This window comes from Arvicanthis niloticus, chromosome 27, assembly GCF_011762505.2.
Source record: "Arvicanthis niloticus isolate mArvNil1 chromosome 27, mArvNil1.pat.X, whole genome shotgun sequence".
NCBI lineage: Eukaryota > Metazoa > Chordata > Mammalia > Rodentia > Muridae > Arvicanthis > Arvicanthis niloticus.
In genome coordinates this window covers 10,149,542-10,213,284 of record NC_133435.1, presented here as the reverse complement: position 1 = coordinate 10,213,284, position 63,743 = coordinate 10,149,542, and the positions used below count along the sequence as shown (strand labels likewise).

The following is a 63,743-nucleotide window of genomic DNA, read 5'->3' as shown; positions in this document are numbered from 1 at the left end:
CAAAATGATGGACTGGGTATTAAGACTATCTTGTACCTCACTGGTACAATTAGGAATAATTATGCTCTAATTGCATTTTGAGAGAAAAGTTTTATTTTAACAGGAAGGGTGAAGCTAGGTGATGAGAGAAAGAGAGAGAAAGAGAGGGGACATGGAGGCAGATTGTCATGTGTCTCCACCAGTCAAAGATAGTTGATATATCTAGGTTGGGTATTGGGTTACACTTCTGATTGAGCATTACCAAACTTATAAAGCCTTTAATTAACATTTTTAAAAATGTATAAAAGCAAAAAGGAAAAAGGGGGCATGGGATAGGGGTTTTCTAGGGAGAGGAAATGGGGAAAGGGGATGGTATCTGAAATGTAAATAAAATATAAAAAGAAAAAAGAAAAAAAGAAAGTACCAATAATAGTTTCTTTGTATAGGGTGGGACATTCTGTCCACTTTCCCTTCTCTGTGCCTAAATTTTGTCTGATTTAACTTATACAGGTCTTATCTAAGTTGTCACATCACCCTTCTTGTTAGAATAAAAAAAAACTTTCCCTCAAAAATATAATTAGAGCACAACTATACCAATTTATACCAATTTGTAACAGTAAGGTATAAGATAGACCTAATACCCAGTCCAATATATTGTCAGTAAAGACCATTGTCATCTATCTTAACTTAAAAGACTATAATTCTGTACCTGGCTTATGTCTTGGCTTTACAATGAATGCATCTGAAAACCATCCTCTCAAATCTGTTCTCTAAAAGTAAATAGCCTGGTTTGGCTAAGAGACTATAAGTTTTCAATACTTTCAGAAATCCAGAATGAGTGAATTAACTGAAGATATGGGAAGCACAATGCATAGCTTCTAAAACTTAGACAATTATATAGACTGCTGATTACCTGGATAGTCCCTTATACTTCAAAACATTGGAGCATCTGATCTTGGGCCTTCTGGCCCAGGATCATCTGACAGACCTAGTAATGCAGAATTTCTAAGGTCTGATTTTCCTGTCTAGGCAGAGATTATCAATCAACTATTTCTCATTGAGTATCCTAATCTGGACAGTAATTTGTCTGTAGATGAAAAGAGGCAATTCTTGCCCAGTGGCTGTCTCACCACAACTGGAGTAACTCCAGAGATACTCAATTTCTTCTTAGAATCCAAGAAAGGAAAGCTATCAGGAGCAGACAGGTCTCTAATCAAAATGAACATTAATACAGAAATGTTTGTAACACCAATTCTGTGGACTTCTGACATTTTTTTAAAACAAAATGTCTATGAAAAGCAGACTGGACTTTTGTCCATTAACTCCTCTCAGCTATTTCTAATTAAAATCTATAAAACACCCTAATAATAAACTCAGAGCCATAAAATTGTTATAGGCCTTTAACTCACATTGCTTAATTGTCTCAGATCAGTTTTTAAAAATTTAAAGAAGGACTGGGTCTAAGTCTTCCACCCACAAAATTTTGAATTAATAGAAGAAATTATACCAATGAAACCCTTGAATTTGTATCAAAATAAATTTTGTACCATCTAAGAAATTATGACTTCAGCTCAGTAACAATTATACAGATTTCTACCAATAGATTATGGCTATGTAATCAATTCTAGCTCTTCCTCCCTGTTCCAATAAAACCATTACTTTTCCCTAGAAAGACAGCCTAATATTAACCACCTCAACTCCCAAGCCCAGGAAACTGGGGCACTGACTCTTTATAATTTCTTCAAGCTGAATTTGGGCACTGAGATATTAGAAGAGGGGTGGAAGGAAGGGTAAATTGATAAGCCTCTGATGTCTGTGTCTTAACTGGTTCCAGCTGGAAGTCCAGGACATCAGGAGTTCAAGCAGGTCAGCTCAGCATGTTTGAGGAGATTCATTCATCAAGGCTGTATATTCTGTAATATACAGATGTCAAAACAAATTTTAGTGTCAACAAGGTAACTTTTTGTTTGATTCTCTGGAATCTAGTCTTCTGGAGGCCTACCTCTGTCATGTCTGATCCATATAATTCTGGAAGGTACAACTACCTTAATGACATCCTCTGGAAACACAGAGACAAAACTTTTTTCCCAAACTAGAATATCCTTGAGCCAGTAATGAGAAAAAACTTTACATTGACCTTTTATCCAGGGAAAAATACAACTACACAACTCAGAATCACACCCATCTTGAAAGTTAAATAAATCTAAAACAAATGAAGTAACTAAAGTACTGTATGCGCCTATTCTTAGACCTTTCGTGTTTTTCAAGCACAATAAAATCCAAGATTCCCATGGGGCCCACGTTAATAGAATACGAGTATCCTGTGAGGCAATATAACGCCATACCATCTTAATACACCTGATTTACGCTATCTTTCCGTTTGGCTTTCTACTAGAGCAGCCTTTTATTTATAACATCTATCTGTTTGGCTCTCTGTCTAGAGCAGCCTTCTAGTTATTTTTCTATCTGTATGTCTCTCTAACAAGAGCCACAGACAAATTTTATTACCTGATCAAGGCAGGCAATGATTATCACTGCACTCTCTACCTGGAGTCAGTGACAGTCTTCCCTATCTTAGTTCCAAATGGCAGGCAAAATTCCCCATGTGAATCAGACAAATCTGTTTCCTAAAAGAAAATAATCCCTATATTGTAAATTCACAGTTAAAGCATCAGTAACTGCTCCAAAATGGAGGCTTATTCATTTAGCTCTGTTGACTCAGAACAGCCTACAATTTCTCACAGTAGAGGACCTGCCTGCAAGCAGTTTCTTCGTTCATAGTTCCTGTGCTGGAGTCATGTGACTTGTATCAGCGCTACTCACTCACTCACATTTTTAAAAACATAAAATAAAAAATACAACTTTAACTTTCATGTGAATAGTCTTAAATTTCTAGTGAATCTGTGTCCCGTGTTGGATGCCACTTGAAATGGGAGATATTTAGAATTCGGTGCTCAGTCCAGCTTGTTCCTGGGCAGACACCATTTTCCCGCTGCTCTGGCTCTGAACCACGGCTCCAGCTATCTAGAAACACCAGCCCTGGCATGGTGGCTGGCTCTGCCAATTCAACACACTGCCCCCACAAAGTTTGGCTGAGCCCCTAATAATATCTGCCATCCTCACATTACCCAGTAGAAAGAAGACTCTTAAGGCTTAATGATTATCTAAAGGATTTATATATTTAAAAATGCTCGACTAACAAGATGCCCACACAATTAGAATTGTTACCCAATATCTAACCTTTTGATAGAAATTGGTTTTAACCAATGACTTTAATTAGTTTGCTGAGAAAATAAAAGATTAAAAAGAATTTACATTTATTGACTCTTGAAAGTGTGATTCATTTGACCCTCGTGGTGACTGTGGCAAATGCCTTTTTATGGCAGAACTCCAGCCCTCAACCAGTCACCACTGAAATGATAGTCAGCTCTAGAATTCTGGCATCAAAGGTCTCACCATTGTCGAGACCAGGTAAACAGTGTGTGAGTCAACTTAAGGGAGCTTAACTCTGTGGTCATTACTCTTCAGCCAATGTCTTTGCTTTGTTAGAATGCTGGCCTTCGGTGCTATTCTGGTTCTCTGGAGTTGCTGATTGGCATTACTGACATCTCTCCGTCATAGTACTTGTGATTTTACAGCTCTACATGTATCAAAACCTGGAGAACACCTAGCACTAAGACATGCCTTGATCATGGTGCTGGCTCAGAAGTCACCATCAGAGGTACTAGGGAAGTACTATGTTTATGTCTTTTTTGTGTGTTTGCTGATATTAAGCTCATCATGATCAGGAGGGATCCTTTAAGTACCTGAAGCTGAAGAACTCTGAGCCTTCTGCCGACCCGTTCCTTCTTCAGCATTCCCAGACTTAGTAACATCAACACATCCTTCTGTCTTCAGCTTGAGACCTCAGTCTTCTTTATCTCGCTCATGGATGGTATTCCATGGATTACCACAGTCAATGCACTCCACCTTTGTTCTGGGGTGAGGTGGACTTAAGAGTTACACTGTAGAAGTGTCAGAGTAGACAAGAGGAGACTATGTATAGGTGTTTTCCAACCTTTGTAACTAACTGTCTCCTTTTTTGTTGTTTTTTGTTTTGTTTAATTTTTATTTTTTATTGAATATTTTATTTACATTTCAGATGTTATCCCCTTACCCCATTCCCCCCACCCCCCCACCCATAAACTTCCTATCCCATACCCCCTCCTCCTGATTCTATGAGGATGTGCCCCCCCACCCCCCTACTCCCACCTGCCAACCCTGGAATTCCACCCCAGCCTTCATGGGACCAAGGATCTCCTTTCCCACCTATGCCAACAAGTCCATCCTCCCCTACATATACAGCTGGAGTCATTGATCCCTCCCTATGTACTCCCAGGCTGGTGTTTTAGACCCTGGGAGCTCTGGTTGGTTGGTATTATTGCTCTCCTCATGGGGCTGCAAACTCTTTCAGCTCCTTCAGTCTTCTCTCTCACTCCTCCATTGGGAATCCCATGATCAGTTCAATGGTTATCTGTGAGCATCTACCTCTGTATATGTCAGGCTCTGGAAGACCTCTAAGGAGACAACTATATCAGGCTCTTGTCAGCATGCACTTCCTGACATCAGAGTCTACCTTTGGTGACCGCACATGGAATGGATACCCAGGTAGAATGGTCTCCAGATGACCCCTCCTTCAGTTTCTGTCCCACACTTTGTCTCCATATTTGTTTCTTAATCTATAGAAAACTCACCCTTCCTCAAAGCCTGGCTTCCTCAAAGCCTGGATCATTTCCATTTTGTTCATGATACATATAAAATTAAACTCTGGGACATATTTATCAAGTCCTGAAATCAATTTTGGCAGGACCAGTTCCTAAGAACACATGGCAATGCAGCTGAGCCAGCATCAAGAAATAGCCCAGGTACAGAGGCTGACAAGAGGTTGCAGTCCAGTGGTCAAATGTAAATTTAAACTGGGTGAAAGGCCAGGCATGGTGGTGCATGCTTATAGGGCTGGCAATCATTTATGTCAAAGCAGGAAAATGGTAATTTTGGGCCAGCCTGTGCTACATAGTGAAACACTTTCAGAGAAAAGAAGTGATGTTAAAGTCTAAGTCCAATCTTAATTGAGTAGAACAAATAAGGCTTGAAGATGGGTTGGTGAAGATCTCATGATGTAGGAAGAGAGCAATCTGACGTGAGCAAACATAAGCCACATAGGTAGATAAGCATTGCACCACTGACCAGACACCACTGGTTAGCAAGGTGCTCAGCTGCTAAGAGAGGAAGGTACAGAGCGAATATTTGAGGATTTATTTGCTAAGCTATAGCTAACATAGTATAAATTGGAAGCAATGCAGAAGGTCAGTTGCATAGTATGTAACCTCCTAATACTTGGGGATTCAGAGAATGATTCTGAACAGTCTTGGATCTGAGTGGGAAAACTGTATTGCTTTCTCCTCCATATTCACCATACTCTGATACTAAATGGGTCTAAGCTTTCTATCACATGAACTGATTCTCTACGTGTCCCAATGCTAGCTGGGTATCTTACAGTTTAAGTATGGCACTACCTATCTAGAGTTGGTGAAGATGCCACAGATAAATAGCTGAATCAGGTAACACTGTTCTTCACTTCAGATCCCAAGTGCTTAGCTGAGCCTCCTGAGCCGCCAGAGCCTCTGGCGGAGTGTCTACTAAACAGGACTTCTTATTGTTCTTCTTCATGTGGGGTAATTTGCCAGAATGGCTTACAAAGCTCAAGGAAATACTGGTTTGTTGAAAAAGCAGCACAAAGGATGCAAATAGAGGCACGCTGGGCATACGAGAGGCAGAGAGTGTCATACTTTCCCCAAGCATCATCCTCCAGCATCTAGCCATGTCTCTGTCTGGGGATGTTTAACAGAGGCTCCCTTACGTAGGCATGATCAATTGCTACTATAATCTTCCCTCTGCAAAAGATGGTGCTGCAAGCTTCTACCCACAATTTGGTCTTTCTGGTGAGCAAGCCCACTGAGAAGCTCACAAAAAAAGTCACCTCATAAAACAAAAGAAGTTTCCAGAATGCAGGAAATGCCAAGGGTGTGTCAGGAACCACATCTAAAGACAAGCTATTAAGATAAAACATTCACTTACCACTGGTGTCTGAACGGGTATCAAGATATTATCTCAGAATATAGGGTAGAAGCTAAATATTAAAACAAATGATCTTTCTAGCACCCAGAATGTTCCAAATCAAGACTGGAAACAAAGACTAATTTTTCCCAATTAAAAAATTTGTCTTAATGGCCACCTGAGACACAATCATATACCAAGAATGTCATTGCCAGATTGTGAGTTCCAGAAACTGATGGGACTGTTCTGCCTCTAGACCTTATACAGAACTGGATTACAGTTTGAATTATATGGATTATTGCTTGGTAAGTGGAATTCCCATATAAGGAGATCACTCCTCACCTCAAATATCCTTTGCTAAAAAAAAAAAATGATCACAAATTCAGTAGATCAAAACATTGCAAGGAGGGCTCAAGGGAGGATGCTTGAATCTCACTCAGAACAGAAACTAAAATTGTTGTCAGAGATGAACAGAGGGAGGGAACTAGATAGGAGCAGAGATGGAGAGAAGAAGGGGAATCAGGGAGAAAAGGCGGGGAGAGTGAATGAAAAGGAGAGGTGGGGAGCATCTCTGGGATGCACCAGAGACCTGGAATGGAGGAATTTCAGGGAATTCATGAAGGTGACTCTGGTTGAGACTCAGAGCAGTGGCAATATGAAACCTGAAGTGCTTCACCTCCTGTAGCTAGGCAGGACTCCCAGTGGTGAGACAAAGACAACAACCCACCCACAAAACCTTCGACCCAAACTTTGTCCTGCCTACAAGAAGTGCAGGGACAAAGATGGAGCAGAGATGGAGCGAATGACCAATCAATAACTTGCCCAACTTGAGACCCATTCCATGGGCAAGAACCAATCCCTGACACTATTAATGATACTCTGTTGTGCTTGCAGACAGGAGTCTAGCATAACTGTCCTCTGAGAGGCTCCACCCAGCAGTGGATGGAAACAGATGCAGAGACCCATAGCCAAACATTAAACAGAACTCAGAAAGTCTTGTGGTAGAGTTGAGAAAAGGATTAAGGAACCTGAAGGGGCTCCACAAGAAGACCAATAGAATTAACTACCCTTGGACCCTTGGAGGCTCCCAAAGACTGAACCACTGACCAAAGAGTATAGAAGGGCTGGACCTAGGCATCTCGCATATATGTAGAAGATCTGCAGCTTGGTCTTCATGCAGGTCCCCAACTGGAACAGAGGCTTACCCTGACTCTGTTGCCTGTCTGTGAATCCCATTCCCCCAATTGGGTATCTTGTCTAGCCCCAGTGGGAGAGATGTACCTAATCCTGCAGTGACTTGAGGTGCCAGGGTGGGTTGGTACCTTCTACTTCTCAGAGATGAAGGCCAAAGGGAAGAGCCATGTGATGGGAGGACTGGTTGGGGGTGAATAAATAAATTAATGGAAAGTGATTTAAAACAAATTTCATGTTTGTGTCTCATGTAGTCAGGACATGCCTCAGCTCCATCCTCTGCACAGGATCTCATCCCAGGGTTTCCTCTAGGTTTGCATTTTCATTTGGAATTTTTATCTGAGAAAATTAACTTTCAAACTCACTCAGGGTAGTCATATGTTTGCTTTTTTACCCCATTATTACTACTTTAGGCTATAGATTAGCAAACTGCACCCTGGTCTAGCCTTGTCTCAGCATTTCTCTGTCTCACTGAAGCTCAAAGCAGCTGACTCTTCTCCTGAGTTGGAACCCAGCAGAAGGAAAAGCATGGATACAGTCATCTTACCTCTATCTAAGAATTCTTGTAGACAGAATATCTTATGTATTATGTGGATGCATCACCTGTCAAATAAAAAAAAAAAACCTTTAGGCAGGAAATAGAAGGTGGGACATCTGGAAGGGAAAAGAAACAGGAAATGAGATAGATAGATAGATAGATAGATAGATAGATAGATAGATAGATTGATAGAGATAGAGATAGATATCTTCAAGAGGAAAAAGAGACCTCAGAGTATTCCAAACCCCTATTGAGAACCCCCTCAAGTGGCAGGAAAGGAAGAGACAATAGGGAAGAGCATGAGAGCTTTTAATAATACAATGGTTCAAGTAAGAAATGTCCCCTGATGAGCTTATGTATTTGAACTTGCTTCTCAGTTGGTTGTGTTGTTTGAGGACATTATGGAACTGTTAAGATGCTTAGTGTTACCAGAGAAATTGTGTCATGGAGGGCAGACATTGAGAGTGCATAGCCTCACCCCAATTCCCCATTGTCCTCTCTGGTTGAAAATGTGACCTCTCAACACTCCTCCATTGTTGGGAATATAAGCTAGTACGACCACTCTGGAAATCAGTCTGGCAGTTCCTCAGAAAACTGGACATAGTATTACCTGAGGATCCAGTTATAGTACTCCTGGGCATATACCCAAAAGATGTTCTAACATATGACAAGGACATATGCTCCACTATGTTCTCAGCAGTTTTATTTATAATAGCCAGAAGCTGGAAAAAAAACCCAGATGTCCGTCAACAGAAGAAAAGATACAGAAAATGTGGTACATTTACACAATGGAGCACTACTCAGCTATTAAAAACAACGAATTCATGAAATTCTTAGGCAAATGGATGAAACTAGAAATATCATCCTGATTGAGGTAACCCAATCACAAAAGAATACACTTGGTATGAACTTACTGATAAGTGGATATTAGTCCAAAAGCTCACAATACCCAAGATATAACTCACAGACCACATGAAGCTCAAGAAGAAGAAAAACCAAAGTGTGGGTGCTTCCGTCCTTCCTTGAAGGAGTAATAAAATACCCACAGGAGCAAATGTAGAGATAATGTATGGAGCAGAGACTGGAGGAAGGACCTGTCCAGAGACTACCCAAGCTGGGGATCCATCCCAGGTGCAATCACCACATGCAAACACTGTTGTGGATATCAGGAAGTGCATGGTGACAGGAGCCTAATATACCTGTCTCCTGAGAGGCTCTGCCAGAGCCTGACACATACAGAGGAGGATGCTCACAGCTAACCATTGAACTGAGCATGGGGTTCCCAATGGAGGATTGAGAGAGAAGACTGAAGGGGTTGAAGGGATTTGCGGTGCCATGGGGAGAGCAACAATATTCATCAACCAGAGCTCCCAGGGTCTAAACAGCTAGCCTGCAACCACACATGGCTCCAGCTATATATGTCATGGAGGATAACCTTGTCAGGCATGAGTGTGAGAGGAGGGCCTTGGTCCCATGAAGGCTGGATGCCCTAGTGTGAGAGAATTCGAGGGTGAGGAGGTGGGAGTGGGTGAAGTGGTGGGGGGCACACCCTCATAGAAATAGGAGGAGGGGGATGGGATAGAGGATTTCTGGGGGGGGGGAGGGCATAACATCTGAAATGTAGATAAATAAATTATCCAATTTTTAAAAAGATAATGGAACTGGCCATCACAGTTGAGCATTTAAGACTTTTTGTCAGCAATCTAATATTACCCATATTACTGGGATTTCTTATAATTGTCAAAGACAAGGGACTGTGGAAGGGGCCCATGGGACTTTTAAACAATATCTTCATAAAATAAAAAAGAAGAAGTACATTTATGTACACCAAAAATTTATTTAAATCATGTTCTTTTTATTTTAAATATTTTTAAAATTTTGAATGCCAAGGAACTTTCTGCTGAGTGTCTAGTTATAGAATGTCTATAGCACTCTATAACTAGCCATACTTATGCAAAGGTGAAAGGGAAGGATCCACTTACTGGCATATGGCATGATCCTGATCAGGTACTTAATGTAGGAAGGAGGGCATGTTTGTGTTTTTTTCTGCATGAAAGGAGGGAGCATGGTGGCTGCCAGAGCAATAAGTAAGACATGCTGATGCCAGAACAAAGAATGATGCTGACCTGTGAGCTTGCTGAGTGCCCTGACAAGGGGTGACTGGGAAGCTGTATTGGACGTATGTTCCCAACCCACCTTTGCTTACCCCTGATAGGACAAGCTGCCGTGCCTCAAGTTTTTAGACCTTATAGAACAGAGAATCAAAAAGAGAGTTTATAATGACTCTTGTAATTTTCTTAAATGTGACCAGTTATTCACACTCAATCATGGACTGTTCTAGAAATCAATCCAATATTGAAAATTACAGTCTTCATTGGGAAGGCTGGTTCTGGCCATTTTCAGAGACATATTTGGAAGTTAGCAACAGTTCTCTATGATACTATATTAGCAAGAGATAAAGTTGGGACAGGATCTGGGTTTCAAACAAGTGTTAGTACATTTGTTAAGGTTCTTTTAATTGTCAAGTTAAAATTACTTTTGTTGACCTGGCTGGTCTGCTCTCGTGAAGACACCTTATCCTGAACCTTACTAGAGCAGTGGATAAGAACCCTCCCCCACAACCCTAAAGCCCCAGAGCTGCAACCCACCCAAACCTCACCTCTTCAGAATACCACTTTGTTTCCACCCCTTCCTTAGTCCTTTTAGCTGGGGCAGACACCTGGCTGGTCTGCTCCTGTGAAGACACCTTATTCTGAACCTTAGTAGAGCAACTGGTAAAAACCTTCCCCCACAACCCTAAGCCCCAGAGCTACAACTGGGAGCCTTGGGCACTCTGGACCCATCACCCACCCAAATCCCACCCCTCTGGAATACCACTCCCTTTCTGCCCCTCCCTTGTTTTTTTGGCTGGGGCAGACACCTAGCTGGTCTGCTCCTGTGAAGACACCTTATCCTGAAACATCTTAGAGCAACAGAGGAACTACTGCACTGGAGCAGATGAGGAACCACTCCACTCAGAGCAGCAGGATATCAGAATCCCAGAGGCAGCCTGAGTTACAGGAGCTCAGGATCACAGGATCACAGACACATCTGGACTCTAAAGAGTTCTGACACAAGCAAGATAACTGGAAAGACAGGCTCCAGTCAGAGACAGTGAGTGCAGGTAGCACTAGAGATAACCAGATGGCAAAAAGCAAGTGCAAGAACATAAGCAGCAGAAACCAATATTACCTGGCATCATCAGATCCCAGTTCTCCCACTATAGCAAGTCCTGGACATCCCATCACACTGGAACAGCAGGATTCAGATTTAAAATCACTTCTCACGATGATGATAGAAGACTTTAAAAAGGACATAAACAACTCCCTTAAAGAAATACAGGAGAACACAGGTAAACAGGTAAAAGCCCATAAAGAGGAAACACAAAAAATCCCTTGAATTGCAAGAAAACACAACCAAACAGATGAAGGAATTAAACAAAACCATCCAGGACCTAAAAATGGAAGTAGAAAAAATAAAGAAATCTCAAAGGGAGACTACCCTAGAGATAGAAAACCTAGGAGAGAAATCAGAAATCATAGATGCAAGCATCACCAACAGAATACAAGAGAAAGGAGAATCTCATGTGCAGAAGATACCATGAAAAACATTGACACAACTGTCAAAGAAAATGCAAAATGCAAAAAGCCCCTAACCCAAAATATCCAGAAAATCCAGGACACAAGGAGAAGACCAAAACTAAGGATAATAGGTATAGATGAGAGTAAAGATTCCCAACTTAAAGAGCCAGTAAATATCTTCAACAAAACTATAGAGGAAACCTAAAGAAAGAGATGCCCATGAATATACAAGAAGCGTATGGAAATCCAAATAGACTAGACCAGAAAAGAAATTCCTCCCATCACATAATAATCAAAACATCAAATGCACAAAACAAACAAAAATTACTAAAAGCACTAAGGGAAAAAGGTCAAGTAACATATGAAGGCAGACCTATAAGTATTACACCAGACTTCTCATCAGAGACTATAAAAGCCAGAAGATTCTGGACTGATATCATACAGACCCTAAGAGAACACAAATGCCAGCCCAGACTACTATACCCAGCAAAACTCTCAATCACTATAGATGGAGAAACCAAATTTACAAAATATCTTCCCACAAATCCAGTCCTACAAAGGATAATAGATGGAAAACTCCAACACAAGGAGAGAAACTACAACATAGAAAAAGCAAGAAAGTAATCTTCCAACAAACCCAAAAGAAGATAGCTACACAAACATAATTACACCACTAATAAAAAATAACAGGAAGAACAATCACTTTTCCTTAATATCTCTTTACATCAGTTGACTTAATTCCCCAATAAAAAGACGTAGACTAACAAACTGGATATATAAACAAGACCCAGAATTTTGCTGCATACAGGAAACACAACTCAGAGACAAAGACAGACACTACCTCAGAGTAAAAGGATGGAAAACAATTTTCCAAGCAAATGGTCCCAAGAAACAAGTGGGAGTAGCCATTTTAATTTCAAATAAAATCAACTTTCAACCAAAAATCATCAAAAAAAAAAGATAAGGAAGGACACTTCATACTCATCAAAGGAAAAATCTACCAAGATGAACTCTAAATTCTAAACATCTATGCTCCGAATGCAATAGCACCCACATTCATAAAAGAAACTTTACTAAAGCTCAAATCACACATTGCACCTCACACAATAATAGTGGGGGATTTCAACACCCCACTCTCGGCAATGGACAGATCATGAAAACAGAAACTAAACAGAAACACAGTAGAATTAACAGAATTTATGAACCAAGTGGATTTAACAGATGTCTATAGAACATTTCATCCTAAAACAAAAGAATATACTTTTTTCTCAGCACCTCATGGTACCTTCTCCAAAATAGACCTTATAATTGGTCACAAAGCAGGCCTCAACACATACAAAAATATTGAAATAATCCCTTGCATCCTATCAGATCACCATGGACTAAGGCTGGTCTTCAATAATGACAAAAACAATGGAAAGCCCACATACACATGGAAATAGAACATTTTACTCAATGATGACTTGGTAGAGGAAGAAATAAAGAAAGAAATGAAAGACTTTTTAGAATGTAATGGAAATGGAGGCTCATCATGCCAAAACTTATGGGACACAATGAAAGCAGTGCTAAGGGAAAAACTCATAACTCTGAGTGGCTACAAAAAGAAACTGGAGAGCGCATACACAACCAACTTGACAGCACACCTGAAAGCTCTAGAACAAAAAGAAGCAAATACACCCAAGAGGAGAAGACTGCAGGAAATAATCAAACTCAGGGCTGAAATCAACCAAGTAGAAACAAAAAGAACTATATGAAGTATCAACAAAACCAGGAGTTGATTCTTTGAGAAAATCAACAAGATAGATAAACCCTTAGCCAGACTAAGAAGAGGGAACAGAGACAATATCCAATTTAATAAAATCAGAACTGAAAAGAGAGTCATAACAACAGAAACAGAAAATTCAAAAAAATCATCAGAACCTACTACAAAAGCCTATACTCAACAAAACTGGAAACTCTGGATGAAATGGAAATTTTTCTAGAGAGATACCAGGTACTAAAGTTAAATCAGGAGCAGATAAACCATCTAAACAGTCCCATAACCCCTAAAGAAATAGCAGCAGTCATTAAAAGTCTCCCCACCAGAAAAAGCCCAGGACCAGGTGGTTTTAGTGAACAATTCTATCAGGCTTTCAGGGAAGACCTAATACCAATTCTCTTCAAACTATTCCACAAAATAGAAACAGAAGGAGCCCAATCGTTTTATGAAACCACAATTATACTCATACCTAAACCAAACAAAGACCCAACAAAGAAAGAGAACTTCAGACCAATCTCTCTTATAAATATCTTATGAAAAATACTCAATAAAATTCTCAACCCTGTCTCGAAAAACCAAAAAAAAAAAAAAAAAAAAAAAAATCTCACAAACCGAATCCAAGAACACATCAGAACAATCACCCGTCATGATCAAGTAGGCTTTATCCCAGGAATGCAGGGATGGGTCAATATTCGGAAATCCATCAATGTAATCCACTACATAAACTAACTCAAAGAAAAAAAAAAAAAACCACATGATCATCTCACTAGATCCTGACAAAGCATTTGACAATATTCAACATTTCTTCATGGTAAAAGTCTTGGAAAGATCAGGAATTCAAGGCCCATACCTAAACATAATAAAAGCAATATACAGCAAAGCAGTAGCCAACATCAAACTAAATAGAGAGAAACTTGAAACAATCCCACTAAGATCAGGGACTAGACAAGGCTGTCCACTCGCTCCCTACCTATTCAATATAGTACTGGAAGTCCTAGCTAGAGCAATTAGACAACAAAAGGAAGTCTAAGAGATACAAACAGGAAAGGAAGCAGTCAAAATATCACTATTTGCAGATGATGTGACAGTATACTTAAGTGACCCCAAAACTTTCACCAGAGAAATCTTAAACCTGAGAAACAACTTCAGCAAATTGGCTGGATATAAAATCAACTTAAACAAATCAGTAGCTTTCCTCTGCTCTAAAGATAAACAGGCTGAGAAAGAAATTAGGGAAATGACACTCTTCACAATAGTCATAAATAATATAAAATACCTTGGTGTGAATCTAACCAGGCAAGTGAAAGATCTGTATGAAAAGAACTTCAAGTCTCTGAAGAAAGAAATCAAAGAAGATCTCAGAAGATGGAAAGAATTCCCATGCTCATGAATTGGTAGGATTAATATAGTAAAAAATGGCCATCTTGCTGAAAGAAATCTACAGATTCAGTGCAATCCCCATTAAAATCCTAACTCAATTCTTCACAGAGTTAGAAAAAGAAATTCTCAAATTCATTTTAAATAACAAAAAAAAAAAAACAGGATAGTGAAAACTATCATCAACAACAACAAAAAAGATCTTTTGGGGGAATCACCATCCCTGACCTCAAGCTGTACTACAGAGCAATAGTGATAATAACTGCATGGTATTGGTACAGAGACAGGAAGATCAATGGAATAAAATTGAAGACCCAGAAATGAACCCACACACCAATGATCTTTGACAAAGAAGCTAAAACCATCCAGTGGGAAAAGGACAGCATTTTCAACAAATGGTGCTGGTTCAACTGAAGGACAACATGTAGAAGAATGCAAATGGATCCATTCTTATCTCCTTGTACAAAGTTCAAGTACAAGTGAATAAAGGATCTTCACATAAAGCCAGATACAATGAAACTAATAGAAGAGAAGAGGGAAGACCCTCAAATATCAGGGCAAAGGGGGAACAGAACACCAATGGCTTGTGCTTTAAGATCAAGAATTGACAAATGGGACCTCATAAAATTGCAAAGTTTTTGTAAGGCGAAAGACACTGTCAATAAGACAAATCAGCAACCAACAGATTGGGGAAAGATCTTTACCAATCCCACATCCGATAGAGGGCTAATATCCAATATATACAAAGAACTCAAGAAGTTAGACTCCAGACAACCAAATAACCCTATTTTTAAAAATTGGGTATAGAGCTAAACAAAGAATTCTCAACTGAGGAAACTCAAATGGCAGAGAAGCACCTGAAGAAATGTTCAGCATCCTTAGTCATCATGGAAATCCAAATCAAAACAACCCTGACATTTCACCTCACAACAGTCAGAATGGCTAAGATCATAAACTCATGTGACAGCAGATGCAGGTGAGGATGTAGGGAAAGAGGAACACTCCTCTATTGTTGGTGGGATTGCAACCTGGTGCAACCACTCTGGAAATCAGTCTGGCCATTCCTCAGAAAATTGGACATAGCATTACCTGAGGATCTAGCTATACCACTCCTGGGCATATAACCAGAAGATGCCCCAACATACAACAAGGACATATGCTCCACTATTTTCATAGCAGCCTTATTTATAATAGCCAGAAGCTGAAAAGAATCCAGATGTCCTTCAACAGAGGAATAGATACAGAAAATGTGGTACATTTACACAATGGAGTATTTACTCAGCTATTAAAAACAATGAATTTGAGAAATTCTGAGGTAAATGGATGGAACTAGAAAACATCATCCTGAGTGAGGTAACCCAATCACAAAAGAATGCACATGGTATGAACTTACTAATAAATGAATATTAGCCCAGAAGCTCACAATACCCAAGATACAACTCACAGACCACATGAAGTTAAAGAAGAAGAAAGAGCAAAGTGTGGGTGTTTTGGTCCTTTTTAGAAGGAGTAACAAAATACTTAAGGGAGCATATATGGAGACAAAGTGTGGGACAGAAACTGAAGGAGGGGTCATCTGGAGACTGTTCCACCTGGGTATCCATCCAATGTGCAGTCACCAAAGGTAGATGCTGATATGGATGTCAGGAAGTGCATGCTGACAGGAGCCTGATATGGCTCTCTCCTTAGAGGTCTGCCAGAGTCTGACATATTCAATGGCAGATGCTCACAGCTAACCATTGAACTGATCATGGGGTTCCCAATGAAGGAGTGAGAGAGAAGACTGAAGGAGCTGAGAGGGTTTGTGGCCCCATGAGGAGAGCAACAATGCCAACCAACCAGAGCTCCCAGGGTCTAAACCACCAGGCTGGGAGCATATAGGGAGGGACCCATGGTTCCAGCTGTATGTGTAGGGGAGAATGGCCTTGCCAGGCATAGGTGGGAGAGGAGATCCTTGATCCCATGAAGGCTGAGTGCCCCATGTGGGGAAATTCAAAGGTGAGGAGGTGAGAGTGGGGGTGTAGGGGCACATCCTCATAGAAGCACGAGGAAGGGGGATATGATACGGGGTTCCTGGGTGGGGAAGAATTGAGGTAAGGGGATTATATCTGAAATGTAAATAAAAAATATCCAATAAAAAATTTAAAAAAAAAAACTTTCGCTTCTTCTACAGTATTTAATGTAAGTTGCATTGATTGTACACTTTCTAATTGTGTTAGTGTGTTGAAACCCATCATGTCTGTTATGGAAGTCTATCAACCAGCTGATACTTTATTGCCCTGAGTATCACAGAACCTTGGTATTCTGAAAAAAAGCTTGCAAATATTAGAAAAAGTGAGTCAGGCTTTAAGCAGAAGCAAGAGGGTAATGGCTTGATTATTGCTGGTATAACAGCTTTAATTACATTAATTGCTAGCACCACTGCTTCTGCAATTTCTTTGACACATTAAGACAGCTACTTTTGTTAATCATTTAGCAAAAAAAAAAAAAAAATGTTACCAATGTGTTGAATATAAAAGAGGATTTAGATAGGCATTTGGAACAATGAATTGATGCTCTTTATTCTATTCAAATTATTGGAAGGAGATTCTGAGATTAACAGTAAGGAGCCATCTCGAGTGTCATATGAAATACCATTGAATTCATGTTAGTTCTAAAATTTACAATCATAGTCATTATAATTAGGAAAACGTTTAAAGACACTTGCAGTGCATTTGGCATAATTCTAACACCTGTTTGGAGGTTTTAACTTTGCATAGTGAGCTTATGAATATTAAGAATGCTGTTCTGCTGAGCATTGATGTAGCTGATACTGCTGATAAAATTATCCATGGCCTGGGGTCAGTATTTCTATTTTGGTCAAGCTTCAAGAATGGCATATATAGCTTGATCATGCTAGCCCTTTTTGTCCTGGGAATTCTTTTATTCCTGCCCATTGTGTTAAAGCTTGTCTTTAACATCATCAACATGTTGGCACCCAAAGTACATGGTTTGAACCTGAAAATGGGCCCCCAGACAGAGTTATTAATTTAACAGGCTGGCAAGCCAAGGACAGGTAAGATTCTGCACAGAGCCTTACCAACCTAAGACAGAAGTGCATTGCTTTTGATAGTGCACATTCCACAATGGGTAAGGAAGGCATTCTTGTCAGAATGACCTAAGACAGACTCAGTCTTGTTTATGAAACACAAAAGGGGGTGATGTGGAGAGCTTTGGGGGCTGCTTAGCAAGAATCTGCCATTGACCAAGGACAAGGAAATGGGCTGCTTGGCAGGAATATGATATTGGCCAAGAACAAGAAAGTGAGCTTCAGGCAGAAATCTGATCTTTGACAGAGGAAGATTCCCTGAAGATCTTGGCTGCAGACAGGAGAAAATCAAAATGACCAAATGTGCTGGTAGTGTATATTGCTAAACCCACCATTGAAACACTCTGAAACTTATTGGGAAATATATATGTTTCCAGCCAGAACTTCAGCTTACATAGCCAATAAAACTTGTTGGCTACAGAATTCTCAAGATTTATTATTACATACCATCCTTTCATATGGCATGAATGGAGATCTATATTGCAGTTTGATTATATGATCAAACTAGCTTCTAAAGAAAGACAGTTGTCTTTTACTTGATCAAACAAACAGCAGGAAATCATCCTTAATTTATCTGTGCACACTGCACATTTCATACAAATGTCTTTATAGAACTATATATTGCTTGTAAGGTTTGTATATTGCAGAATGGAAGGCCAGGAGGCAGCCCTGACAAGATCCACCATAGAGGATGTTTGGATGCCTGCTCTTGCCATGACTGATACTGTTTCCAGAAATCTGCTTCCAGAACAACTTCAGGAAGGGCTTCTGATCCCAGATGACCTTGGTTCATCCAGCCTTTCAGAAAGTTCAGAAAGACATGAAATTTCTCAGCATACGGAGACTAAACAACAAATGTTACAGCTAGCTAGTTTTTCTTTTTTATTATTTTTTAATCCTTTTTTACAGTCCAGTCTTCATCCCCCTCCTGGACCAACCCCTGACTATTCCCCATCTCATACCTCTCCTCTCTCCTGTCTTCAAGAGAATGTCCCCACCCCTCCATCCCTACCCCACCAGACCTCCCCACTCCCTGGAGCCTCAAGTCTCATGAAGGCTAGGAGCATCTTCTCTCACTGAGGCCAGGCAGTCCTCTGCTGTATATGTGTCAGGGGCCTCATATCAGCTGGTGTATGCTGGTTAGTGGCTCAGTCTCTGAGAGATCTTGGGGATCCAGGTCAGTCAAGACTGCTGGTCTTCCCATGAAGCTACCTTCCTCTTCAGCTTCTTCAGATTTTGCCCCAATTCAACCACAGGAGTCCCCAGCTTCCATCCATTGGTTGGGTGCTAATATCACATCTGACTCAGCTGCTTGTTAGGCCTCTCGGAGGGAATCACCAACCATGACCTCAAACAGAATAATAGTGATAAAATTGGCATGGTATTGGTGCAGAGACAGGCATATTGCTCAATGGAATAGAATTGAAGTCGCAGAAATAAAACCACACACTATGGACACTTGATTTTTGACAAAGAAGCCAAAAATATACAATGGAAAAAATCATCTTCAATAAATGGTGCTGATCTAACTGGCAGTCTGTATGTACGAAAATGAGAATAGATTATTATTTGTCACCTTGCACAAAGCTCAAGTCCAAGTGGATCAAGGACCTCAACATAAAACCAGACACACAGAATCTAATAGAAGAGAAAGTGGGAAAGAGCCTTGAACTCATTGGCACAGGGGAAAATTTTCTAAACATGGGTATGTGGGTTTTCTGTTGTTTTTGTTGTTATTGAAGACCACCCTTAGTCTGTGGTGATCTGATAGGATGCATGGGATTATTTCAGTCTTCTTGTATCTGTTGAGGCCTGTTTTGTGACCAATTATATGGCCAATTTTGGAGAAGGTAACATGAGGTGCTAAGAAGAATGTATATTCTTTTGTTTTAGGCTAAAATATTCTATAAAAATTTGTTAAATCCATTTGGTTCATAACCTCTATTAGTTTCACTGTGTCTCTGTTTATTTTCTGTTTTAATGACCTCTCAATTAGTGAGAATGGGGTATTGAAGTCTCTCACTCTTATTGTGTGGGATTCAATGTATGTTTTGAGATTTAGTAAAGTTTCGTTTATGAATGTGAATGCCCTTGCATTTGGGGCATAGATGTTCATAATTGAGACTTTCTCTTAGTGGATTTTTCCTTTGATGAATATGAAGTGTTTTTTCTCATCTTGCTTGATAACTTTTGGTTGATAGTCTATTTTACTGGATTAGGATGGCAACTCCAGCTTGTTTCCTGGAACCATTTGCTAGGAACACTTTTTCTATCCTTTTACTCTGAGATAGTGTCTGTATTTGTTATTGAAGTGTTTTTCTTGTATGCAGCAAAATGCTGGATCCTGCTTGTGTATCCAGTCTGTTAGCTTGTGTCTTTTTATTGGGGAATTGAGTCCATTGATATTGAGAGATATTAAAGACAGATGATTGTTAGTTCCTGTTATGTTTGTTGTTGTAGGTAACATTATGTGCATGTGATTCTCTCCTATTGACTTTGTTGTGAGATGATTAACATCTTGTTTTTTCTTGGATGTAAATACCTTCCTTCTGTTGGAGTTTTTCTTCTAGAGCCCACTATAGTGATGGGTTGTTAAATAGATATTGTTTGAATTTGATTTTGACCTTGAATATTTTGTTTCTCCAGCTATGTTGTTGAGAGTTTTACTGGATATAGTAGCCTAGGCTGACATTTGTTTTCTCTTAGGGTCTGCTTGACCTCTACCCAAGTTCTTCTGGCTTTTAGGGTCTGTGTTGAGAAGTCTGGTGTAATTCTTATAGGTCTGCCTTTATATGTTACTTGGCCCTTTTCCCTTGCAGCTTTTAATATTCTTTCTTTGTTCTGTACATTTGGTGTTTTGATTATTATGTGACAAGAGTATTTTCTTTTCTGGTCCAATTTATTTGGTGTTCTATAAGCTTCTTGTACATTTATGGTCATCTCTTTCTTTAGGGTGGGGAAGTTTTTTTTCTTTGATTTTGTTGAAGACTTTTTGGGGTCCTTTGAGATGGGAATCTGCATTCTCCTGTATCCCTACTATTCTTAGATTTGGTCTTTTCATTGTGTCCTGGATTTCCTGGATGTTTTGGGTTAGGAGTTTTTTGTTTTGAATTTTCTTTGACAGTTGCATCAATATCTTCTAAGGTATCTTCTACACCTGAGATTCTCTTATCTATCTCTTGAGTTCTGTTGGTAATACATACATACATACATATATCTGTGATTCCTGTCCTCTTTTCTAGGTTTTCCATTTCAAGGGTTGCCTCCTTGTGTGGTTTTTTATTGTTTCTACTTCCACTTTTAGGTCTTCTCCTGCTTTGTTCAATTCCTTCACCTGTTTGATTGTGTTTTCCTATATTTCTCTTAGGGATTTATTGGTTTCCTCTTTAAAGGCTTCTACCTGTTTACCTATGTTTTCCTTTATTTCTTTCAGTGAGTTATTTATATCCTCCTTAAAAGACTCTATTATCTTCATGAGATAGAATTTTAGGTCAGCTTTCTGATTTTCAGGTATGTTGGTATATCCAGGGCTTGCTGTGGTGGGAGAACCAAGTTCTAATGATGCCAAAGTATATTGGTTTCTGTTGCTTATGGTCTTGCACTCGCTTCTTGTCATTTGATTATCCCTGGTGTGAGCTGATCTGAGTGTCTCTGTATGGTACCTGCCTCTTGTGTCCCTGGATTGCTTCATGTGTCCTGGTAGGCCTGTGGCCCTGGCTGTAGCAGTCCTCCTGTGAGGCCTTCAAACTGTAGGGTCTTCAGAAGAGCAGATAAGCTAGTAATCTGCCCTAGCATAATCTTATTTCTGGGAGCATAGGACTCAGAGGAAGAGCTGCACTTTTAGCTTCAACAAATTCAATACTAGTCTAGTCCTGATGTGGGGTTCTGTGAAATAGTAAAAAATAGACATACTATGTATGCTGTAGCCATATTGGGGATTCTCATAGAGCCATGGAACCACCCAGTGGTTCTATCTCATATCAGCAAGTTACCAGAGTTCTCCAAGGAAAGTAGACACAGAAGTGGAGAAGCAAAAGGCAATAGCTTAGTGAATGGAAATGAGAACACAACCATTCCTAGGTTTTACTGAGGAGAAGACTTTTATGTAGATATGCAGGAGAGCACAGTCAGAAGCATTTGGAAGAGTCCAGACTAAACATTGCCAATAGAATAGACTGGGCCACAAGAGGAAGGGAGCTCAAGAGAGGAAAGAAAGAGGTAGGAGTCAAAAGGACCAAGAGACAAAGAGCAGAAGACAGAGAGACCAAAAGAGATGTGTGTGTGTGTGTGTGTGTGTGTGTGTGTGTGTGTGTGTGTGTAACAGAGAAAGAGGGGGGGAGAGAGAGCAAGGCTGAGAGAGAGAATATGATAAGAATGCATGTGGACAAAATGAATGAGGTTATATAGGAATCAGAAGCTAATGGAAGGGAAGGGAAGGAAGGGGAGGGAAGGGAGGGGAGGTGAAAGGAGGGGAGGGGAGAGAAGGGGAGGGGAGGGGAACCCAGCCTTGGGCTGAAGAGGTTCAGGGTAGGCAATGGGGTACTGGGACCTGACATTTATGAGGGAAAAAGAAGGATGGAAGGAAGCAAGAGTAGTGGGAAAAATCCAGGTCTTTTGTCTACCAGCACTTCTCAACCCATCTTTGGTGAAATACTAAAATCTTCCACTAAGTCACAGAATAATAAAGATGTTATTCTGAAAAATAATGAAGATGAGAAATAGTAATAAAATGAAAATACAAACATATTAAGAATGCCACAGAGGTTTTGCTTTGCACTGAGTTTCATGTACCCCAGGCTGGCCTTGAACTCACTATATAGCTGAGGATAACTTTGAAGTTCTTATTTTTCTACTTCCATCCCCTGAGTAATGGGATAACGCATGTGTGCCATGACAACTGGCTTATGTCTCACTGAAGAGAGGTCCTGGGACTTTGTACATGCTAGGTGAGTACTTGGCCACCTGAGCTAGGGTTCACAGCCCTGTTTTGAAATAATTATGTTCAGTAGACATACATCATCCTGCCAGACTACTATAAGTACTTATTTTTAGATACTTGTTCTCTGGTTTTGTATAAATCCCATTGTAGGATAGTAGCAAATAATTCATGGACCAGCAAAGACCGTATGTTGGATAATATTAGTCTATAGTCCATAAAGATATGCATTTCATACCATGACCCTCTACTGTCAGAAGCTTGTTCTGTATGCATCTGCTAATCAGGCTACTGAAAAGCCAGGTCTAGAAGCCAATCATGTTCCTGGGTAATTGGTACAGCAGAATCTACACCATGCCTGCTACTAGAAAAGAGGTAATTCTGATAGGGACAATGGGAATTCAGCAACTGGAGACAGGAGAGCTGGGAGTACTGGGAGAGGAATTGGGGTAGGGTTCTGACCTTTCTTCATAGCACTTTTATTACAGGAAATCTTCAACTCAATTACAAGAACCCCTCTTCCCTCGACTACAAAAACTCCATAATCACTGAGACTTTCTCTTTATACTCCTGGGTTTGAGGAAACTTTTGCCCAATGCTTCCCCAAGGGCTACTTTTTAAAGCTTTTGCTATACTCAGTCAAGAGGTCAATGATGTATGTGCTCAATTGGTGGTTTTCAGTAGGTGTTTTGTATGTGAGCCTAGTAAGGAAGTGATATTTAACATGAAGAATTAGTGGGGGGGGGAGGGAGTTGTCAGGCCAGAGTCTGAAGAGGAAGAATGTCCCAAGAACCTGTATGAGCCATGGCTTGGAAATTCTGGATGACAGACTGTGTCTGGGGAATTCCAAGATGTTCAGTAGAGTCTAGAAAGGGGGATTTTGGGCATAAATTTTAGAGAAAAAATAAAGCAGTCAACTTTTCAATTAATAGCTGAAAATATAAAATTTTATTTAATACACAAAACTGTATTGAAGGTCTCTACTTTAAGTGCTTATGATTTGTTTAACATATTCAGTCTGTGATCATTTGATCTTAGCACCAAATCTGTTTTGAAGCTGACAGGTTATAAGTTAAAAATAAACAAAAAAAAAAAAAAAACTGGGTCTGGCAAAGCATGCAGGTTATCCCAGCACTCAGATGGGGCAGGAGGATTGAGAGTCCCGGGTCAGCCTGAGGTTCAACACAGAGCAAGACTAACACTCAGAGCAACAAATAATGGCTGAGAAAGTGGCTTGGAGACTGACTGCTTCCTGCCCACGAGGGATGACCTGAGCTCATATCTCAAGAATCCATGTAAAGCTGGACACATTTGTGTGAGTCCATAATCCTAGGACCTCTAGGACAAGATGGGAGGCACACAGGGGAATCCTGGGAAGCTTGAAGATCAGACATCTTGATGTATGCATCGCTGAACAAGAGACCTTGTCTCAAAGTAGATAGAAGATGGGACCCAAGACCAAGACCTCTAACCTCCAAATGCATACATGCCCCACACATATACACACACATACACACAAATACATCATAGACTCAAAGATTAGAAAAGAAAAAAGTTACAGCATTCAAAAAAATAAACGAAAATAAAGACATAACTCACTGGCTAGCAAATGCCCTGAAGCTTCTCTGTCTGAGCCCACAGCATTCCCTTCACAACTCAGTAGGTAAACAGGGCTGCACTAGTTGTACAGAAAAGGACTGACCTGGCTTCCCAGTGTTCAAGTCAGGCTCTCACTACATAACAATGAAATAATAACAGTGAAATAGCCCTCCAACTCATGGTTGCAAACTCATCACTCATGTTTATGTGGTTGATGCTTTCCAGCTGAGGGTTCTGGCTCCCATGATCACAATCCAGTGGTTAGCGTGGACGGACTCATCTCTAGCTTCACTCACATGTCTGACAACCTGGCTGGAAAAGCTGCAGCTGCCTCATTCCTCACAGCTGGATTTCCTCATGGTGTGTGATTTCAGCAAAGTCTGCCTTCTCCCAAGGACAGGAAGCACTTCAAAATCGACCTACTCGAAGACGGCCAACCTTAGGCACTACTTTGCTTTTGCTTATTCTCTTAGTCAAAATATTTACAGATTCCACCCGAATTTAAGAGGAAAAGACATTGGCATAATCTCTCAAATAGAATAGAAAAATAAAATGCCCAGAATTTGAGTCCGTTATAAATTATTTTTAACTATAGCAATCTAAGGATGCATGCAACCTCAACTCTGGAGAAATCAGCAGAAAGCTGATCTGTGTGAAGCATCCTCCTGTGGCCACAGACATGCACTGAATATCCAGAAGTTCACTTGCAGGTGATTGGATTGGTGTGGCTTTCACAATAAGATTTAGATGGTAAAGAATCACCCCAAGCTTGCCCAAAGCTAAGCTGTAGAAGTTTAGGACCAGCCGTGGGGAGTATTTGTCTTGAAACCATGACGTTTCGCCACTTACTCTTAGACTCAACACTCAGCTCCTAGCAATGATGATGGTGTGGGAATTTCTGATCATGTGGCTCTCCTCTGTAAACAAGGCTCCAAATTTACACAAGAGATGATGTTCTATGTGGTTCATAATGTGGATTCAGCTAAAAGATATTTCTATTTAAATTCACGCTACCCTCAAGAAACTGTTTCCTCAGGAAATTTACTTTACGAAGTTGAAACCCATTTCCAATGACCTCACCCAGTTCCTCGGATCATTTCTTTCTGACTACTTCCCTAAGAAATGAACATTTCTGAATTTCATTTTTGCCATCTCGTACATGAGAGAATTTAGCTGATTGTTCTTTAAAATATACTTTTCTAGTGGAAAAAAAAAAGATGCTTGTCCACTTTAAAATGAATCAGTATCGACTGAATAATGTTCTTTAATGTAGCAGTGTAATTCATTGTATTTCATCTAGCCCTCCAAAGAAATTGTTTTGAAAGTTGTCATTATATTTTCTAGACAGGAAAACTAAACCATATGTAGATTGGGAGATTTAACTCTAACTTAGAGTTCACAATTCTCTCCGCCTCTCAAAGAGCAAAGATGGCTTCAGCTTTCTGTTGATAGCCCACTAGCCTGTGGCAGTGAAGTTATCTAGCAATTGATGTCAATCATGTGGGGCTTGAACACTCTTATCCTGTGCTTCTGCTGATGTGCGTCTTCTTTTTTCATGCAGAAAGAGACCGTGTGAGCTAGATTTTTGTGGTAGTTTAAATAAAAAATAACCCCATAGGTTTATGAGAAGTGGCACCATTAGAAAGTTGGGGTATATGTGGAGTTTTTTTTTTTTTTTTTAAGAAAATGCATTACTCAGAGTGGGCTTTGAGGTCTCAAAAGCATAAGCCAAGTCCAGTGTGATATTCTCTTCATGCTACCTACAGATCAAGATGTAGTGCTCTCAGCTCCTTCTCCATTACCCTATCTGCCTGTATGCCACCACACTTCCCACCGTGATGATAATGGACTAGACCTCTGAACTGTAAGCCAGCCCCAAGTAAATGTTTTCCGTTATAAGATCGATCGGCAGTCATGGTGTCTCTACATAGCAATAGAACCCTAAGACATTTGGTGCCAGCAAGAGACCATGCAAGCTAGACTTTAAATAGTTTAATAATGTGAAAATATTTAATGTTAGCAGATAATTGCTAAAATTTTAATAGTGAAATTCATAAAGGACTTATTATACAGTTATATTTTTAATAACAAGTAGATAAAACTTTATTTCCTTTTCATGACATTAGGAAATGTGTTCACTTTGCAGAGTTTGTAGGCAGTAAAGCTTGGGCTCAGATATTCATTCTAGAGTCATCATGGTCATCAGTGCTGTGTATGCTGGGCTTAGGGACAGAGCAAACAAGTGGGTTATGTCACCAACAGTCACAATGGAGGTCAAAGATGAAGAGGATATGGTCTGTGCTCCAGTTTCATCCTGTTGCTGCGAAAAAACATTATGACTAAGACATCTTCTGGAGGAAAGGGTTTATTTAGATTATATTCCCAGGTTACAGTTCATCACTGAGGGATTTCGGAACAAAAACTCAAGGCAGGAATCATGGAGAAATGCTGCTTTCTGGCTCTCTTGTTTGCTAAGACTCCCTTTTCAGGTGAATCTAAGCTGTATTGTGTTGATAGTTAATGCTAACTGAGACAGAGTTCAATTAACTAATGTCAGTCCTGGAATGCATACAAATGCAGAAATCATATTAAACAGAATTATTACATCAAATAATCTGGTCTCTTCTTTGGATTTTTCTTCAGTTAAGTGTCCATTTGTTTCTTTTTTTAACTTTTAGTGCGCTTGAATCACCTAAACCATTTTCTCTAATGGTGGGTAGCATATACATTCCTGAGATTGTTGGGTGTGTGTACGGTCACTGGCATATTCACTTGCCCCCACTATTGAGGCATTTGTTTCATATGTTCTCATTTAATCCTATAGTTTTATATGACCACATGTGGCAGCTGGGAGTTAGACATTGTCTTCAAAGATTAATATTGTCACCCTTCCACTCTGAGTAGAATCTTCCCCAAAATTCCACGTTTACCTGAATGATGTGCTCCAAATGAGATTTGGTTTTGCAAGTAGAGTGAAACGAAAATAAAGATGGCCAGTGCACAACACTGACACTATACCACAAGGCTCACTTCTGAGTCTGCCCCAGGAACCATAACTTGCTTGCATCAGGTCCTTAACTTGCTTGGACCATCTGCAAGTCTAAGTATAGTGAAGGCTCATCTACCTTCTCTCAGAAACACAGTCTAGTCCTAGATGCTCTGTGTTCACTGATTTGTGCTCTGGGATTAGCTAATTAGTTTGTGACTCAAGGGGGCTGGGTCAAGATTTCTTGTACTCGTGTGGCACGAAACTTTTGACAAGTCATTTATCTTTTGTGAGAGGCTATTCTATATCTCGATGGGAACTGATAGAGTCTGCCTCAGTTGTTCTATAAGCCTGCTACAAAGACAAAACATAATCACATTTGGGAAAAGTGTCACTCACTGAAACATGTTGAATGTCACCTTTGTGGGGTGTCGGATCCCCTAGAACAAGAGTTACAGACAGTTGTGAGCTGCCATGCAGATGCTAGAAACTGAACCCAGGTCCTCTGGAAGAGATGCCAGTGCTCTTAACCACTACACCATCTCGATAGCTCCTTTGAATGTTATCATTTTTAATGCAGCATTAATTTTAGGGAGTGATAAGGTAAAAACAGTAGATCAGAACAGTTGGTATCACAATAGCTTAGAGGTGGCGGCATGAGTAACCTAAGAACAAGCCTAGGATGTATAAAAAGATAACAGACTTGGTACCATGTATATATTTCTTTGTTAAAAACAGAGTCAACTTCAAACAACTGGTTGAATAATAATATAATGTGATTTATAATGTGAACCTGATTCCCAGAGTCAGGTTCTCAAGACAAAAGTATACATGAGAAACACAGAGAGACAAGTCATCACGTAAGAATTGTGGACAAGATCTTGCGAGACCTGGGTTGCTCAGACTAATCAAACCCATCTGCACAGAGCTGGAGGCTATGAAAGGCAGGCCCTGACAGAACTCACCTGCAGGATATTACTTCTCAGGCTGGACTTCTCTGAAGGAACTATACTTGAAGAATATGTTCATTTGGGGCTGGAGAGATGGCTCAGCAGTTAAGAGTACTGGCTGCTTTTTCAGAGAACCTGGGTTCCATTCCCAGCAACCACATGGCAACTGACAACTCTACGTAACTATAGTTCCAGGAAATCTGACACTCTCACACAAACATGAATGCAGACAAAACACTAATGCTCACAAAATAAAATTAAAAAAAAAAAAAAAAGAATGTAGTAGTTTAAAGCAAAATGGCCATCATAGGCTCATAGGTTTTAATACTTCACGAATTGAATGAATATATCACCGATTGATGGAACTGTTTGGGAAAGATTAGGAGGTGTGGCCTTGTTGGGGGAGGTGTATCCCTGGTGACAAGCTTGAAAGTTTACTCACTGATAAGCGGATATTAGCCCAAAAGCTTGAAATAGCCAAGATTCACCTCACAGACCACATGAAGCTCATGAAGATGGAAGACCAAGTGTGGATGCCTCGGTCCTACTTAGAAGGAGTAACAAAAATACTCAAGGGAGCAAATATGAAAACAAAGCGTGGGACAGAAACTGAAGGAGGGGCCATCTGGAGACCATTCCACCTGGGTATCCATCCCATGTGCAGTCACCAAAGGCAGGCACTGATGTGGATGTCTGGAAGTGCATGCTGACAAGAGCCTGATGTAGCTGTCTCCTTAGAGGTCTCCCAGAGTCTGACATATTCAGAGGCAGATGTTCACAGCTAACCATTGAACTGATCATCCATTGAACTAACCATTGAACTGATCAAGGGCTTCCCAATGGAGAAGTTAGAGAGAAGACTGAAGGAGATGAAAGGGTTGGTGGCCCCATGAGGAGAGCAACAATACCAACCAACCAGGGCTCCCCAGGGTCTAGACCACCAGCCTGGGAGCACATAGGGAGGGGCCCATGGCTCCATCTGTATATGTAAGGAAGGATGGCCCTGTCGGGCATAGGTGGGAAAGGAGATCCTTGGTCCCATGAAGGCTGAACACGGAGTGGGGGCGGGGGGAATGTGAGGGTGGGGAGGTGGGAGTGGAGTGGGGGGGGCACATCCTCATAGAAGCAGGAGGAAGGGGGATGGGATAGGTGGTTCCTGGGTGGTGGGGGGAATGGGGTAAGGAGGTAAAATCTGAAATGTAAATATAATATCCAATAAAAAAAAAAAAGAAAGTTTCAAACAACATTAGAGCAGATATCTGTGCATCAGATACTTACCTCTTTGTCTGTGCCTTCGATCTGTCAGCCGTTATGAGTCACCTCATAAGCACCATTTGGGAGAATGGATGGGCTAATATAAATCCTTCCTAAAACACACAGAGATAGAAAGTATCATGCTTAGACCATGAAAGCCTGTGGTCCTGTCAAGTGTCAAGAGACAGAGATCAGCAGGGGTGGACAGAGAGCCACAGCCCACTGAAAATGGACTAACTTGTAGCGAAGAATAAAATTACCAGTTGGTGGTAAGTCTTAACTGTCAATTCTATGGGGTTTAGACTCACTTTGGAGACAAAGCTCTGTAAAGGATAGGTGAAATGAGGTGGAAAAATTCACCCTTAGAGTGGACAGTATTAACCCTCTGGCTGGAATCTTGGAGTCTATAAAGAGAAGGTGAGCACGAGCTTCCATTGCCAGCTCTCTTCCTGGCTCGGGAGGCAAGATGGCCAGCCACCTGCTGCTCCTCCTGCCATAATGAATGTATTCCTGGAACTGACAATCGAAATAAACACTTCTTCTGTTACATGGCCTTGGTCAAGTATTTTATCACAACTCAGTAGCGAGTACACAAATGGAGTACCGCACCCAAAAAGGAGAAACAACAGCAATAGGACCGTCTGTCATGTGACCTATTTTAGCCAATGCCAAGCAACCTGCCTCCTGGCTGCCATACCGGCAGCCTAAGCAGGAAACAGAGCCACAAATACGAAGGACAAAAGTTCTATTCTAGGTGAATTCTACAGGGTAATCCCCTGGCGATAGAAAGAGGGAGGACAATGGGGATTCCACTGTGGCTTGAAAGTGGGGTGACACAGAGAAAGGCAGTCCTCTGAGTCTGTCTAGTTTTGCTGTAACACTTTATGCCAGTGGGAACTCTTCTGTGTAAACAGTCATAGGATTGGGGGATTCTAGAAGCAAACATCTCCATCTCCACCACCCTGTGTATTATGGGGCTTTGTCAGAAACCACCTTCAGGGCCACCGTCATGTGGTGGCAGTCCTTTGTTAAAGAGTTAAAGAGAACCAGTGGAGGACCAGGGACAAGGATATAAAAATATCATAATGAAACCAACATGTGTATCAACTAAAAATAGGGAGAGAGAGAGAGAGAGAGAGAGAGAGAGAGAGAGAACACACAAACAGTTCCTGGCTTATTTCTGCCCAGGGCAGTTTATGGAAACTAGAATGTGTCTTTCCCAATAGAGGTTATAGAAACTCTGAGCCTCTCCCACTTTTCCCTTGAAGCTATCCATAGAGAAGCTCTCTGGTAAGACCTTCTCATTCTAGGTAAGTCCTGCTCCATAGCCCATAGACAGGTAGTACAAGAGACAAGAGGGGTCTAGACTGAGGAGCTTGCTGGGTTTCCACACACAATCTGTTAGCAATACTGCCTATGCAAAGAAGTGCCCATTAAGAAGGCGTTATGCTTGCCTGCACAAGCATAAGAGAGCATGTGCCTTGCTTTACTCCCCTCTCTGTCTGCCCCTTCACCTGAATCCTTTGTAATATCTTTATGACAACCCAGTAAAGGAGAGAGAGGGAGAGGAGGAGAGGGGAGGGTAGCAGGGGAAGCAGGTACAAGAGAAGAGAACACAAGAGATAGGGAGGGAATGAGGGGAGACAGGAAGGGTAGTAATATTCCCTGTGGCCAGCAGGGGTCACCACCCAATAGCCAGAAAACAAGATGCTTGCAAGGACTTATCCTAGAAATAAGAGTGCATTTTTTCTTCGTCTCCCATCAAATAATACTAGTATCTGCGCCTGCTCCCAGACGCTTTCTCTGTACAAGTCACCACCTCTGACACTTTTATCATCATGCCTTAGCTTTTCCCTTCAATCTACAATCATGCTTCCTTAATTCAACAATTTAAAAAACTGAAGCTTCTCTTCCCGACTCCCACCCAATTGATGCCTTACTGCATGCCTTCACTCCTGTTTCTTTCCATTCTCAAACCTGTAGATTTAGTCCAAATAATTGTGATTCCCCCCGGGTTGTTCTTTAGCTGAGGTACTTGCTGGTCTTCCTGGTTTTGCTATCTATTTGTTACAACTGGATCATAACACCTCTGTAAATAAATATTGTGCATACATGGTTTTCCAGCAGAAGAAATTTGCAAACGCTACTGCTCTGGAGTCATGATTGACCACAATAGTATTGGGTTCAGGAAGAGCTGAAGCTCTTTCAATTCCATGTATAGCTCTGTCGATTTCTGTAAACTGAAATTGTGGAAGGAAGGAAGGAAGGAAGGAAGGAAGGAAGGAAGGAAGGAGAGAAAGAAAGAAAGAAAGAAAGAAAGAAAGAAAGAAAGAGGAAGAGGGGGGAGGGAGGGAGGGAAGGAGGGAGGGAGGGAGGGAGGGAGGGAGGGAGGGAGGGAGGGAGGGAGGGAGGGAGAGAAAGAGAGAGCCTCCTGGGAGATACCTGGGAGCCCTGTGAAGACACTCAGATAATGAACATTACCTCAGGCCTAACTCTGGAATTCTGCCATGTCTAGAGGAGTGCAGAAAACAGTGGAGTCTGTTTGGAATGGAATAGAAGACCATAGAAGGAGCGCAGGGCCAGAAGTTTCCTTTTGTGCTCAGACCTCCAAATGTAGCCTCTGGTTCTCCTTTGCTATGTTCATCACAAACTGAAAATATTCCTGACCTCTTTTTTTTTCCTTTTTTTTCTTTTCTTTTAAAATGGATGTTATATTTATATTTCAGAGTTTATCCCCTTACCCCATTCCCCCCACCACCCAAGAACCTCCTATCCCAGACCCCCTCCTTCTGCTTATATGAGGATGTGTCCCCACCTACCTCCCCACTCCCACCTCCCCACCCTCGAATTTCTCCCCACTCGGCATTCAGCTTTCATGGGACCAAGGATCTCCTCACCCACCTATGCCCGACAAGGCCGTTCTTCCTTACATATACAGATGGAGCCATGGGCCCCTCCCTATGTGCTCCCAGGCTGTGGATCAGTCCCTGGGGAGCTCTGGTTGGTTGGTATTGTTGCTCTCCTCATGGGGCTGCAAACCCTTTCATCTCCTTCAGTCTTCTCTCTAACTCCTCCATTGGGAAGCCCTTGATCAGTTCAATGGTTAGTTCAATGGATGATCAGTTTAATGTATGCTGTGAGCATCCACCTCTGTATATGTCAGACTCTGGCAGACCTCTAAGGAGACAGCTATATCGGGCTCTTGTCAGCATGCACTTCCTGACATCCACATCACTAAACACTTCTATAAAATACATTTTTAAAAAAAAAATCCCCTTTTTAAGTTCATTTTAGGGGCTGAGAAGAAAACATGGTCTGTGAACTACTTCTTGTCTTTCAAGGATGAAGACAGGAGTTAGATCCTCAGAGCCCATGTGAAGACAGCCAGGCAGGAAGAGAAACAGTGCCCTGTATCACCACATTGTCTGGAAGTCCTCACTCACCCTCCTAGTACTCTGGGAGTGTGTGAGACATCAATCTCGTTTTCTTCTCCCTCGTTCTCTTGCCCTTGAATCTAGGCCAAAGTTTTCCACTTGCTGTGAGCCCACAACTACTGATGGTCCAGCCTGGATGTAAATAGCAGGTTGACAAATTAGAGCCTGGTATAGGATAAGCTCTGTCTCTCTCACCATACCATGGCCTTGAGTCCTCCACAAAGTAAGCATGTGCCTCTCCTGGGTCTTCCAGCCTATGCTTCACCTGCAAAATGATAGCAAGAGCGTGTTGCTCTGAAGACTATGTGAGACTAGGGGACTGAGTTGGCATTAACATGTTTGAAACATGTACATACAACAGATGTTAGTTTTTCTCATAAATATCCCTATCTTTGTCCTTTCTCTGGAAAAACACACATTATAGATAGTGAACGTTTTACTACATCTATGGCAAAGTCCTGCCCTACAGAAGCCACTGTTTATGTGCGCATATTCATGTGTGCATTTAAAAGTGAATGTTCATGGTTTTGTGTGTGCCTGTGTATGGAGACCAAAGAACAACCTTGGGCATCATTCCTTAAGTGCTGTAATATGGGATTTGTTTGTTTGTTTCGTGACAGGGTCTCTAACTAGCCTGGAACTTACAAAGTAGACTAGGCTGGCTGGCCAACAAGCGGCAGATATCTCCTGCTTGCCACAGACCAGTACTGAGATTACACTCATGTACCACTAAGTTCAGTTTTTATCTGCATGCTGAGGGTCAAATTCAGGCCCTCATACAAGTATGGCGAGCCTTTCCTAACAAAGCTGTCATCTCCAGATGCTGCTTTTGGTCCCCACACAAAGCCTGCCTGGTGACAAGCCACGTTGGCACATACTGTCAGGCATCAGTGGTGGGTTAGAAGCAGAGATCCTACAGGTGTGCAATTTGTTCCCAAGATCATCAACGAATATGCTTAAAATGTTTCCCAATTAACTAGTACAACTTCCTCATTATGCACAGACAGAAATCAGAAGCCTGTAACCCCGGTGCCAGCCACCTCACCCTGTCACTTTGCAAGAGCAGCAACCCATCCTCTTGTTTTGTTGAATGACTCCCCTACTCCTAGGTTCCAAATCACTTTCTAACATTGCAGAACCATCTGAGTGTGGTTAGCTATGTTACTTCACACTGCTGAGGCAGCAGTTGCTCAAGATGCAGCTTTATAAAGGTCCAGATAAAAGCAGTGATTGGCAGGGGATGCTGTGAGCTTCAGGACACATGCCAGAGGGGCAGAGGAAGGCAGGAGAGGTTGTTTTGGAAGATAAGATCATGCTTCACCTGAAGACACTTCCATTTCTCTTCTTCCTCCACATACAGCTTGCCAAGGCCATTCCAGTGCCTCCTGAACACCTGGAAGAGAAAATTATGAAAACTGCTGAGGTAAATGAGCTGTCAATCACAGGTGATTTGCTGAGAGTTACAGAATTCAGAGGGTGGCTTCCCCTTCTTAGCATAGAAGGCCAGAAAGAGATTCTCTGGACAGCTTTGCTGAGGCTCAGCATCACCTTCTGGGACTTGGAAGACTCCCAAGTAGGCACGGCTTGTCTCTGGAAAATGTAGACACAAAAACAGCTGGGTGCTTTCAAGCCCAAGGAATACTAGTTAGGCCAGCTGAAGCTGGGGCCCTTTTAGAGAGAGTATTTTATTTATAAAATGAACCGAGTCTCTTACCTAATGTTTTTCTCATCCAATAAACCTGTAACCCACTTGTTCCATGCTCTATAGGTCAGTGCTGGACTGATAGAATGCTTGCTGGTATTCCAACACTAAAAAATGGTGGGGGCCGTGGAGAGGTCCAACTTTGACCTGCCAACTGCTTCCTGTATGGAAATTTTCTGCAGCCAAAAAATACTATTATATATAGAAGATAGAATGGAAATGGGGGGGTTATGATTAATTAAAATTAAGACATTGGGTAATCAGATTTCCCAGAACTGATTATTAAACTTTGGCAGCGTTATAAAGGCAAGGCTAACAGCATCTCTCTTGTTTTATTAAAAAGGCCAGAACTTTTTATGCAAGAGAATGTGATCACCAATTTCTTATTCATAATTTTCTCAGTATTAAAATTTCCAGAAAGCATAATTCTTGCTCTTTTTCTCGTGGTCATTTTTGTGACTGGCACACAAGCCCCTAAGTTCACACCGAAGGCGGGCTGGGTTTACTCTGCAGACACCGTTCCTCTAAGTATCACAGTAACTGTGAGCTGTGAGGGAAAGCTTGGTTTTTCCATGTTAAAGACAAAGGACAGTGCTGGGATTTTCCCAAACCTGCCACATCCCAAAGTGTAAGCTCCGCTCTCTGTCACCTCCAAAGATCCAGGTAGTCACATATGATGCACAGTGTGTACACATAGGCTGCATATGGCAAGGTAAAGAGACCTTACCATTGATCCGCATGTCAGCACCTGTGAGTGGGTGTGGCTTCCAAGATCTTATCTTGGTGAATAAAACACTGCTGTTGCCTTAAACATCTTTTAAATGACCAGTTCTCGTTTGAGAGCCATTGAAGTAAGCCAAGACCTGAACTGTCAGTTTCCCCTTGGTTCCAGCAGGAAAGTCCCCATTTTTACAACTAACACCTCAATGGATGTAAAAGCAATAATAACCAAAAGTCAGTACTAATTTAAAAAAAAAAAAAAAAAAAAAGTCGTGCTGCTGACTGTATAGTAGCAGTTTGTGTGTGATTTGGATTCATTCCTCCCCAGTTGTAAAACTTTTGTTTTTTATTCAAACATTTGTTAGATCTCGCTGAATGAAGAGAATGTGCGGTAGGCAGTGTTCCTTCAAAGTCAATCTACAAATTATTTTAATTAAATGCATTTCTTCTCATGAGTGTGGGAGGGTATTGCATGGCACAGTGGTGGTCAGAACATAACTTGTAAGAGTCAGCTCTCTCCTTCTACCAGGAGGGTGGTGAGGATCAATCTTAGCTTCTCAGACATGACCCACTCACCCATCACGGTGTCCCAACCCACAGTTTCTGTTATTGTCCCTTGTCTGTCGGGTCCTAGTTTACAGTCTGTGGCAACTAAGAAAGAATTGCAAAATGTCCAGAGCAATTTCACAGCAAGGACTCTGTTGTGTTTGTTTTGATCAGAATTACCTACGAAAATTCTACCACTTACCAAGCAATCAATTCCGGTCTGCGAAGAATGTCACGGTATTCGAAGAGAAGCTTAAGGAGATGCAGCGCTTCTTCGGCTTGCCCGAGACAGGGAAGCCAGATGCAGCTACAATAGAAATAATGCAAAAGCCTCGCTGTGGAGTGCCCGACTCTGGTGATTTCTTGTTAACCCCGGGAGGCCCCAAGTGGACACACACTAATCTGACCTACAGGTGACATTCCTAGAGTCTTACGATTCATCCACCCAGCTAGTGACTGACAGTCTGTGAGACCTCAGACATGGTTGCAGAACTTGGAAGCCACTAGAGATGAATGAACAGTCTGCCCTTACAGTGTGTGAATGAGTGGGGTGTGAGCTGGAAGTTAGCTTGAGGCTGAGGAAGCAGAAAGCCCTGGGTTCTTTCAACCCTAAAGCTTACCATGTTGTTTCTCTTCAGCAATCTAAAAAGACTATGGCGTCATGAGACTGTGTCTTCTAGTCAGTCACCTTTAAGTCCAAAAGAGGCTAAACTAATGCTAAAGAGAGTCTAGCCCTCTTCTGTATATCTTGGTAACAGCAGTAATAGTATTCAGTTTCTGTGTTGTATAGTGTTAACCCTCGAACTAACTGCTTCCGGTGTATTTAATTTCCTCGGCCACCTATGAGGGAGATCATACTGTATCATCATCTTATGAACAGGGGCACTGAGGCTTAAATACAAGTAGTTACTTGTCCAGACTCCAGTCTGTCTTCAGCCCTGAGACGTGCACCCCTCCTGATGCTCTGTCCAAGTGGTAGCGCATTGCATTGCATAAGTGATGTGCTCCAAAGTGGAGTGACTGTGTAGTTCGAAGGGGTTGCTAACAATAGCAAACCACTCTTGCTCCTTCTCATTTTCAAAGGATTATAAACCATACCCCACAGCTGTCAAGGGCTGAAGTGAAAACAGCCATTGAGAAAGCTTTTCAAGTCTGGAGTGTGCCATCGCCCCTGACCTTCACCGAGGTCTTACAGGGAGAAGCAGATATCAATATTGCTTTTGTCTCAAGAGGTAGGCTCAATTTTTCTTTCTCTAGCTAACCTAAGATATTAGCCAAAGGCTTAACCACAAACCATCTCACTTCAGACCATGGTGACAATTCTCCTTTCGATGGACCCAATGGAATCCTTGCCCATGCCTTTCAGCCAGGCCAGGGTATTGGAGGAGATGCTCATTTTGATTCAGAAGAAACATGGACTCAAGATTTCAACAGTAAGTGGGTCATTGTTAGATTTACACGAAGCTTCTAAATTCATCTTTCCACCTTGGAGTTAAAATGTGTATTCACGAATACGCATCCACTCACATTACTGTAGAATTCAAATCAATCACTTATACTTTTTGCTACTTAAAGATAAATCACCTTAAAGGTTTGTTGTTGCTTTTGTTGTTGTTGTTGTTGTTGTTGTTGTTGTTGTTGTTGTTGTTTTAATCAAAAGCTAAATGTTGACCTAATTTTCCACTCCAGTGCCTAAATTCATGTGCACTACTGTCATGGGATAATGAAAGGAAGTAACTGGTAAACTAAAGAAACCTAACTTTTTAACTGTTTAAGGGACTGGAAAGACCAGGGCTAAAGTTCTTCATTTATCTTCACATGGCAGAAGGATGAGGTTTTGGATGACCCCAAAACCCCTTGGCCCTCTCACTGCAGCATCAATCCAGACCATTCACCTCCCAGAATTTTTTCTCTCAAGATTCTAACACATGATTTCTGAGAGAAGCATTTAAATTTTATCAGGCAAGGAGCTGAACATTGAAAACTACACCTGAACCCTGCCTGGGTCCTGGTTGTTCAAACAAGGCAGGGCTGAGGAAGGCTGAATTCATTTAGTTACACATATTCTTTGACAACTTGCACTCTCGATGGCCAAGCTGAGTGGTTGAGACAGAGTCTACTTAGCTCCCAAAACATGAAGTTTTCTGACCCTGATCCTTTAGGCCCTCCACCTCTGAGTTTAATGTTTGACAAGGCCTGTTCCTCACATCTTTTGCAAAAGTTGAAGTACTAGGGTTCATTTGAAAAGGTAGACTGTTCAAAGAGCAGCCATGTTCTTGCTTCTAGCAGCCTAACTTCCGTGGGCCTCCGTCTCAGCAATGTGTCTATGCAGTAAGACAACCTTGCAGGAGCCTCCTGACAAGAAGGGCTGGGCTGTCTGAGGAGAGAAGAGGACGTGAGGGCAGTGTATTTAGATCCTGTGCTCAGTCAGCCTTGCGTCTGAGCTGCTGCACTGAGAATCAGACTCTTCCCTGTCTCTTCCATGGAGACTCTGCCAATGAGCCTGAGGGCCAGTCAGGATATGTAAGCACAAGAGACACAGGATTCTTCCATCCTGAGATCCATAGCTTCACCACTATTTCACCAACCTGCCACATTCATAAAATGAGGGAGTTGGAATAAAGACAGATTTTATTAGTCTCTGAGATTTGATAAGAAGCTTGTGTCTCCTACCTTGCTATTCCTCAGGTGCCTGAAGAGAAAAAGAAAAAGAAGAATATATGAGTGTTTCCTTTCTGGGCAGTTCTGGCCTCAAGGTCACATCCTTTGAGACCATAGAGATCATATTGTTATCACCTGTGGATCCAGTTAGACGATTCACCATCTGTTCTTGCACTTCAGATTACAACCTATTTCTCGTGGCTGCTCATGAATTTGGACATTCCTTGGGACTCTCTCACTCCACTGATCCTGGTGCCTTGATGTACCCAAACTATGCTTACAGGGAACCCAGCACCTATTCACTACCTCAAGATGATATCAATGGCATTCAGACAATCTATGGTAAGGTCATGTAGACAACATTTTAGAACATAACCAGACTTGAGAATTGGCTTCATCAAGTTCAGCATGCAAGCATCTCTCCTCTGGAGTCGCTGGGTTTTATCCACAAAGGAAGCTCAAATTGATCTCTTTAAGTTGCCAGTAATAACTATAGTGTTGGCAAAAGAGGGGCTGAGCCTCTAATGAGATTTTGCTGCATCTTGGTTTTTGGTTATTAGATGCTTATTTCTGCCCTAAAGTAAAGGTTAGAGGACAAGCCTGGAGGCACATTCTATAATATTAGCATTCAGGAGTCTGACGCAGGAGAACCAGGGATCTGAGAGAAGCTTGAACTACATGGTGAGACTTGGTCTCAAGAAAGAAGAGGGAAGAGGAAATAGAGATAGAGAAAAGAAAAGGAGGGAGGGAGGGAAGGAGAGAAAGGGAGGGAAGGACAGGGAGGGAGGGGAAAAGAAGAAGGGAGGAATAGAAGAAGAAGAAGGCAGGAGGTAGGAGAGAGACCTCTTCAGTTCTAGAGAGAAAGAAAGAAAGAAAGAAAGAAAGAAAGAAAGAAAGAAAGAAAGAAAGAAAGAGGAGGGGGGAGAAGGGAGGAAATGGAGCAAGGAGGGACTGAGGGAGAAAGGAGAGGAGAAAAGTGGGAAGACTTGGGAAAGTGCATAGAGGTACTTCCCCACCATTATCTCCAAATGGTGGGTACAGTTTCCTCCTCCATCTCTATGCTTTCCAATTCTGTATATTCTGAGAAGACACAATTATCCCTTTTCATAGAGCAACTCTTCTTCCAGAATAATCTGTGAAAGAATTCTTCACATAGACCCCTAAGTGGACGTGTGTAAGGCCTGTCAAGAATATTCACTGAAGTAAAATCTGTGGTTGAGGAAGGTGGAGGACCACAGGGAGATTCAGCTCCTCCCTTTGCCCTCCTGCTACCTGAAAGTGTGGACAGAGGCATGATGGGGAGGCAGAGCTTTCTCCTCTTGGGGTGGGATCGCCCTATAAATCAAGAGTATGGGATAACATGTCAGGGAATCTTCTCATCACAGGAGAATCTCTAAGAATAAGGAACCTCACTTTATGCCCAACTGGCCATTTGCTGGCCAGTGTTTCCAGTTCTCTTGATGCTCCAGCATTTCTAAATGACAAGTACAATCCTTAGTTCCACAATAGGGAAATGCATAAAGATGTAAATTACTGGGTGTTTATTTGATATTTTGAGATGTTTTCTCACTCTGTGTCCAGACTAGTCTCAAAGCTACAGTACTTCTGTCTCAATATTCACAGTGCTGGGGTTTCAAATCTTATGTGGCCATGTCCAGCCAAAATGTCAATTTTTATAGAAACTGAGTTGGATTTTTGCTATAGTGTGAAAGACTTATAAGAGATCTACCATTATATTTGGATGTTGGTGAGGAACAAGGAAGTGGAGTCTCGATGACAAAAAGGCAGAAAGAAGAAACAGGATGGAGAAGGGTGGCTTAGAAGTTAAAGGAAGTATCAGATTCAAATGACTTTCTAGCTTAAGTAGAAGCCGTCATTACTCTGGTGAACAGGCCAAGCCTTTAAAGGGATCAATGTATACAGAGTCTGTTGTGTCTTGTGAAATTTTCTGTCTAGTGACTCTTCATGAAAGGACCCTCTGCCTTCCTATGTATTTGAAGCATCATGGCACTTCTACTTATTAAATTATTTCATTTCCCAGGACCTTCAGACAATCCCATCCAACCTACTGGGCCCAGCACACCCACCGCCTGTGACCCCCACCTGAGATTTGATGCTGCCACCACACTCCGTGGGGAGATTTACTTCTTTAAAGACAAGTATAAAATTGTGCTGTCTTTCCTTTGTATATGTCTGTTTTGTTGGACCTTAAAACTGGCTTCTAATGAAACATGTCACTCAGCTTTCCTTTTGACCCAACACACAGGCATCTCTTTGGAGTTCTTAAGTGTTTTCTGGATGTCATGAAACATCCAGAGGGTGGGGGAACTAAATTGTCAAACATCCACAAGCATCTCTATTGTAGTTAGAGTCTTTCAACATTGGACATATTTATTAATTGCTGGAAGATTCTAACCATGTTAGGTTTGTCAGGTTAAGAAGAAGGCATGATGCCAACTGGGATCTAAAACCTGGCGCACCAGACGGACAGCACTACCATGAATTAGGGTCCTACATGAATCATGCATGTTACACATTAGTATACTGCAGAAACCATACAAGGGTCATTTATAGCCAAGAATCACAGAAAGTAACAGCTCTGTCTCTTTCTGTCCCTGTTCTTCTCCATCTCCCCACTCCCCTTTGTCTGTCTGTTTCTGTATGTGTCTCCTTGTGTTTCTTTAGGTACTTCTGGAGGCGGCATCCTCAGCTGAGAACAGTTGACCTCAATTTCATATCTCTGTTCTGGCCTTTCCTACCCAATGGCCTTCAGGCTGCTTATGAAGATTTTGATAGAGACCTAGTTTTCCTATTCAAAGGTAACATCCTACTGTCTCCGTCTTCTTTTGTTCTTGCCAAAGGGCAGGGCAGGACTTCTCTTTGTCTCACAGTACTTTCAGAAGGGACAAACCAGGAAGAGCATGCTGCTAGCCAGACTTGGGCCCTACCACGGTCACCAACAACTGAGTGAATTTGCACAGGCTAGACCTTCATTTAGGTCTTAATACTGTCCTCAATAAATATAAGTGCATGAGACAATCTTCAGTATTTCTCCGCCTTCATCCTAGATGTAGTCTTCTAAGATGCCTCAAGGCTGTGAATTAGTTTCTGCACAGAAGTCACAGCAGGCAAGACCTCTAGTTTGGAGACCATGAACATCTGGCTGGAGAGTTTGGTGTTTTTCGGGTTGGGGGATTGGGGGACTGTTAGGACTACCACCGCACTCAAAGCTCCACTGTGACACCATTGTCTCTCTCAGATTATCTGCTCCATTTTCCTTACCGTGGGATGACAAAGTGCTGAGTATTATATTGTAGAAAGGAAGATTAAGGATTTTCTCTGAATCGTTGGCAGGCAGACAGTACTGGGCTCTGAGTGGCTATGACCTGCAGCAAGGTTACCCCAGAGATATATCCAACTATGGATTCCCAAGGAGTGTCCAAGCCATTGATGCAGCGGTTTCCTATGGCGGGAAGACATACTTCTTCGTAAGCAGCCATTGCTGGAGGTGCTATGAATGAGGTTTTTCCATTAAAATTGAAATATGCGTTTCTCTGCTCTATGTACAAAACGTCAACATAGACATCTGAAGACTTAAATCTGTATGATCTTTTGACAGCTTAGTGAGGATGTAGGCTTTATCATAGGGTGATGTTGCCGCCAGTCTTAAATTCTTAAATTTTCCGTTTTTATCACATAAGATGCCTACACAAATGTGCTGAGTAGTCTATATCATGAGCTGTTTTACACCCTCGTCATGCTCTAGGGCGGGATTTATGGAAAGAAGTAAGTTGATTCTTACTATGAGTTGAGTTCTGCTATTCCCAAATGAATGTGTTCCACATCATTTACAGAATTTGGTGGACAAGAGGAACTTATTAATACATGAAAGCAAGAGAGGAATTATCTGTAGGGAAGAGGACAGGTGGGCGGGACTAAAAGGGACATGAATATAAACAATGTATCTGTGGGAAAGTGTCCTAATGAAGCCCATTAATTTACATGCTTAGAAAAAATATTAATAAATACATTTATTTTCATTATATACACATGTACACACATATACATAGTTATGCTTATTTTACCAGTTAAGTAAACTATTTAGAAAATATAGGCTCTAGTTTGGGGAAATAACCCCTTCATCAGCAATCAGAATGCTGTTTTAGAATCAATGGCCTTTCTCTGTTTTCTAAACAAAATAGCCTTAGGTAGAGACATTAGGCATTCCTTATCTCAGCCAATGGGACACAGTGAGGACTTAGTGTGAACATGTGTAAGAGAGTACTTTATGACTTATACAAATTAAAAGAAAGTTGTCATAGTGTATATTGTGTTTAAATCATGTGATATTTTGCTCTCACTAGATATGACAATCAAAGAGGATCCATGGACACAGGCTATCCCAAAAGCATAGCAAGCATGTTCCCAGGAGTGAACTGTAGAGTTGACGCAGTTTTCCTGCAGGATTGTAAGTCGAGGGGAAAGTTAACAAAATTGTTTAAAATTTTAAAATAGCACATTTGTTTTTCTATATCTCATTTGGTTTGTTTGGTGAGAACCGAGATCTATAAGCTAACTTGGATACGTGTCTCTTTCTTACAGCCTTCTTCCTCTTCTTCAGCGGACCACAATATTTTGCATTTAGTCTTGCCAGTCACAGAGTTACTAGAGTTGCAAGAAGCAATTTATGGCTTAACTGTTTACAGAGTTGAGCAAAGTCAAATGTCCTCACATCCACCCTATGAATACCAAAGGGAAGCTCAGTCTGTATATTCATCCCACGTGTCCTGCGCAGACTTTCCTCAGCTGTAACTAAGTAACACTGCAGCCCTCCTGGAAGAACAGTGTTTGTAACCTTCCTTCCTGCACACTCCATCCGCTCCTGCACATTCCATCCCTGGTTCACAAAGAGAGAAAGCCAGTTGGCACCTTAAGCTTCACTGTTTCATTATCTGCTCCTCCGCCTTCTGAATCTCCTGTTTTATTACTTGCTTATCTAGTTTCAAATGTTCCTAAATCTCTTCAAACAGAATCTAGGATTGGATTTTCATTATGTATAAGGATTGTAAACGCATAGAGATTAGCCCCTCATCTGGATGGGAAATGTGCTGTTATTTCTTCCCTTGGAAAAAATATGAAAACATGTATTGTGGGTTGAAGCATGCCCTTCAGGATGCCAGGGGAAAAAAAATACATTGAAATCTTAACCCCAGCTGTTTCTCTGGAACCAGAGTCTTTGAAGATATAATGAATTATGTGTAAATGACAAGACAGCTTTAAACAGGATTGGGATGAGCACTAAGCCCGTACATTTGTTCTTATACAAAGAGAGGGATGGGGCTGTCACTCAGAGATAAAGCATTTGACTAACATGTTTTAGTCTGAGGAGATTTGAGGAGAATCAGCAGAAACATAGGCACACTGTTGAAGAGACCAAGCAAAGAGAACCAGAGACTGGAGTCTCTGCATCTATAAGGCTATTTGCCAATAGTTTCCCAGCCAGAGGCAAGTAGGAGGGGGTTAAAAGGGGGGACCATTCCTTCCACAAGCAGATTCCAGATGCTTCCAGCCACACTTGCTGATGTGGGGTTTCTGCCTTTTGTGAAAAAATAAAGCTGTTATTCTACTCTATCGGGTATGTATTCTTTGTTAGAGAAGCAATAGGACACCGACACAGTACAGCCCTTAGGACCACTGGGTGGCGCTGCCGCGAAGGGGAGCGCTTAACCAGCATGTGAGAGGTTCCGAGTTCAATTCCCGGTAGTGGGACTTAAAAAAAAACCAAAACACAACAGCAACAACAACAACAAAAATCTGCCACCACCCAGTTCATTCAGGATGCATTGGAACCTCTCCCCAGGTACTTATGCAGCAGAGGACTGCCTTGTTTGGTCTCAGTGGGAGAAAATGAGCCTAATCCTGTAGAGACTTGATGCCCCAGGGTCGGGAGAGATACCTGGGCACCCTCTAAGACTCGAATGGAAGGGAGACAGGGAGGAGGCAACAGTTGAGATATAAATAAATTAAATAATTAATAATTGTTTAAAAAAGAAAACAAAAAAAAGAGAGAGAGAAACCAACACAAAGCCAAATCAAAGGCCTGCTAAGGACCATGAGGCACTTCCCAGCACAGTAAAAGGAGAGGCCTCTTCTAGCTGCCCTCCCTGATCTCTCCTTTGAGATGTCAAACCAGTAAGTGCTAACTGCACTTACAGCCTTCCTACAGACAGGTGTGGCATGTACATAATTGTTAAGCTAACTGTGGGGTGGGGTTCCTCAAAGGATATTAAGAGCTGTCCTTGTTTCTGTTGCCTGCAATGTAGGTGCAATGGCCATCTCTTGAGAAACCACACAGCCCCGATGATGTGAGGCGATTCCTTCTAGAAGTCACAGAGCAAACCTCAGCTGCTCTTACATAACCAAAACATCAGTTCTAGTTTTATTAACTATCTGCTATCGTTCATTTTCCTGTTGTGTCCAATTAAATCTCATCACAACGCAAGGATGCCTGGGAAACACCCTGCCTCCTGTAAGAAAGGTCTCCAACTCCCCAGACCACCCTTGGGTATTAACAGATTCCAGATACCTTTCTTTCCCAGAAGTTCCAAGCAGATTGCACAACATGAAGTCACCAAACATTTGAAAGTTGGCAATGTGACAAACAGGGACCAAACAAGAAAGACTGAGAAACCAGAGACAATTCTGATAGGAAAAACAAAAAGTCTATATAAGAATGTTTAACATATGGGGGAAGAGAAGACAGGTGTGGGGGGGACTGGAGGAGTGGGAGGGGAAACTGGTCAAAATATATAAAAAAAAACAAATAAATAGTTTTTTAGAAAGAATGTTTAACATAATCACATAAAAAAGATATTACAAAAACATTCAAATACAATACTGTAATAAATAATAATAGCAAACAATTATTCAGATTTAACTAGCAATTAGTTAGTACTCCTAACAATTAAAATACAGAGGCTCAGAGGTGGCTCAGTGGGCAGAACTCATATAGAAGCCAGGCATGGTAACATAGTACTTAACTTAAACTAATACCTGACTCCATTGTCTCTTCCCATCACACTAACAAGATATGCTAGTGTTTCCTGCCAAAGAGAATTATTTCAAAATTCATAACAAGTTATATGTTGAAAAGTTTTGAGAAGAGAAGACTGACTTGGGAGTCTTGCTAGTGTGAGCACTCGAAAGTGAACCGTACGCCAGATAAGCAATCACCGACCCTGATTGCAAAATTCAAGTTTATCTAAGGGGAAAAAGAAGTCATGAGACACTTCATGGCAAGTGTGCTTGGCTGTTATTAATTAAGTGGTTACTTCATGCCACGTCTCACTGTCAACTTTCTAAATGCCCTGTAAACAGGAACAAGCTTTAACTGAAGAGACCGGGAATGAAGTGCCTTCTGACTCTGATGGTTAATTTTATAACACTTTCCTCTGCTTTTCCTCCTGACAGAAAGGACAAAAATGAGGAGAACAATCAACTGGCCCAGGTAGGATCTCAATGCATGCTAAAAGCATCAAGCAATAAAATGTGCCTTTTATAGCTTCTCTCAGGACTTTAAAGACAGCACATTCCTGCAGAGTCCCAGAGTTTCTCAGAAGAATGAGATCCTTTCCATGTGTCTGACTCTAAGGTTAAATTGCCTAAGTTTGCAAAATAGATAATCATCTCTGGTGCCTCCTAGAATTTCAGGAGCAAACCAAGATGAAAGGAACAGTAAGAATATGTAGACTGTGTCTGAAACCTAACAAGCTAAGTGGCTGCCCTTAGTTGTTGTATGGGTGTGTGGTTGGTCACTCATAAACCAACCGGTCCCTGACATCAAAGAACAGATGGGGGGATGCCTTCCTCTGCCCTTGGCATCTTGCCTTTCTCATCCCCTTGCAACACTTTACTTCCTTCTTACGCTTCCTGCTGCCAAAGGAGCCTTCAGGCCACTTGGTTTCGTTGGAGGATAATACTTGCTCTCTTGTAGCCTGTGTCCTTTTTGTCTTTCCTGGTAGGCATATCTCAACCAGTTCTACTCTCTTGAAATAGAAGGGAGTCATCTTGTCCAAAACAAAAACAGGAGTCTCTTAGACGGAAAACTTCGGGAAATGCAGGCATTTTTTGGATTAACAGTGACCGGAAAACTGGATTCAGATACCCTCGAGATTATGAAGGTGCCCAGGTGTGGGGTGCCAGACGTGGGGCAATATGGCTACACCCTCCCTGGGTGGAGAAAATACAACCTTACATACAGGTAATGTTCCTACCAGCTTACATGAACTAATCCAAATAATTAATCTCCAAGAAGCAACCAAAATGATGGCTTATCTAACTGACGCATCCACAGTGCATGCCACTTTGTTGGTTCCGTGGATCTCATCCCCACATTAGACCTATGCTGCGGGCAGTATTACAGCTGCCACCTCAACCACAGAGAAACTAAGTCGAAAGGCTATGGCCTGTAGCTAGTGCCGCAGAGGACACGGGCTCCAGCAGATAGGTTCCAATCTTTGCGTTCCCTTGTCACATGTGAGCTCAGGACAGGAAGCACTGCTATCTGCTACAATGCCATGGAGACATAATGAGGTGTGCAAAAAGATGGGAAGGATGTGAGTGTGAGGGAGGAGGAATGTGTGCATGCGTGTGTGTGTGCGTGTGTGTGTGTGTGTGTGTGTGTGTGTGTGTGTGTGTGTGTGTTTTAGAGCTATCAAATCTCAGATCTTAGGCGGGTCCCAGTATAACGATGTATACTTGGCTATTTAAGGTTAAGGAGCTACAAGAGATTAATGAAAAAAGTAAAAAAAAAAGAAAGTTAGCTAAGGGGTTAAGGAAATGACTCATCAGCTAAGAACTGTTCACTCTTGCAAATCAAGTTTGATTCCCAGTACTCGCATGACCGCTCGCAACCATGTGGCACTCCAGTTCAACGGGATTGCATTCCCTCTTCGGACTTCTGCAGGTCCCTACACATGCATAGTACACATACAAACACTCAGGGACATACACATAGGTGAAAACTAGCTAGGCATAAACCTGAGAGTGAGCCAGCAAGCAGTGTTCTTCCCTCGTGCTTTGGGTTCCTGCCCAAGGCCCTCAGTAATGAACTGTGACCTGGAAGTGTCCTCAGTAATGAACTGTGACCCGGAAGTGTAAACCAAACGAACCCTCTCCTCCTGTAAGTTGCATCCTGCCAAAGTGTATTATTGCGGCATGAGAAAGGAAACTCCGAGTTGGGTTATAAAACTGTCTCATTTAAATAAAGCTGGAGAGCAGTGCAATGCTACAAGACACTACAGCCCGTGACTAGTAAGCTGCCATATCCACAGTTCCTGTAATGTTGCCAATCTTTCAGAATAATGAACTACACTCCTGATATGACTCCAGCTGATGTGGATGAGGCTATTCAGAAAGCTCTACAAGTTTGGAGCAAGGTCACTCCACTGGTGTTCACCAGGATATCCAAGGGGGTTGCAGATATAATGATAGCATTCAGGACAAGAGGTAAGGCTTGCAGTGCGGGGAGTGACTTCTAAGATCACAGAGAGCTGACCTCTTTCTGCATCAACTGTCTTTCAGTCCATGGCTGGTGTCCTCGTCACTTTGATGGTCCTCTGGGAGTCCTTGGCCATGCCTTTCCTCCTGGTCTGGGTCTAGGTGGTGACACACACTTTGATGAAGATGAAACATGGACAGCCAGGGATGGGGAAGGTGAGGCTAATTTTCACTGTCAGAAAATTGTGTTAATCTAAAAAGAATCATCTGGAAAGAATTGCTGTACAGTTATCTGCCTTTCACATCCAAATTCCCTAGTTTCTTACATCTTACATAATGTTCTATATTCTCGGATCACACTAGTCGGGTGACTAACAACCATTAACAATGACTGTGTTTTGGTAGTCTTCACATGAAGCTCTCACATGTTAGTAGTCCTGGTCTGAGAACAGCGTTTGCCATTTGCTTATGTACTCGTTAACATGATACCTGTCTGTCCACTGTGTACACAAAGCTATGCAAGATGTGTTATATGAATCCCAGAAGTATGCTCAAAAGTTCCAGCCTTGCAGACTCTGCAATCCTGTGTGATGCTTTAACCCCCACACTCATTACAAGGCTGCACACTGAACCAATGGCTGTAGTCACCTATAATGTGAAGGCTGAAAGAAGACTTAAGAGGGCCGGTGGTTTTAAGCCTGGGGCTAAGGAATAGTTTATGGGTTTATGGTCCATAAAGATCAATTTGAAAGCATAGACTTTCCCTACTAACCACCTTCCCCCATCTGCAAATCATTAGACCCGAGTTCTTACACTTGATCTTGTCCTTTAAGGCAACTAAGTTGATGTTATTTCTTTGATGGCCCTGAGCAGCACTGAACATATTTTGTTTGGGTTTGTATATGGATGGGTATTTTGCTTGCATGTATGCCTAGTACCACGTGTATACCACATGTATAATGATGACTTCAGAGGCCAGAAGAGGACATCAGATCCCCTGGAATAAGAGTTCGTGAGTCCTGGGAACTTAACTCATGTCCTTTGGAACAGCAGATGTTCCTTAGATGCTCACCAATCTCTCCAGCTTCAGTGTACTGTTACTTTTTAAACAAAATACCCAAACTTCACTACAGTAATGCTGTGTTTATTAAGCAAAGAAGAAGGCACAGTAACATTCTGCCTCTCAGTATCCTTTCTCCCTATCACTAACTCAAAAATTTGGGCTGGAGATCTGGCCTCCATGATCCCAGGACAGGGAAATCTATAGGTCATGGCCTTCCTGATTCCAGGGAAGTAAAGGTCGTGGCCTTCCTGGTGGGCAGCACACATGGCTGCAGATCATTCCTGACTCCATGAGTCCAAATACTCTCTTGGGTCAGTTTTAGTTTCTGCAGACACATCCCGATTGCTCTATCCACAGGAAGCTCTTTTTCTCCCAAGTGCTACTGAGACAGATGAAGAGGTCAGTGCTGGCTGAGCTTCTGGCAGCAGTGGGAATCCAGGATGAGCTATGGCCAGTGCCACATGAGTTAGCATTACAGACAGGGGTGAAGGAAGAACATTGCACTCAGAAAACTGAGAGGTGCGGTAAACGCTTCTATGTGTATCTTCTACTGCGGAATGACCAGTATTTCCTTGGTTTCCATTTTGATCAAAAGCCAGCGTATATATGCTCAATCAATTGTAATAAATAGCCCAAGTACTTGTCAAACTCAGGATTGTCAAGCTTTCTTCAACAGGCTTCACTTTCATATCCAGAAGTAGAAATGGAAAATTCCTCCATCTGACTATCCTTTGCCAATTAATGTTAATTGCTACTCCATGCATTGCTTCAAGCCTTCTACTGAAGACAGTGTGTGAGATGAATTCTTAAAGAGGCCAGAGTTGGAATCCAAGTTTATCAAGGCTGTTTTCCAAGGAATAAGATCAATATAGCCTTCAACTAAGTTCTGTACAAGCCAGCAGTTCAAAGAGTTGCCAACTGTCGCTGTCACTCTCTGTCCACTGTATTATATCGCTTTAGAGTGGAAGAGAGCTGTAGAGAGCACGCCCTGACTGAGCAGTAGAAATGGATCCACTGGGCTGGAGATGAAGTTCAGTTGAAAGAGTTTTTCCTGGTGTGCATAAGGCTCTGAGTTCGATCCCCAGGATGGAATAAACTGAGTGTGGTGGTACAACCCTGTAATCCCACCACCTGGGAGGTTGAGACTGAAGGATTGGGAGATAAAACTCATCCTCGGCTATGCAGTGGATTTGAGGCCAACCAAAGATACATTAGATGCTGTCTCAAAAGAAAAACAATAAAAGGAAAGGAAGTCTAGTGACAGGTATAGGAAGAACTTAGTACAGATAAGAAATGAAGGTTTTGAAGTGGCTGTCTCAGGGCATATGAGAGAAAGCACAAGGCTGGGAAGAAAAACCAGAGGGCTGTGCAAAGGTATGTATGGCTGAAAAAAAAGGTAAAAACCAGATTGTTTAGGGCTAGGGGAAGAAGCTAGGGCTGTATTGTCCAGTTGGTGGAGGACGACAGAAGAACATAAGGATGATCATACACAGTCAAGCATCCCTCAAACTGGTGGCTCCATTTCTTAAAATAATACAACCCATTTCTTTCATTTGTCTGTGTGTTTTGTTTCTAAGACAGGATCTCACCATGTAAACTTGGCTGGCTTGGAACACGTGTGTAGACCAGGCTGGCCTTGAGTTCAAAGAGCTCTGCCTGCCTCTGCCTACTTGATCCTAGAAGTAAAAGTGTGTGCTGGCATGCCAGCTAAATAACACTGTTCATTTCTGAGTAAGTAGTCTCAAGCCATCCGTCTCCTGGGTTAAATGTCTTCATCAACTCACAGTAATGTTTTCTGTTTTTATCAAGGGTTCAGCTTGTTTCTCGTGGCTGCTCATGAATTTGGTCACTCTCTGGGGCTCTCCCACTCCAATGATCAAACAGCCTTGATGTTCCCCAATTACGTCTCCCTGGATCCTAGCAAATACCCACTTTCTCAGGATGATATTGATGGGATCCAGTCTATTTATGGTGAGTAGCACTGTGGAGCTGCATGTACGGTAACTAAACAGAAAGCTTAGAAGAGAGGAAATTGAGAGGGTTGCTTCCTGAAATATTACTGTGAAGCAAACATGTACTTAGGTAAGACTCTGGTGAGGACATAGTTCCTGTACCTTCTGAATAGTCTTTCTTTCCTTACTGAAGGAAGACCACCTAAGGTACCCACCAAGCCAAATGGAAACCCTGAACCCCACGCCTGCGACCCCAACTTGACTTTTGATGCTATCACTACCTTCCGCAGGGAAGTCTTATTCTTTAAAGGCAGGTAAACCTATTCCCTTGACACTCCAACTTCTTATGGAGTTCTTTCTTTTTAAAGGAAGTAGGGTAAGCAGGGGGTCCTGGTCTCTGTGAGAACATGTGGCGTTCACATTTTACAATGCATATGCTATTTAAATGTTTTAGTAGATGCACACATCTCATAATTGTTTGGTAAATTAGTTTTAAATATTTAAAGCAAATTTAGCTGGATGGTGGTACACGCCTTTATTCCCTGCACTAGGGATCCAGAGGCAGGCAGATCTCTGAGTTTGAAGACAGCCTGGCCTACAGAGTGAGTTCCAAGACAGCCAGGGCTACATAGAGAAACCTTGTCTCAAAAAGAAAGAAAGAAAGAGAGAGAGAGAGAGAGAGAGAGAGAGAGAGAGAGAGAGAGAGAGAGAAAGAAAAGCAAAAACTTAAAGCAGATTTAAATTAACAGAGAATCTATTTTCAATGACTTCTTGGTCAAATGAACACTAATCCCAAGAGTGTATTAAAGTCAACTTGTAGCAGACTTCAGAATCCTATTGTTAAACTTAGAGGAATTTTTCACATCAGTTCACATCTGCTTGAAACTATTCATGTTGGAAGTATTTATACCCTGGAAATCTGCATACACTAAAATTCAGGTCTTCTACTCACCTAGAAAGCCAGCTGCTGAGCATGTATCAGTACATCAGCAAGAGATTCTTCCTCAAGAAACAAAGTAGAGAACAATCAAAGAAAACACCCAAGGGCAACCTGCAGCCTCCACACATAAGCACACACACATGCATTCACATGTGTGCCCCACATATATGAACATGCAGGCACACATGCATGCATACCACATACCACAAGCCTAAGACTGAAACATGTCGATGGACACATACACCGGGACACCATCTATGAAGTGTTTTGCGTTTGATGCAGGCACTTATGGAGGATGTACTCTGATATCACTGGTGCTGAGTTTGAGTTTATTGATTCCTTCTGGCCATCTCTGCCAGCTGATCTTCAAGCTGCCTATGAAAGCCCCAGAGATGAAGTCCTTGTTTTTAAAGGTAAATTTGCTGGTCACGGCTCCTCTTCCTCCTCTTTTCTAAAAGGACAATGGGTATTTCTGCAAAACACAATCTTAATCATGAGTTTTGTGATAGGGTTTCTTCCCTAATTTAGGTTCCCCTCATAAATGACATGAGATAGGTTTCTCTCGATGGCTGTGACGATTTCTATAATCCCAAATTCACTAAAAGGAATTTTTGTGATAAAAACTATAAAAGCTGGGAGCTGGTCAACAGTCGAGAGCCGATAGCACTAGCGGCTCTTCCAGAGGACCTGAGTTCAATTCCCAGCACCCACATGGAGGTTGAAAATAGCTCTAGGAAATTCGATGCTCTCTTCAGGCCTCCATGGGCACCAGACACATACATGGTATACAGACACACATGCAGACAAAATAGCCATTCAAAAAAATAAATAGTTTCTTAAAACTATAGAAGTCCATTCTTTTTTTTTTTCAAAATAATTTATCTCACTTATATTTCCTTTTATAGGATTTTTATACTTAGCAAATAAAAAGAAATAAAACAAGAAAAAAAACACAGTAGAGGTGTGAGACTACTGGGCTGGGAGCTGAGAGGAACCAAGCATCCCGTTATTTTCAAACTTCCCGAGTCATCTCTCCCTCCCTGTAAGACACAGAGCAGAAGACATCTGAAGATATCCCTTTCTCTCTCTAGATGAGAATTTCTGGGTGATCAGGGGGTATTCTGTCTTGCCCAATTACCCCAAATCCATCCACACACTCGGGTTTCCAAAACGTGTGAAGAAGATTGATGCAGCTGTCTGTGACCATGGTACAAGGAAAACCTTCTTTTTTGTTGGCATCTGGTTCTGGAGGTAACTCTATTGTTTAATCAGGGAGGGAGGCACCCATGGCAACATTACCCCAACATAGACAAAAACAAACAAATCTATTATCTCCCAGTGGATTCTGTTGAAGGCAATCTCCAGTGTATGACACTTATCAAACTAAAATGTTTCAATGAGCCCAATAATCTCTGTCCAACTGAAATAAAAACAACAAAAAAATAATAAAGATATTGATACCAACCAAAGTGTCAATGGAGGAAGCATAGCCAGTCAGAATCTAGAAGAGGTGCAAGGCGATTTAACAGTTCTTCAGGAAGAACTACTCTGACAGATGTGATCTTTTTCGTTGATTATTTTGTTGGTCCTTGTCCAAAAAGCTATATCTTTGCCCACTTGTGATTTTTCTTATTGTTTTTAGGAGATGGTAAGTAGAGACTGGGAAGGTGGCTCAATCAATAAACCATGTACCAATTGTGAGAACCTAAATTAATTTCCAGAACTGTGTCAAAGTTAGGTGCAGTGGCATCTGAGCAGGTGTGCATGCACACGCACATGCACACGCATGCGCGCACGCACGCGCGCACACACTACAGTAACACAATCTCTACCATGTTTTTATCATTTGTCCTATTAGATGTTTCTCTCTGCCAGGCTTGCTCACTTCCCATAATGCTGCTTGACTCTAAACTGGGCAGCAGAAAGATTAAGCTCACCAAACAGACATCAAGCAGAAAGAAGCCTTTGAAATCTTTGCACACAGGTATGATGAGATGGCGCAAGCAATGGACAGGGGATTCCCACAGAGGATAATGAAGCACTTCCCAGGAATTCGCCTGCGTGTGGACGCTGTCTTCCAACGTAATGGTGAGTGCCAATGCCTCCAGTGTGTGGGTGCTTGGGAGACTATAAGAAAGGACAGCACAAAAGGCAAACATTTGATTTTAGTATAGTGTTACCATTCTCAAGCACATACACTGGTTGATAGACGTTACCCCTGTAGACATTCTCAAACTGAGCCAAGAAGTGCTGGACTGACTCTGAGATGCTATTTCAAATCTATGTAGAAAGTACCAAAATTAATTTTAATCACCCACCACTGACCTAAAATAATTTCTAAAAGAACCCCTAATGTGTAAAAGATAACTAAATTCACAAGGTGAATGATTCCCAAACATATAAAGAGACATATACATACATATGTATATATTATATACAATCATAATATATACATATATAGTTTAAGATACATAGCTTGGAGTTCATTTATGAAAAAAAAACTATGTACTTCAAGTATCTGAGGCAGTGGGATTATGATAAGACCCAGGAGATTTTAAAAGACTATTTAGCAATTGGCTTTTGATTGGTTGGTTGGTTGGTTGGTTGAGTAGCTGGTTAGGGTTTTGCTTAGTTTAGAGTTCTTAGCTGTACTGAGAGTTGAACTGAGAACTCTTCTTGTACTAGGCAAACGTTCTGCCACTGAGCTACATCCTCAGCCCAGAACCTTAGGCAATTTAATACACAAAGTCCAGATACTAGATTTTCAAACACAGTGGCTTGGGCCATCAAAGAACCTGTAGTCTAAAACCAATTGTTTTGAGGACTGGTGAGACGGTTAACTGGGTAAAGGTGCGAGTAGTACATGTCGGTGACCCAAATTTAATCACTGGTTCTCATGTAAAGCAAGATGGAGAAAAACCAAATCCACATAATTGTCCTCTAACCACCACACACACCATGGTATGGCATGCATCTGTACACACACACACACATACACACACACACACACACACACACACATACTAATAATATTTTTTAAAACATTTAAGTGCAGCAATGATTATCTTCATGGTATCTAAACAGAACCCCTAAACCTGAAATAGATGAACCTGTTGCACATCTATAGAAATGAGGGTAGTGAGTCCAGGGAAAGACCTAGAGGGCCCTTCTTTTCCCCTTACAGAGATGTCTTGCTGAAATCTAGCTTGAGAGCCAGGGCCTGCCTACCACACTCAGAGACCCTTTGACACTTGTGCTTGGCGTTTTCCTAAGTGATTCCCATGGAGTAGGACAAAAGCAAACCATGGCTCTGCAATTCTACAGTATCTTCTTTTTTCTTTACAATGGTATTGATTCTATATTCATAAAAACTAAGATGCAGGGGAGACGTTAGCATTATGCAAGGTAACTAACCATGCCTCTCTGCTTTTAGGATTCTTCTATTTCTTCCGTGGGTCGAGGCAATTTGAGTACAGCATGAAGGTGAAGAATATCACCCAAGTGATGAAAGCCAATACTTGGTTCATGTGTAATGAACCATTAAACTCATCATTCAATGTCAGTATCAAAGGAAAAGCGCATTCAATTGGTACAGTGATATTACATCATAAAAGTGTAAGCTTGCTCATTTTCAGTATTGTTCATGTGCTGACAAAAACATACAATTAACAGTAAATGGCACAAATAAATCAAAACAAATCTTTTTAACCTGAACTCTGCCTCAGAAAGACTCAAGAGTGGGAGAGATGACCCAGTGGTTAAGAGCACTGGCTGCTCTTTCAGAGGACCCGGGTTTAAATCTCAGCACTCATGTGGCAGTCGGCAACTCTTTGTAACTCCAGGCCCAGAGAAATCGGATGCCCTCTCTGGCCTCTGAGGGCCTCTGTGCACCATGTTTGGCCCACAGAGATAGACATGCAACCAAACAGCTATATATTTAAGATAAAATGAGAAAAGTAAAAGAACTGGGCTACATTCTTTAACATCAAGTTCTCAATACTACTATATATCACCTGGGTAACCAGTAACTAGTTGAAATCTAGCTTGAGAGCCAGGGCCTGCTTACCACACTCAGAGATCACTTAAGCATCTGATTCTTCTAACAGTAGGGTTTTAAATATGACAAAGATCTCTCACTTACTTTGAGCCTAATTAATGCTTTGCAAACTTGGAAAAGTAAAACATGTCTTAAAAATAAACACTAAAGACAATTCTTAATTCAATCATTATCACTTCATTTTGTTTAGTCCTCTGAGGCCCAGTTGAGAAGCCCAGTAAACTGCATCCTTTGTCCCTATGAGCCTGCTGGACTCACCAATCAAATAAGCCATTTTACTTCCCAGAAGTAGGCTGAGAACTTGGGTAAGATAAGTATGTTACACTTAAGGCAAGTCCCTAACAATTAAGGGACTAGATAGAGTAGGAAAGAAATGTTCCCCCTAGATGTCCACAAATTGCCCAATGTATTTAACTGCCCTTACATAATATGAAATTAAGTTTTGTCCACATTAATCTCATATATAAGAAATATAGATCTGACACTGTGCTCAAGATGTGTGGGCATCATCTGAGTCTGCAGATAAAAGTTCATTTCCTCTTGGTCCCACCAAGCATTCACTGAGTTAGTAAACTCACGCAATTGGGCCTTATTCTTCTATCCTCAAGGTGACATACTTAGCGAAGCTCTGAATAAATTTTCTCACCCAGAAGTTGGAAGATTATCAGTTAAAGTTGTTTCTGTTAGGCTGATATACTGAGAATGTATCAAATGAGAAAAAAAAATAAGTATAGACAACCTGGCACTTTCTTTTTGTCCCCTGTGAGTAGGTATGAAAAGAAACAGCTTTTGAAGCAAGCATGAAGAAAGTTATGGTGACAGTGGTTGTTTTCTCAACAGATCTGAGCAAGTCAAAGAGAACAAAAATTAATTCATAAAGACATGTTTGGTTTTTCTCTAGCTTGAAAGCAAAGAGAGAAACTTATCATAACCTTTCTACTGTTTAGCATGAGTAGATTCTTCAGATATTGGATGTGGATAGAAGAGGCTGAGGAAATGCTAGAAACTATCTTTAGCTTGCTGGTCAAAACATCTTAAACTTTAGTTCTCTATCTACTTACTACACAGTAATCTATCCAAAGTCTTAGAGAAATAAGACTTCACTTGTTACTGATTCAAATGACTTTGAGTCTAACCTATAAAAGATGAAAAAAAAAGAAAAAGAAAAGACAAAAGAAACACCAGAAAGAAGATACAGCAATAAATCTTAGAGTTGGGGGAGAACTGTTTCCAGAGCAGAGAAGCGTTCTATTTGACTCCAATGTATGGTTCTCTCAATGTATGGTTTATTGCTTCCATAATCAGAAAACTAGATTTGATTTAAACTTTCAGATCTGTTCAATTTTGGCTCACTTTTTTCTGGCTTACAATGCTAAATTTAATCAATAAAGTAGGAAATGAATTTATTCTCAAAATTTTTCTTGCACTTTTCCCTTCTGGCAAAAACAAGACCACATATCAACACCTACAATCACAATCATCCTAAACCCAAATGCACAATCATCAACAACCAGACAATATATGTCTCCACCAGAGCACAGAAACCTACTGCAGCTGGCCCTGAGAACTACAATACAGTCAAAGCACTAGACCTTAAAAATATATAAAAATAAACCCCTTAATGAAGTCTGTGAAAACACAAACAAATAGTGGAATGAAAAACAGAAACAACTAATGACAGAAAGTAGAAATAGATCACTAAAGAAAAATCAAAATTGATATAAAACTGAAAATGAAAGATTTGAATCAAACAAAAACCTCAGTGGTAACCCTCAGCAACAGAGTATAAGACAAGAAAGAGAGACTCTCAGGTAATGAAGACAATATAGAAAAATAGATACCTCAGTTAAATATAATTTTAAAAAAATCCAGGCACAAAACATCCAGGAGATCTGAGACACTATGAAAACTCCAAATCTATGATAATGGAAACAGAGGAAGGAGAAAAAACCCAGGTCAAAGGCACAGAAAATATTTTCGACAAAATCACAGAATAAAATTTCCATAGCCTAAAGTAAGAGATAATGACCAGAGTACAAGAAGCTTATAGAACACACTGGACCAGAAAGAAAGTCCCCTAACCACATAAGAATCAAAACACTAAATGTACAGAGCAAAGAAAGAATATTAAAAGTTTTAGCGAGAAGGACAAAGGCAGACTTATTAAAATTACACCTGACTTCTTAATGGAAACTCTAAAAACCAGAAGGCCAGAGCAGATGTTCTGAAAACACTAAGACCACAGATGTCATCCCAGATTACTATATCCAGCAAAACTTTGAATCACAATAGAGAAAGAAAGAAAGAAAGAAAGAAAGAAAGAAAGAAAGAAAACCATTCCAAAATAAAACAAAATTTAATCAGTGTCTATCTATGAATCCAACTCTACAGAAGGAGCTAATAGAAAAAAACCTCAATCCAATCAGGTTAACCACATCCTAGAAAGCAAAAGGAATACGTTATCTAAGACTGGGAAACCAAATGAGGAGGAAACCCACACCATTATAATAAAGCAAAATGAATCAATAAATACTGCTCCTCGATGACTCTCCAATATCAATGGCCTCAGTTCCTCAATAAAAAGACACAGACGGCTGGGCGGTGGTGGCGCACACCTTTAATCCCAGCACTTGGGAGGCAGAGGCAGGCGGATTTCTGAGTTCAAGGCCAGCCTGGTCTACAGAGTGAGTTCCAGGACAGCCAGGGCTACACAGAGAAACCCTGTCTCAAAAAAAACAAAACAAAACAAAAAAAAACAAAAAAGACACAGACTACAATACTGAATTCTATCCTCCTGCTGCCAGCAAGAAACACACCTTAACATCAAGGATAGTATCATCTCATGGCAAAAGGATGGAAAAAGATATTTTAAGCAAATGAACCTAAGAAGCAAGCTGGTATAGCCATTTTAACAGTTGACAAAATAGACTTCAAACCAAAGCTACTCAGAAGAGATAGGGAAGGACACTACATACTCACCAAAGAAAAATTCCACCAAGAGGACATTTTAATTCTTAATATCTATGCACCAAGCATAGATATTAAGTGGCCACTCAAGTTCATAAAGAAAACTCTACTATATCTTAAATCACACACTGACCCTCACACACTGCTTGTGGAGGACTTCAATACTGGAGTCTCACTAAGAGACACATCATTCAGACAAAAGCTAAACAGAAAAATGCTGGTGTAACTGATGCTATGAACCAAATGGCCCTAAAAGATATTCACAGAATGTATCACCCAAACACAAAAGAATATACTTTCTTCTCAGTAGCTCATGTAACTTTCTCCAGAACTGACCACATATTTGAACACAAAGCAAATCTCTACCAATACAAGAAAATTAAAATAATTCCCTGTATTGTATCAGACTACCACAGATTAAAGTTGTATATCAACAACAGAAATCTTACAAACTCAAGGGAACTGGACCACTCTTTGCTCAATGAAAAATAGATCAAGACAGAAATTAAGAAAAAAAATTTAAAACTTTTTAGAATTGAATGAAATTGAAAATACGACATGCCCAAGTTTATGGGACACAATGAAAGCAGTTCTATGAGGAACGTTCATACACAAAGTATCTACACACACACACACACACACACACACACACACACACACACACACGAGATGGGGAGAGCTCATACTAGTAACTTAATAGAACTGAAAGATCCAAAACAGAAAGAAAGAAAGATAGACAGAAAGAGAAGTCATCCCCCAAAGGAGTAGATGGCAAGAAATAATTAAATTTGGGGCTAAAATCAATAAAATAGAAACAAACAAACAAAATACAATAAAAAGAATCAATGAAACAAAGAATTGGTTCTTTGAGAGAATCAATAAGATTGACAAACCCTTAGCCAAATTAACTAAGAAGTAGAGATAGAACATCCAAATTAACAAATTAGAAATAAAAATAACAACAGACACCAAGGAAATCCATAGATTATAGATCCACAGATCATAAGGACATACTTTGAGAATCAGTACACAACCAAATTGGAAAACTAAAATAAGTGGATAAATTTCTTGATCTATTCTAACTACCAAATTTAAACCAAGATAAGATAAGCAATTTAAACAGACCAATAATTCTTAGTATAATAGAAGCAGTAATTAAATGTCTACAAACCAAAAAAAGTTCAGGGCCAGATAGATTCATCCCAGAATTCTACCAGACCAGAGAAGAATTTAAAGAATTTAAAGCTAATATTTCTCAAATGATTCTGCAAAATATAAACAGAAAGAACATTGCTTAATTCTTTTTAAGAGGCCACAATTACCCTGATCCCTAAACAAAAATAAACTCAATGACATATTTTTGGAGAATCTTTTTGTCATATTCCTTTGTTGGGCTTGCTTTTGTGTTTTTAACCTTAAAGGTCTTTTGCTTGTATATTGTGGTTTCCAATTTTCAATTTTATAGGATTTTTTGTTAATTCAAAGATGTGTGTTTCTGTCTCTGTATGTGTTTCTTGTGCTTTTTTTCAAGCTTATTTTATTAGCATGTTTGTTTGTTAGTTTGTTTGATTGGTCCTATTCTGGTTTGTTCGTTTTTATTTTATTTTATTTTATTTTATTTTATTTTATTTTATTTTATTTTATTCTTTTTTAGATACCTGGATTGTTTTGGTGTGTGTGTGTGTGTGTGTGTGTGAGAGAGAGAGAGAGAGAGAGAGAGAGAGAGAGAGAGAGAGAGAGAGAGAGAGAGAGAGAGAGGATTTAGGGGGTGCAAAGTGAGAGGATCTGGAAGGAGTTTGGGGAAGGGAAACCATGATAAGAATATATTGTATGAGAAACTATATTCTCAGAAAATGAATTAAAACTATAAATAAAAAAAATAAATGTGGGGCTGGAGAAGCTGACCAAGCAATTAGGAGCATCTGTTGCTCTGCCAGTTCTCACGCTGGCCCGGGAGCTACCTTCCTTGCATTCCCCAGCTTTGTGCCTCCACCCCTGGATTTGGGGTTGGGGGGATCAAACTCATGGCAAGCACTTTACTAACTGCTCTGCCCGGCTGTGTAGTTATTGTTCTAAGAGCGAGATATGCTGCTTAGAGGACCTATTTTTCTCACTCAAAGCCAAACATGATGTTAGAATCCAAATCTTGTGTCATGTATTTTCATCTACAGTCTTCTGGAACATGAAGGCTCTCCCAGAACCATGGTCTGTACCGCACACACCACCTTCCCAGGAACAAGAGCCCTCCACTCACCAAGCTATTTTCTACAAAAAAGGGAGGGAGGGACTTTCCTGTTCACCCTTGGACTTGCAGCAGACCTCAGTAAGCTCCATTGCGATGAGTTTCCTGGTTCTTCTGCAACGTGTTTCACGGTGTTCTGATTTCATTATTGTTGTGGTTTCTTTTCTCAATGTGTGTAAAGAAACAAAAGCACGCTGCATTTCCCATTAAGCAATCTGTAACGCTGCAAAGGACAAGCAGTGGTAACCCAGGTGATGCTGACCCTGACCCCAGGGTCCACTCATGAAGACATTCCTGCAATCAATCAACAAAGAGGTTCTGGAGAACCCACGAGCTGCGGAACTCAGCTCTCCAGCCATGACAAGCCATTGTTCCCTTACAGTCAATACAGCTATGTTTGCCCACATTCACAGAGCCTCACAAAACCCAACCCATAATTACCTTGCCCTTGGAGAAGTAGATGGGGAGGGTCACTCAACCCTACCCGAGACCTCAGTTGTTCAGTCCCTACTAAGCCAGTGTTTTCAGCAGCTGCGCATAACATAGCTGCACGTGGTTTCTGGAGGTCGTGGAAGATACACAAAATGGAAAGCTAAGTGGACAGGAGCAGGCTCCACTAACGCCATTCAAGATATCTTTTTTATCCATGCTCTGGTAGAACTTCTCAATGATGCATTTGGGGTCATCCATACTCCTATAAGTAATTAGTCACCAAGGACCCTGTAAGTCTTACTAACTGGTTCACCATATTGGATGCGAATGGAGTTGTTTCTTTACACCACCAGTTCTCAGCCTGTGAGCCATGGCCGATTTGGGCCCAGCATATCAGATATTTAAATTATGACTCATAACAATCTCCAGGTTACAGTTATAAAGTAGGAACAAACTGATTTTATAGACAGCCGTCACCACAACATGAGGAACTGGATTAAAGGGTCCCAGTGTTAGGAAGATTGAGAACCACTGCTTTGGTCTAACCTTGACTCTATCTGTGGTGAACAAACATTTCTTCACATCTCAGAAAAAGTAACGCAACACTATCAAAGCTTCACCCTCCACTCAAGGTAAAAGTGACTGAAAGCAGTGTGCTGGGGGGCTTCGCGTAGAACTGGACTGTAGGGATGGATATTCAGGTAGATTGTATCTCACTAACTTTTTTGCATGTCTGTGATCTTTGTGTGGTTTTTAACCTTTCAAGGAAAGGAAGAAAACACAGGTGTTCTCTATCCACCCAGTGACCGAGGAGAAAACTAAGTGGCAAACTCACCAATGGCAAAGACGAGACAAAGGGTTTGCATGTGTTGACTGGTGGGCCATCTTCTTTTGACTACAATTCCTTTCTATATGACAGTCTCTGCCTTCAGTTTGTACTTCTGTTGCTGTTGCAGGTTGTTTGTTTTAGCTTCTGTTACACACACACAAACACACACACAAACACACACACACACACACACACACACACACTACTTGAATGTAGGGGATATGTCTTTGGCTTCTGTATAGTTAGTACAGGGTCTGTCCTAGTTAGCTGTGCTGTCAACATGACACAGCTTAGCGTCATCTGAGAGGAAAGCCTCCCTTGAGAACTGGCCTGCGGGCACGTCTGTGAGACACTGCCTTGATTCTTAACTAATGTGGGAGGACCCAGTCCGCTGTGGGTGGCACCATCCTTAGACAGAACACGTATGTGAAAGCTAGCTGAGCTTGTGAGTGAGTGAGCCAGAGACAAAGCCAGCAAACAGTGTTCCTCCATCGTCTTGCTTCAATCTCCTGTTTTATCCTGAATTCCCTCAATGATGGACCATGACCTGGAAATGTAAGCCAAATAAACCCTCCCTCCCCAACTTGCTTCTGGTCAGAGTGTTTATCCCAGCAAGAAAGAGACCAGGACACTGACCAAGACCAAGGAGGCCTGAGGAGTGTATGTAATGAGATGAGCACGAGTTAGAGCCAAACAAGGAAGTAAATCATGGCCTCGCTTGTGTCTTCCATGCTCCCTGTGTTTGTTCCGATATGTACAAGCCTACACTATCGATGCTGATTGGGAACTTTAAAATAACAAGTTACTACCTAAAGTATTCCAAAAAAGAGGACATTCAGTACACGTAAATTTTAACACCTAAGGCATAACTGCCTGGCAGGGCACTCTAAGGATTATGAAACATTGAAATATCGGAGTTGGCACCAGACAGCAGAGCCTGGCTGTGGGCGCGTCCGACGTTTCCTGTGGAAGCTGAAGTTCAGTGCTGCCATCTAGTGGTCATGAGCAGAACCAAGCCTGTCCCTCCCTGACCTGTAGCTGCCCCTCATGCCAGCCTAGCCTGGGTGCCAACACCTGTAAGCAGAGGCAAACACAGCTAAAGCTGTTGACGCTAGCTGTGCAAGGGTTGACCTGGGATTACCTGGCCCTCTTCTCAACCCACAGCTCAGCTGCTGGTGGCTTTCACCTCACAAAGGTGAATAGGGTGCATCTTTCTCTTCACATTTAACTGTTTTAAAGCTGAGGTTCTGAATTGCTGATGCAACGAGAATCAACAGAAAGAAATGATCAATTGTTGTGTAATTAAGTCAAAATCTTGGGAGGGCAG

The 63,743-nt window shown here is 41.3% G+C and overlaps 2 protein-coding genes across 2 annotated transcripts; both read left to right on the top strand.

Annotated features, from left to right (window-relative positions):
- The first annotated feature begins 34,032 nt into the window (after positions 1 to 34,032).
- Mmp8 (matrix metallopeptidase 8) lies at positions 34,033 to 44,067 on the top strand. Its single transcript, XM_076926132.1, has 10 exons — positions 34,033 to 34,230; positions 35,950 to 36,188; positions 36,859 to 37,007; positions 37,083 to 37,208; positions 38,617 to 38,778; positions 40,478 to 40,595; positions 41,122 to 41,255; positions 41,791 to 41,944; positions 42,801 to 42,904; positions 43,039 to 44,067. Exons 1-10 carry the CDS (start codon positions 34,069 to 34,071, stop codon positions 43,146 to 43,148), a joined length of 1,458 nt encoding a protein of 485 aa, XP_076782247.1. The 5' UTR covers positions 34,033 to 34,068; the 3' UTR covers positions 43,149 to 44,067.
- Positions 44,068 to 45,783: 1,716 nt separating this feature from the next.
- Mmp27 (matrix metallopeptidase 27) lies at positions 45,784 to 57,364 on the top strand. The gene is given in 11 exon segments (XM_076926131.1): positions 45,784 to 45,837; positions 45,839 to 45,943; positions 46,458 to 46,696; positions 47,795 to 47,943; positions 48,019 to 48,150; positions 50,807 to 50,968; positions 51,143 to 51,263; positions 52,172 to 52,302; positions 52,981 to 53,140; positions 53,874 to 53,977; positions 55,323 to 57,364. Coding segments are annotated over 11 exon segments (1,578 nt in total). The 5' UTR covers positions 45,784 to 45,798; the 3' UTR covers positions 55,559 to 57,364.
- Positions 57,365 to 63,743: the final 6,379 nt, after the last annotated feature.

Excerpts from the sequence above, each read along its gene's own strand:
- Mmp8 (XM_076926132.1), top strand. The coding sequence starts at position 34,069 with ATGCCAGAGGGGCAGAGGAAGGCAGGAGAGGTTGTTTTGGAAGATAAG. Across the intron at positions 36,189-36,858 it reads CACACTAATCTGACCTACAG|GATTATAAACCATACCCCAC; the intron begins GTGACATTCCTA and ends TCATTTTCAAAG. Across the intron at positions 38,779-40,477 it reads TGGCATTCAGACAATCTATG|GACCTTCAGACAATCCCATC; the intron begins GTAAGGTCATGT and ends TTCATTTCCCAG.